The sequence below is a fragment of the Gossypium raimondii genome, chromosome 2 (assembly GCF_025698545.1).
Source record: "Gossypium raimondii isolate GPD5lz chromosome 2, ASM2569854v1, whole genome shotgun sequence".
Classification (NCBI taxonomy): Eukaryota; Viridiplantae; Streptophyta; class Magnoliopsida; order Malvales; family Malvaceae; genus Gossypium; species Gossypium raimondii.
Genome location: NC_068566.1, coordinates 38,640,077 through 38,712,165, shown reverse-complemented (window position 1 = coordinate 38,712,165; position 72,089 = coordinate 38,640,077). Strand labels below are relative to the sequence as shown.

Here is a 72,089-nt window from a genome sequence, read left to right as displayed (position 1 = left end):
TCCTAAACACTCCTAGAACACATAACCACTAAAGTTGACAGATATTTGTGTCATATTTTCACAATAACGAAATTAGAAATTTTTGGACGTTACAGACACTTAGGATTTAAGCCGCCTAACCTTTAACCAGCTTACCTATTGAATTAACCCCTAGTAAACCCTGTTGATCCTAACACATTTTTTTCTCACCCATTTATGTTAACCCGTAACTAAATTATCCCTTTTATTGACTCCCTTTTTGTCCAGATTTGATTTGGTTAGTTGCCTAACTATGTTTCATCATTTCTATTGCTAAATTTTACTTTGTTAAAAGAAAAGAAAAAAGTGAAAAAAAACAAATTTAAAAATTAAAAAATATATATGAATTGAGCTTGAATCATTAATCTCGTATTTTGTGTAAAAGCTCATTTCATCTCTTTATTTATTGTTGATGTAAATTCTTTTAGTTCAGCAACTGTTTTTTTTCTAGTTAGGTAACTTATCAACTCGATTCTCGATTGTAACCAAATCTTCTGACCTTTTCTGTACCCTTAACCTAAGCCCCATTACAACCTTGTAAAGACCTCTTGATTGGTGTGTCATCTCATTTATATAGTGGTGGAGATTTGATTTTCAAGTAAGCCTATGGTAATGACATTTCTTGTTCGACTATTGAGTGCATATTACTTGAACCTTAAACACTTTGAGTGCTTTGAGTGAATCCTTTGTGAATATTTTAATTCTTGGTAAGTTTGAATTTTAGGTAATTATTAAGATAGGGGAGATGCCTAATGTTTTTAAAACTTAAAATTCTCTGCTTGGATTGCTTGTGTTGTTTAGTGTCATTTTAGTGTGAATTTCCAATGCATTATCTGTAGATTATCCTAATACATTGTCAGTGAAAATGATAAATTGAGGGAAGTTGACTTGAATGTGGGTTGAGACTTTTACTTGAGGACAAGCAAACGCTTAAGTTTGGGGATATTTGATGAATGCTAGAAGTAACATATTCTAACCTCATTCTTAATGTGTTTTTGGGTGATTATTCGATGTTAATTGTGAATTTTATGGTCCTAATCCTTTAAAGGAGTGAAAAATGAGTGAAAATCGAAAAATCAGAACAAGCTACAAGAGTTATACGAGCTGACCCATTCCACACGACCTACCACATAGGCGTGTGGTAGGTCGTGTTGGTTGCTTAGATTTGCACTTTGAACAGTGGAAAAACACAATTTTTAGGCTTTCGAGTATTCTAAGACATAGGCGTCGATTTTGAAGCAGATTTTCGTCAAGGTTGAAGATTCCCAGTTGATTTCTTATGAGATTATCATGAGTTTTTTTTTATTTCGTTCGGTTATACTGTATCTTGGATATTTTTATTTTCAAGCATGAACTAATTTTCTAAATGCTTAGGGAGATGAACCCTATGATGGATTTTGTCGTTTGATTTTTATTTTACGCAATAAATTCTTAGTTTCTTGTTCTCAATTATATGTGTTTAATTCTTGGTTTGATATTTCTGGATTATTAATCTATGTTTGATGTGCTTAAATTAGAGGTTGAATAGACCCTATTTAAGAGTAGATCTGGCGTAATTGAGTGGAGTTGCATGCAATCCTAGAAATAGGACAACATAAATCTACCGGACTAGAGTCAAATCTAATAGAAGAATCCATAGCTTGAGTTAATATGATAATAGGGGTTTTAATTAGAAAGAAATTTCAATTAATCAACCTAGAGTCAATTACTTTTATGTTCGAAAGAGATATTTGTATAATTTAGGTATTTCTATGAATCAAGATACTAAGTAAATAAATTGCGTAATTTAGATTGGTAGTGACAGAAGAAATCTAGGTGAATTCTTTCCTGAGTATTGTTTTGCTTGTTGGTTGCTAATCGGATATTTTTCTATTTTGTTCTTTGTCGTGTTCTTTAGTTAATTAATTTAGTTAATTTTAGTTTTTAATCAATCACTCGAATTATTCGGTTAAATAATAGCAAGATGGTAATTATTAGTACTTCTAGTCTTCGTAGGAACGATATCTATGCTCACCGTAGCTATACTATTAATTGATAGGTGCACTTATCTTAGTAAAATTTTTAGTTAGTTTCGTGGAAATCAGGCGACGACAAAAAAAAATAGCCAAGGGGGACGACAATAGAGGAATTACAAAAAATGGAAGAAAAAGAAAAAGGCAAAAGGAAGGAAAGAAAACGTCGGAGAGGGAAACCAACAATTAAAAATGGAAAAATAGAAAACGTAGAGAGTGGGAGTAGTAGGGGGGAGTTGGATAGTAGAATGGAGAGAAATTTTAGGGATAGTTTCTAATTTATTTTTTAAAATAAATCCAATAAAATCCTAACCGACCAGATTAGTTATCAACCTATTAGATTACTTAGCAATTGAGTTTAACCGAAACTTTGACACCCTAGGCGGTAACAATAGAAACAGAGCAAAAATTAATTTTGTTTTTAGGAACAACAAAATTCTAACTTGGGACCTAAGGGTAAACTAAGGTTTTACCACTGAGTTAACAGACTCATTCTTGTCAACAAGCTAACAAAAATAAAGGACATACATGTGACCAACCAAGTGTGGGAATTAAAACAATAAAAATTCAAGGAAGAGAATCGAATACAAAACCTCAAGCTTACAAAGAGTGCTTAACCACTAAACCAAATTAATCTACACAACACAATTAAATACCCGAAAATTAAAGAATTTTGGGGCGTTACAATCACTCACTTGAGGCCATTTTTCATAAGGAAAAGCATCTTCATGTCGCAACACCTAAGTCATCACCAAGTCAAACAAGAGCTCCTTTCTAACCATTTCATCACCATCATCGAGCACTTTTTTGAAAGTTTTACTAATATAAATATAGTATATTCACAAGTGCAGTACAAGTACAAATACATACCCAATAGATGAAAAGCTAGAAAGAATCCAAACAAAGCCCATATATGGCATATGCACATGATGATATTGGAGAACCACAAATCGCAATTGTGCACTGTAGGACTTGAATCTAGATGTTTAAGGACCTAAGGCCTCCACCTTAACCAACTACAATAAAACCTCAAAGGCTATATTTTATATTTTTTAAATATCTTTATTTTTTATATTAATTGCTTAAAATAAAGATATTTTGTTAATGCCAATGAGACCTTTGTTTGTTGGTCAAGGCAAAGGTTTTGGATAATTGAGTACCCAAGTTTAAATCTTAAATCTACATTGTAGTTGGTCGTATATATATATGTACTTGTAAAAATGTAATGTATTTGTGATTGTGAAATAATTAAAGTGAATTTAAAGGATTTTAGGTTAGAACATAGGAAAGTTATAAAGGAAAAGTTACTGTTTCCTCGTTATATCTGAAGAATGTCATCCCATCTTAATAATTGACTTGCAAAATTTACTATAGTTTAAATTCTACTTTTAGTCTTTTTACTATAGATTTTAAATAATGTACTTTGATTTGGTTATTTTAGTCCCTATATTTTTCAAATTTAAATTCTAGTCCTCTCTAAATAATATCTATTAAATTTATTAAGTTATGTTATTTCTAAAATCTAATGCAAAAATATGGTATCATCGTGTAATGTCATGTTAGCTTGTTATTTTTACATATTACTTATTAAAAATGTAGTTAATAGATGAAGGACTATCGATTGTATCAAGATTAAAATTTCAAAATTTGAAAAGTATAGGGACTTAGAATATTCCAATTGGAGAATATGCACTAATTTACAACTATACACATACTATAAGATTAATAATTGAGTTTAACCCAACAAATATAACTGCTACTATTTGTGTTAGGACTAAAATTTCAAAATTTGAAAAGTATAAGGGCTTAAAAGTGACCAATTCAAATAGTATAAAAACTAAAATTAATCAAAGACAAAATCCCCAACTTTTACAAACTAAAATTAATATTTCCTATGTGTGAATATTTATTTGATTAAGTTGGAAAAAATCACAAAATAATTGTTGTGATAGTTACATTAATATATTATTTATTTTCTTTCCTCGTGGAACATAAAAATAATAATTATTGGATCAATAGCAAAATCGCATTATTAAAATTGAGAAATAAAAATGTATTGGGTAGTTATATCAAATATCAGTGAAACCAAATAATATAAAAGTTTATATAACCATCCTCTTTGGAAAATTTATTTTACGACACCATTTATGGTTGCTACCAATTAAAATAAATAAATCATTTTTTCATATTACACGTATAGTTGATAAAGAGAGATTATGGATGATACCGAAAAATATATATTTATTTTTAATTGGTAGAGACCATAAATAATGTGATAAAAAGGTTTATAAAATAATTTTTCTGAATAGAAAATATTTTAAGGTTTACTTTTTAGGTTTAAGGTTTGAGAAATAGTATTCAAATATATATAAACCTTAAAACCTCATTTATTATTTAAATAATTTTTAGAACTAGTTTTAACATTTAATAAATGAGTAAAGATATTGACATCTCAACCATTATGAATATATGTATGTAGTTAAGAAGCTCCACTTCCTTCCCTTTATAATATTGATCTCTCATAGTTTATAATTATCAGATTTTCCACCAAGAGTTAATCAGTACGATTTTCATTATTTATCAATAAATAAAAATATGGATGGATGGTTCAAAAATAGAGATGAGAGGGTGTAAGATACTATGAAATAAACAGAAAATTAACTATAGAGTAAATCTTTTAATCTCTGTTACTCATCTTGAAATGAATACATTGATGAGATTATATACACATGTGAACTGTAGCTCTATGAGAATAACAGCTCCTAACTACTTAACAGATTGGATAACCAACTAACCACCTTAACAACACAATTGTTTAACATTCACCGAGCTTCTCAACAGGTGTGACTCGAAGTGAATTCCAAAAACGAGTAAACAAAGAGACAGACAGTGGTTTAGTAAGAATATCAGCAATTTGATCACAAGCGGGCACCTCACCAACAATAAGGGACCCATTAGCCACTTTTTCACAGACAAAAAATAAGTCAAGCTCAACATGTTTAAATTTGGAGTGCAAGGCCCGATTAGCTGTAACAGCGACCGCACTTGAATTATCACACCAAACTGTAGGAAGATCAGCTGAACTGACTCGTAATTCTTGTAACAGAGATACCAACCATGCAATATCACTAGTAGCTACAGCTAGACTTCTATATTCAGCTTCTACCGTCGACTGAGACACAACTTATTGTTTCTTGGAACACCACGAAACAGGGGTATGACCAAAATAGATACAAAAACCTGTCGTAGATTGACGATCATCAAAATCAAGACCCCAGTTGGCATCAACATACCAACTAAAAAACTCCTGTCAAGAAGATCTTGAATGTATTTGCGTTGACACAAATGAAGGCTACCATTGAAAGATCGACTGACCTCAACCCCCCAAAAATAGTGAAGCTCACCAATATCTTTTAGAGAGAACTTGTTATGTAGCTGCTGAACAAAGCAATTTATTTCCTTAGTGGAACTACTAGTAATAATAATATCATCCACATAGACCAAAATATAGACAGTGGATGTGGATGAAACTTTGACAAATAAAGAGGCATCAGCTTTAGATAAGACAAAGCCATTAGAAATAAGAAATTGCTTCAATATTTTAAACCAGGCACGAGGAGCTTGCCGTAACCCATACAAAGCTTTCGTCAGACGACACACCAATGGCTCACCATTTGGACCCTATTGCACATATCTTGGAGGTTGCTGCATGTAGACTTCATCAGTCAAGTCTCCATTTAAAAAGACATTATTTACATCAACCTGACAGAGTGTCCAACCATTAGTCACAGCAATAGACAAAATGACTCGTATAGTAGCAGGTTTGACCACTGGGCTAAACGTTTCGTTGAAGTCACAACCAGGAACCTGAAAACACCCATTTGCAACCAGTCGTACTTTTCGATGATTAATCGGCCCATCAGGATTCTTCTTTATTTTAAAAAGCCATTTGCATCCAATTGTTTTCATGTCAGGAGGTAGAGAAACCAACTGCCAGGTAGAGTTGGCCATTAAAGCTTCGAACTCAGGTTGAACGGCAAGTTTCCATTCCTTATGAGCAAGAGCTTCCTCAATAGACTAATGCTCAAAATCTACAACATCAACAGTTAAAGCTTTAGGCTTAAAAATTCTTGCCTTAGACCGAATAACCATAGCATGAGTATTCCCTATAGGTAGAGAAGAAACAATTGGAGATTCCGTAGAGGAGCTTGGAATCTTCTTTATATTATTTCCACATTCAGCTTGTGTATCAACTGAAATAGATGCACTAGGACGACTCATATCAACCGAAATAAATGTATCAATATTACAACCTGAACCAGGAGGCAGAGATGCAGATGATAATGCAACAGTTGTGCGACTAGATTCTACAGTAAACTCAACAGAAGAGGTTCGAACAATAGGAACATACATAGGATAACGAAAAGCGGTTGGAATAGTGGGAAGTACAGACAAATGAAGCAAAAATTGACATTTATCAAACACAATATGACGAGAAATAACTATATTACCCTCCAGTGTGAGGCAATAATAACCTTTATGTTGAGAGCTATAACCCAGAAACGTACATGGCGGTGACCAAAAATCCAATTTGTGCGACATAAAAGGACGTAAATACAGGAAGCAACAACAACCAAATACCCTTAAGTGATCATACATAGTCTCACGGCCATAAAAATTCTGATATGGAGACTGACCTTTCAAAATCGGAGTGGGCAACCTATTAATTAAATGCACAGCACTGCAGAATGCATAGCCCCAAAACTTCATAGGTAAATTAGCTTGGGCCAAAAGTGTAAGACTAGTTTCCAAAATGTGCCTGTGTTTGTGCTTAGCAACACCATTTTGTTCAGAAGTGTGAGGGCATGAAAGACGATGAAGAATCCTATGACTAGCCAGAACTGAAGCAAAAGCACGAAACTCACCTCCCCAATTACTTTGAAACTTCTTAATAGTCTTCCCAAACTGAGTACTAACCATCTTCTGAAACTGAAGAAAACACTCAACTGCTTGAGATTTATGTTTAATCAGATAAATCCAGGTAAACTGACTACACATGTCAATAAACGAAACATAATACAGATTACCACCATAGTCAACAGAAGCTGGTCCCCACAAATAAGAAATAACCAATTCAAACAACTCCTTATATTTAGTGGTAGAGAATGAAAAGGGAAACTTATGTGATTTCCCTTTTTGACAAGCAACACAAACATTATCAAGATATTTTTTATTTGAATCAATTTCACACTTGGTAAGTACAAGTTTAACAACTTCAGAAGAAGGATGACCAAGCCTTTTATGCCATATTGAGAAAACATTAGCATCATTCACTCGACAATCTGTAACCCAGTATTGTTAACAGAGGAACTCGGATCAGGAACAACAGACGAACCAATCAAAAATTGATAGAGACCATCACGAACTCGGCCCCGCAGTAAAATTTCCTGTGTCTGGATGTCTTTAACAACACAACAAGATGGGTGAAATTCAAAAATACATTGTTGTTAATAGCAAATTGAGAAACATATATGAGAGTTTTTCGAATACCCGGTACACACAGAACATTAGACAGGTGTAACAACTTCTTCTTTGTTGGTAGAACAGTATCCCCAATAGACGAAATTTTAGTGAGAGCCCCATTTCCCATTAAAAATGAAGAATTACCTATATATGGAGTAGAGGCATTCAATTCAGATGCATTCTAACAGACATGATGAGTGGCCCCTGAATCTGGATGCCATGAAGAGGTTTCTATCGGCACAGGAGCACACAAGTTAGTATTACCAAAATTGGAATCATATTGTGTGGCATCCAAAAAATCAGATGCATGAAAATCAAGAATTTGAGGTAGCCCAACACACTGCAGAGAATCAAAATAAAAAACACGTGCTTGTGGTTTAGTCTGCCACAAAACTTTAGAAGTATTATTGAGCACAGGGACTTCAAGATCAACAAAATTAACATTAAGCCCAAGTGAAGGTCCATGCGTATGTAATGCAAAATTTTGACTAGCATTGACTGGCCCACTGCTGGGCCCATTATGTTGGTCACTATTGACTCAAAACCTGCATTTAACCCAATTTTTGATCTACTATTTCGGCCATTAACAGGCTTAAAACACTGACCTATATTTGGCCCAAGTTTTAACCCACTTGGATGCCCAAAATTTAGACCTGCAGGTGGTCCTGCATGAACTGGCCTGTGCAGCATAGCAGTCGGCCCAGCTTGCCCAACATACTGCTGACCCAAATCACGTCCAAACGTTTCCTGCATATTACGCCTAGCATTCAAGTCAAATAGGTCACCATCGGACCCAAATCCAACACCACATTCTGTCACATTAGGGTAACCATAGAAAGAGGTCCTAGCTTGCGGCAGACATGAAACCTAATTTTGAAATTGTCCCAAAAAACTCTCTCCAGAACCAAACCCATCATAAACACCACCTTGAAACCCTTGACCACCGTATGCAGACGAAACCTTATTGAAATTATTTGGTCCATCGTAATTACGATTGAAGCGATAGAAGCATTTTTGGGCCCAATGACCGAACCTATTACAGATTTGACACTGCACTCTCGATCGAAAACCACGTCCACGTGAATGACCTCCACGCACATCATATGACAAACTGGAGTCAACCATTATAGCAACCAATGGTAAGTTAACAAGATGGGCTTGAATTGGAACCTCACGCCCTCACGCGCCACCCGCGTCTGGCGACTCTCAATCTCTAGGAGAACATCGACCAAACGCTGGAAAGAAAGAACCTCCGTCGAGAATGAGGCTAAGGTCAACATAGCATTAAAGTCCGACGAAAGACCGGCCAAAAAAACCTCTACCTTTTCAGCTTCTGACACTGCCGATCTAGAAGCTACAAGTAATGCACATATGTTTTCTATTTTTGCAACATATTATCTGACAGTTAACTCACCTTTTCTTAAAGAATGCAGATCATGCTTAACACGAGAAACTTTTGCACCAGTAGAAACGACGAAAAGATAATTTGCGGTGCTCCAAATCTCACATGCAGACTTAGCAGAGGTAAAATATGACAAAATCGACGAACTTATAGTGGAAAGAAGCCAAGATGCTAACAGTTTATCCTGTTGATTAAATAGAGATGCGTCTGGATTTGGAAGAAGCGTACCTTCTGGAGATGCGACAAACTGAGGTGGAGCAGCCAATGTACCCTCCAAGAACCCTTGCAGCTCTTATCCTTCTATTATCAGTCAAATATGTTGCTGCCACTGAACAAAGCTTCCTTCCTCTAACTTTATCGTGTCATGACGAGGGAACGATTGAACCAACCGAGCACTTGAAACCGATGAACTCACAGGATCAGCAGATCTAGAATCAGTAGACGGTGCCATAATGTGAAAAATGAAAGCACGTAACAAGACTAGGCGACTGATACCATGTAAGATACTATGAAATGAACAAAAAATTAACTATAGAGTAAACCTTTTAATCTCTGTTACTCATCTTGAAATGAATACATTGATGAGATTATATACACATGTGAACTGTAGCCCTATGAGAATAACAACTCCTAACTACTTAACAGATTGGATAACCAACTAACCACCTTAACAACACAACTGTTTAACAGAGGGCAGCGGGGATGCAGGAATGACTCAATCAAATAAAATCTTCCAAGGTTTTTTCCATTGGATATTTTTATTTGATTGAGCCATGCAAATATCTTATTTACTTATCTTCTTCTTATATATATTTTTCTTTCGTTTCAAATTATATGGATATCAAGAATACTGAATGATTTAGTTAAAGTTATGTTCAGTTTATATATATATATATATGATTGATTCATAAATTATCGTAGAATTTTTCTACTACAATTCTAGTGATATATATAAATGACTGGATTCTCTGTGAAGATTTGAATCCTTTTCTCTCTTTCCAAACAACTTTAGAAAGGGTGCTTTTATTTTAATTAGTTATAATAATAAATTTAATTGTGAATATTTACATTATTTATCAATTGAGTCGTTATATATATTTTAATTAAATTTGGCCAATAACTTTTCTTTAAAGGAATTGTTGATTAAAACATTATTTTTAACAATGTTAACGTAATAATTAGTGTGTCAGTTCATGTATGCTTACTATTAAATACTTGACTTGACTACCATTATAAAATGAATATTTAAGTTTAATACATTTGACCGAGGGTCCATGTTTTAAAGGTTGAGAGATTTAACTTTCTTATTTGTTTTGAAGGTTAAAATTTTCATGATAAGGCCCTTGTCCCTTCAAGTTGATTAGAAATGGTATAGTATAAATTATTGTATTGATTTTATATCTTGCGTATTTGCTAAATTTAATGATTTTGAGTTTTCTCATATCTTGAATTCTGCATTATATAAATATTGCAAGAAATGATTAAGAGTAATGAAACTCTATTACGAAAATTATTTTCTTAATCCAATCTTGAGTGTTTTATTGTTTTAACAAGTAATAGATTTGATTAGGTATTTTTTTACTCTAATTATAATCTTAAATTGTATAAGTTGAATACGATCAAAGTAAAAATATAAATACATACAAATTAAAAATTAGAACAATTTAGATTAAAATAGATTAATTAAATTAAAACCCACACATGAAAACAACATATTATAGAACTTAGATATTCACATGTATAATAGCGCATGATAATCTTGAAATTAGATACTAAAAACCAACACCTTTGCCTTTACCAATTATGCCAATACCTTATTCGACATGTGCCTTGGAATGAAAGACAATTTTGAACCAGCTTTGTCTACAAACAAGGAAGCTATAAGTAATGCAACTATGAATATCATGGAGAGTTCGATCCTGGCTCAGGATGAACGCTGGTGGCATGCTTAACACATGCAAGTTGGACGGGAAGTGGTGTTTCCGATGGCGGACGCTTAGAAATTAGAAGTTAGAAAAGGCACACTAGAAAAAACAAGAATGCCTGGAATCTACACATTGATTTTTTTTTTTTCGCAATTTTTGTTGAACCGTATGCATCAAAAGGTGTCTGTACGGCTACTAAGGGATACAATTTTATTCTAATAAACTGACTTTATTGAGAAAATTACTTTTTTTAGGCTAAGAGGTTGATAGCAAGATCTCGAATCAACTTATTCGTTTTATGGTATATCTCAGTATAGAGAATGATACCAAAGATTTGTATTTGTTTATAAACTCTCCTGGCAAATGGGTAATACCCGGATTAGCTATTTATGATACTATGCAATTTCTGCAACCAGATGTGCATACAATATGCATGAGATTGGCTGCTTCAATGGGATCTTTTCTCCTAGCCGAAGGAGAAATTACCAAACGTCTAGCATTCCTTCAAGTTCGGCGCCGATAAGTTTTTTTATTTGATAGAAAGAAAAAAGATGTGCCTTCGCCATATGAAATATGAATTAGTAAGTAATAATAGCATAACATTCCGAATTAGATATGAATTTTTTTTATTTCAAAACATCAGATTATGTATCGAAAGAGTAATATGAGAGAAATGGCATTTCCAATTTTATGTTAGCGTTGTATTTTGCTTGTGTCAAATATTCTTTTGATTTAAGATGAATCTATTTTTTTAATGAAACACTGATGAGTGAGCATGGCCATGGCTGGTGGTCCAAAATGAAAACTATATAGGTTTGTGTTTTTTATCAACCCAAAAGTTAGATTTTTTATTAGTATTTCCTAAAATCAATTTAAGAGTTGGCTGATTTAGTTCATATTAATTTTATATAAAGATTTAATAAGATGATCATAATTTCATCTCATTCATTTCTCTTTTCTTTCTTTTCTCTTTCTCTATATATTATATTTTTCATGTTCGTTTTATAGTTTATGTTTAAGATTTAAGATTCTCTCATTATAAGATTATCTCTGAAGCTTGAACATCTCTTAAAACCCAATACATGTTCATCTCTATATGTATTATATTAATTTATTATTTTCTTTTCTTGTGGGATTTGTCCTTCATCTTTCATCTTCTTTTTCTTCCACAACCTAAGATCAAGGGTATAAAAAGAGGCTGGCAGGAGTCTCAACCCCCTAAACCATTTAGACTCTTTAAAAATTTCAAACTGCAAAATTCAAACTTACGAGCTGAAAAGTGTTACTTGAATTTGAGTATTTAGTAAGATTTATTTACATTTCAAGTTAGAGCAAATTATATCCATCCTTGTCTGCAATTTTATTTGGTCTTCTAGTCAACGCAACGAAATTTGTATCAGTTTTTATCAGTTTAATCTGATTTTATGGATTAAAAAAATCTCTAGTTGAATTATGTTTATCAGACCGCACAAGTAACATATTTTCATTGTTATGTTCATGCAAATTTATAGAAAAAAAAAATTCTACACCTATGTCAATGGAATCTACTCAGCTTCTTCCCCTCATTTCTCAATAACAATTTTCAAATCAGTACAACAATTTAACCCAAAAACACATGAAAGAAAATGGCAGTCTATATTGCTGATAGAACATGAAAATGCCAACAAAGATCTAGTTTTTTCATAAGGTTGTTGGCTTTGTTATGCACTTTTTGACCCCAAAAACTCAGAATGGGTAACTTTTAATGCTCTGGAGGTGTATACAACATTACCAGATAAACGGTGCTATAGACGTGTAGATGGCAACGAGCAGAGCCGCCTTCATCTCCATTTGCAGTTAAGCTTGTACAGCCACGCCCAATTTCCCCACCGCAAAATGTTCCGGCTACCGGAACCCTAGGAAAGTTATCCAAGAATGGGGAACTATCAACATTAAGTTGACCGAAGAATGATTCGCCACGTCCAAGGCATGAAAAGATAAAACCTCCAAAAGCTTCCTTCTTATCAACGGCATTGATAATTGTGCTTTTGCTGAGGCTGCTTTTGGAATCCCAATCCAACTTCAATTTTCTAAGGGTTGAGGAGACATTTCTGCTTGAAGATAATGCAGTCTTTGGATCCGAATGGTAAAACTGAAAATAGTCACCAGTTCTGATACCAACACCATCAACATAAAGGTACTCTGAATCTCCTCTGTTGAACAACATTAATCCGTTTGATTAAAATAAAAAAGGAAAGTAAATGAATGTGTACAAATGCAATCCTTGCCTAAGTTTTATTTGCAGCCACGTGTGATACAGAGAGAAGTAAAAACAACTGTTAGACTAAGTTTTTACCACTGAAGTATTAAAAACGGTTCTTGTGCATCACTATGGTTGGCCAGAAAAACGAAAACAGAAGAATGATATTGAAGTTTTGTTGATCAATGTCACATCATTGATCTTAGAATGACTTATTGATTCTTGAAGAGACAGATCTTATTACAATGTATGGTTAACCAAATGCCACTATTAATAGCTCGAACAAACAATTTACTGTACTCACTGTATTCTAATTGACTTGCACCAAACAGTGAAAGTATCTACTAATCCGAAAGCAAATGCTCTTATTGCAAGTAAAGAAGAATAACCGGCTCACTTGTAATTCATAAACAAACGCCAAGTATCATACAACAGAAAGTATAGCAAAGGGCCCCAATATTCCGTAAACCTTCACCATTTAAGCAAGTTCATCTCTAATAAGTCTATGAATGCAGCAGATGAGTGGTTAACTACCGTAAGTAAGTCCAAAACTATACACTTAGCTCTACAACTCAATTTGTGCCAGCAACTAACATGACAATAATGTAGATAGCAAATATATACTCAAGAGGGCAGGGTTAACTGTGGAGAGAGAAAAGGTACACAACAAGAAGGTTTGATTGCTGAACATGACAATTATGTAATGTATTTGGACACATACAAGTGTCCGGGAGTGCAACCATACAACCTAGCCCCTGGCATGCCTGCCATGTTTTCTGTGAAACCAAACAAAAATGGGGAAAATGTTTCATATCTTACCCTTCAACTCCATGGAGTGCCAAGGTTGTCATCATCTTAGGCTTATCTGAGCCAACAGAACAGTTCCGTCGCCTTGTAACCCCAATGTAAAGATCAACACAGTCCATATTATTTTCCATCTGCCATTTATTTTCACTTGAAAAGGTTTAAGAGTATGGATGAATCATAAAGAATAAGCAGTGCTCATAAGCACATGAATCTTTTTGATATGGTATCAACACAATGGATCAAAACATCGGTAGAATGGGTGTAGGCTTCAAGACAAAAGAATCAATTAGGAGCACAAAATATTTACATTAAACAGTCAGTTCGCATTGCATCCGCATATTTTAAATATTTCTATAAAGCTCATGCTTTCTTATATACACAGAAGCACATTGACATACCTCATTATCAATATCTTCTAGCATCTGTTGACCATCAAGAATCTCCTGCTGTCCTTCTCTTCTGGCAGTGAGCCAGGTGACAGTATAAGAGTCTTGCACTCTAACAGAAGCTGCCTTAAGCCTTGGTCCAATTGCCGAGACACCCTTTGACAGTGCAAAATGAAATTCAATATTCCCTATACCTGACAATTTAACACACGTCAGCATAGGCTACCAAATTGGGATGAAAAGAGGAGAGAAAATGACAAAGAAGTTATGTGTGCATATTTACAAGAATATGCATTTTTAGAAATTTTCATTTTCTTTCCTCATTTTCAGCTTCACAAAGCAATGGATGGAAAAGAGATTACTTTTTCTTTCCATTTTTTAATATTTCCTGCCAAGCACCCCAATGAAAAGAAAATATATATTTTCTATTTTTCTACTTCACTCCTTCAATTTTCCATCTTTCCATCTTTCTTTCCACCTTACCAATTAAAGCCTATACGATGTAACCAATGACAAGAAGAACCAAGAACGAGCCCTTAGGCTTTGCTCAACACGAAGGATGGAAAGGAGTAAGGATTGAAATGTAATACAGTTTATATGGACTTTCTCAGGAATGAGGACAACCATCTTCACCTATTACACTTGAAAAAGGAAAATTATGCACGTGTGACAATTAAAACAGTTAATAAGCTTCATAAAATTTGAGAAAAATAAATAAATGCATAATGTAGGAATAGTTACCACGGGCTTTGTTTCTATCTCTTGCAAATACAAGAGCAACAGCATCAGGAGAGTGTTTTTTATTAGTGCCGACATTTCTTGAGACATCACTACTTCTGTACACAAACTGACCTCTCTCATCACCCACAATGATTGTTTCCATAGACATAGCATAATCTGAGATGGACAAGATTATCAAAGAGTATAATAAATCATGCGCAAATTTTCTGAATAACATGAAAAGAGGGAAAATAGAGCTAGAACTAATCTAACAACCACCTAGGTCCCACGTACTTGGGAGCTTGGAAGAGGTGAGAAGGAATTATCATAGAGGTCATTGATCATGTATATATGATTGACCCAACATTGATATGTTCCACTCTATATATTGAACAAACACTTTGAGCACGTGTTTGTGCCACTAAGACTAGAATGTAGATGAGTGATCATTATTTGCTCATTAAGAATATAAATTTGATGGAAATCTGGGCCAGAGTTTTGGCTATATTTTCTTAATTGCAAGTTCCCATTCAGATTCAAAAGGAATAAAGTTTGTGCTTGGAAAGAAACAATAGGTACATTAGAGTGGAATCTTTTGAATTTCCTATGCATAGATGGTCTAAATAGTTAGTTCCCCTGTGCTTACAATCAGTTCAAGCTATCAGATGGTTGAACAATTTTGTTCTATCAGAAAGCAAAATGAAAAATAAAAATAGGGGAAATGGAAAAAAACTTGCCTAACTTTTCAAGGATAGGTTTCTGGTCAACACTTCCATCCTACAAAATCAAAATGCCACATCAAAGCACAACCAAGTAAGAGACCCTAACTTGTAGTGGAAGAGGACACACAACGAAACATAGCAACTTACTCCGATCATTATAATCGCCTGCGGTGATGTGCAACCTGACATAGAGGATGTGTAAGACTTAATATCCTGCACGAACTTGTCAATCATTGACCCTTGAGGTGCCTAATATAACAGCAAAGTTCTCCATGTTAGTTTTCCTTTAACAAATTGAAACATTAGGCTTCCTTCATTATATTATTGTTTCAGTAACAGATTAAAATTTCACCTTTCTCTGTCGTAAAAGAGGGATCACATCGACTTTGAGTCCCGGAACAAATCCAACAGTCAATACGATGCCAGTATTTACAGGAACTTCATCAATATTACCATCAATCCACTTAACCTGACATTTTATAAAACCAGAATTTAAAAACAAAAACATAAAAATTTAAGCATCACAATGGTAATAGAATAGGAATACTTAAAATAAAAAATCATAAAAGAAAGAACAAGCCTCTCTAAATTCATGAGAAAGTGCATCTCGTCCAAGAATTCCTTTAACAGAAGATACAATAATCGGAGTTCTTGATCGCACTTTTTCTACCATCTGCCCAGTAAACACAGGTTAAAATTTTAAAGAAAATTAACTTCAACCCATTAGGGAAGAGAAAGAGAGATTTTTAGAATTCATACAAATTGCAGAACATCTTTGATTTCAAACCCAGGACCAACACTTGCAATAGCAAAATGAGGTCGAATTGGTTCTGACATAACCTTGTCAAAAACTTCTTGTAAAGCAACCTATTCAAATATATACAACAAAAATCAGCAAAAGAATACTAAGAAAAGTTTCCTTTTTCCCCCTTCGAATTAGGCATTAAAAGAAAAAGGTAGAGAGAAAGATACAAGAGGCAAAGGCTTGAGGGAGATGGCGGAGGAGAGCTTAGGGCGCGAGAGGATGTGACAGCAAGCAGCGTTCCAAGTCTTAGAGACGGTGGCAGCGGAAGCGAAAGAGATGGCAGGTAGCCTTGAAAGTATGTTTCGAAGAAGATCCTCGTTCATTAGAGAAAACCCACTGACTTCCATCAGTTTGGGTGTTGCTGAAGAAGGTGATGATCGGTTCTTATTCGCCATTGAAGGCTTAAGCAAAGGAACACTCAACAGCTCTTTTCAAGTCTTTCTTGTTTTCTGGGCTTCAGTTTCATTCGACTTTATTTCATAGTTTCCTTTTTCGTTTATTTAATTAATTAAAAATAAGGAAAAAGTTTATTGTTAATATGTATTATATAATAGTTAAATATAAAATAAAAAATAGTATAATTTTAAATTTGAAAGTAGAAGAATGGAAAAATAATTTTAAAATAAGGAAAATTATTTTTCTTTTGCTAAAAATATATTATAGAGTGACTAAATATTATCAATTGTATTTGTTTATTGTTAACATATGTATTAAAATATAATATTCATACCAAACATAGCATAGTTTGCTTACTTTTTTATCACTCACTATTTGAAAGTTTTCATTAATTCACTAAATTATTTAGAAGTTTTTATTTCAATCAAGTTTTCATCAAGTCACTAAACTATTTAGAAGTTTTTATTTCAATCACTAGGCACTAAGTTTTTTTTTTAAAGTTGGGCTAGTGAGCTCTAACTGATAATTCGACAATTGATATTGTAGATCTAAGTTAATCTGCCAATCAGTGCCGGAGATTGGAGAAAAAAATTGTTTAGATTGTAGTTTGCAAATTCATGACGTTTAAACTTGTTTCAGGAAAAAAAATGAACTATAAAAAAAAAGAATGAGAGCTTTCGATTGGTATAGACAGTGTGAACAAAAAAGGCCATACAACAACAATTTTAATAGCTTGGTGACTTAAATGAAAACTTTTGAATAATTCAATGATATTTTATAATTTTTAAAGTTAAGTGACCAAAATTTAAATTTACTAATAATTTAACGACATGGGGAATAAATTTTAGAAATGTAATGGATTTAAATAATTCTAATATTATATATTGGATGCTCTATTCAATCAAAGATATAAAAGGTCCATAAATTCTCATTTATAATGAATAGTTTTATTAAAATTGCTTGCTTTAAAATAAAAAGTTAACATGTGTAATAAAGAGACTTTAAACCACAAAATAGTGTAATTTATTTATATTTCTTATGTTGTTTAATCTAGTTTGATTCATGGGGTAAAACATCGGTCAATTGAATTTAACAATTACGTATTTTTTTGTAGATGACATTCTTGTTTCTATGAGCACACACAAAAGAGATTAGTATATTGAAGGAGATATTCATTCTACTAGGTTAAGGAAAAAAGGTTAAGCAGTGAAAAGCGATAGGGAATGAATGTATGTTTGGCTCAATTGTGGGGAGAGTGTGGCCACAACAAGTAAAACAACAATAATAAAATCGAGCACACGAGAATTATTTATGCAATTCAAACGCAACCCATGTCTACAGAGTTTTGCTTAGAGAATCAATCCACTCAAATTCACACAAGATAAAGAACTTGATGATTTAAGCCCAAACCCTTCATTCAAGTTGCAGTCTCACCTTTGCAAATCTTAGTTTGTTCTAACATATCATTCAAAGATGATAAACTGTTGGCTTAACTAGTTCCCAAATGAATAGGTTTGCCACTTAGCAATATTCTCTCCATAATCTCTACATCAAAGTCAATCAATTCTATGTTAAAGATTTTTAAGCTTATCATTATCCCTTACCATCAATTCAAAAGTGAGGTCTATCCTTCATTTAAAAATGTCAGTCTGTTTACTTTATCTTCTTTTCAAGATAATAATCAACTCTTCAAATAAAAAGGACTCTTATCTTATTTCGGCCTTTATAGTCTTTGATCGAAACACAATTTTCTTGTGTCTATTATCTTCTAGTAACTTGAGGAGTCTTCTCACAATACTGTATGCAAGCCTAAGTACATATTATTTCTATGATTTACAAGATAGAATATTTTGAAATATAATGTCAAAAACTGCTAACTAAAAACTCCATGTTATGCTAGACTATTATGGTCTTTTATGTTGGTAAAAACCCAACCACAACAATTGCTCAATATATATTCTGACAATCTTCCCCTTTAACATTTTTTTATAAAACATAACAGGCAACAAAAATAATTACAATTGAAATAAATGAGAGATTGAAATAAGCAAAACAAACTAATTTTCAGATCTCCCCTACAAGCTTAAACCAAAACAACCAATAATAATGTTCAAGTTGAAAAACAAAAACAAATCATAATAACTCCCCTTAACAATAGAAATCCCCCAAAGAAGCGCTCCTCATATATCCTACTCCCCATTTTTAGCAAAAATCTTAAGTGGGTGATTAAGGATTTTCAACCTCCAAGTCACGAATATATTGCAGCATGTCAACCATCATTCCGTTGATTCTAAGTAGAAAAGAGTTGAGAAGTCTAATTCAGCTCTAAGTTTTTTCAATTTCTAAGCTTGTTGTTCACATGCCAGTGTATTTGTGGAACCAAATGTGGGCACTTTTACTTCCTCACTAATAGGTTCATTTTTAGCTTCCACAATAACTAGACCTATACTTAAGATAGTGTCATCTACATAACTCCTAGTGTTAAATTTGACATTGTACTTCAATTGGTAAATTAATAAGGGAAAGGATAGCCTTAACCTCTCATTATCTATCTCAGCAGGCTTAATAGTTTGATTAAAAATAATAGAGCCTAAATTTTACTCTAATCTCATTTCCAACTTTGAAGAGTAGAAGAGCAAATGCCTTTCCAACAAAGGTATCATGGGAAGTTGGCATCCAGTTGCACATGGCTAGCTTGTACAATGCAACATAAAACAAACTTAAGCTCTAACTTGGCATCCCATTCCTTTCACTCCATGTTTTTTGAACTATTCTAGTTAGAATAATAGAGATTTTATTCCAATCAACATCCAACTCATCTTTCTGTTTAGAAATACCCAAAAAGTCACAAATAATTGAGGGATTAAAATCAAAATATTGTCCCCTAAAATAAACTTTCATGTAGTTTCTAGAATCTTTGTCAGTAATGTCCTTCTTTATGCGGGCATAGAACTCAAGGACAATGCTTTTCACATAAGGCAACATAAATTTGGCAATAGTTAACAAATTTATCTTCTCCATGGTTTGCACCATTCTATTTCTTGAAAAATCTTCAAAATTTATATTTTTTTCCTCAATCAAATATTTCTATTATTGGGTATTCACCCCATTCCTAGAGGTTTTGTTTAGAAACCGTGAAGCTTGTAACACCCCCTTACCCGACTCGATCATCGGGATCAAGTTACGAAATGCTACACTTGTTGTCGAAGCAACCACAATCATATAACATTCAATTCGAATCATTATACCAATAAATATATGCATTATAAACGATAAGTACAATATTCATACATTCTCGGGTCTTACACGAGCTTACAAAAGCCTGATACCATCCTTAAATCAAACAAGAGTTAATATGTGAAGTTTTTCAAACATTTAAGGTCAATGTCGCGACTTTCAGAGTTTGGTGTCGCGACATTGAAGATCGAATACAAGCTTCCCTAATCGAGGGACATCACATGCAATGCACTAAAGTTCCTATATCAAATGATTTCTACGTAAAAAGTTCAAACAATACATGTTAAGTTTCATTCATAATTCAACCATATTTTCCAAAAACACACCATTTACATTAAACATTAACATTGCCAAAATCAAGCATAAGATACATTTCAAGTTATGTCAACATCTAAAGTTAACAATTACTTAACACCAATATACATGCCACAAAATCGAGCTTTAAAACAATTAAAAAAAACTACCAAATTAATAACGGGATAGTGTGAGCTTCTCGACGATCCGGTAGACACGATTTGCAAGTTGGTAACCTACAGGGAAAAAGGGAGGCAACGGAGTATGCATATTGAATGTTTAGTAAGTCCATATGAAATTTACTTAACTTACCTTAACATTACAACAAACTAAACATTTAAATACATTGACATTCTATATGGCATCCCTTAGCATCCTTATAGTATCATATGCATTGTTGGAAAAAAATCGATTTGAAAACGATTTTTTTGCACAGCAAAAAAAATAAAATTTTAAAAATCAACCCGATTTGTGATATTTATAGCAATAAACCCTAACTGAATTCATACTTGTGTTTTCGGCTTAACGGACGTTCTTTGTTCATGACTTTCAACCAAACGATCTTCTCTGCTATTCTTGTACCACGAATTGCTTCAAGTGTGGGCTCCAATCAATTGAATCGAAACACGAGACTAGAAAAGGTTTTCTCTCTTTTATTTGGGGTGAAATAAAAATTCTTTCTTCTTTAATAGAAACTGGTAAAATTGTTATTCTGGAAAAACATATTTAATATTTTAAACTAAATTCCCACTATTTTTTTAGTAAAGTAACAATCTCTCTGAGTTATGTTTAATTATCTACCAGTGCCATATATTTATAAGAAAAAAATGTAGAACTTTTGTTGAGTTGTAGTGATTTTTTTCAAATAGAAAAACAACTTCCTACTTGAAGTAGGAGTGGGATGGACGACACATCCTAGTATTCCTACTAGGGTTACCGCCCCTTTCGTGTTATATGAGGTGTAACACCCCTTACCCATATTCGACACCGGAATAGGGTACGAGGCATTACCAGAACACATACACTTGTAAACGTATTGAACCGAGTTATAAAATTCCATTAATTATTAAAAATTTCAAATTATTAACATGCTTTTATAATTCTTCACAATATAAATAATGCAACATTTCCTATCAACCACAATTGAGCTTCCGATAATCATCTCACTGCATCTAATAGTTATACATATTACCAATAATAATTCAATTTCAATAATAAAATACATATCTATATAATATTCATCATTAAATAGAATTCAATTTAATTAAAATTATACGAATATAACTCATACGAACTTACCGGGCTAAATTGCGTAAATACCAAAATTTAGGGACATTTTGGTAATTTTCTATTTTCTCAATTTCCACCCAATCTTGATCTAAATTAATATTTCATTCAATTTACTAATTTAAATAATAAAACAATTCATTTCATGTAATTTGGTCACTTTTGACATTTTACAAATTTACCTTTAAAGTTTCACATTTGTTCAATTTATTCTCTGAACTTAAAACATGTAAATTGGTCATTTTAATGAAAACTCATGCTAGTTGAATAATCATATATTTTCCTCCTCCTCCTCTCCATTCCACATCCTTAATGTATATAACATGCTTATAGGTAACATTATCTATAATTTCACCATTTACTTATATATTCATTCAAAGCTGTCCACTTGAAACAGAGTCACTAAATTATTTATATATTGAGCTACAGAACTCCAAATTAAGATCCATTAATTTTATTTGAAACTAGACTCACATATATTCTTACCATAAAATTTTCAGAATTTTTGGTTTAGCGAATAAGTACAGTTTATTGTTTAAAGTCATCCATGTTCTGCTGTCTGACAGTTCCGACCCTTCTTCACTAAAAATTAATTATCTCCTCGTACAGAATTCAGATGATGTTACCGTTTGTTTATATTGAAAATATACTCATTAAGGATTTGAAAATATAAATTTAAGCCTGTAATTATTTTTCTCCAATTTTTTATGATTTTCCAAAGTCAGTACAGGGGAACCCGAAATCATTCTGAACTTATCTCACTAAACCTATTATATCTCATAATTTAAAATTCCATTACTTACACCGTTTCTTCTATGAGAAACTAGACTAAATAAGCTTTAATTTCATATTTTTTCATCCTCTAATTCCATTTATACTATTTTTGATAGATTTTCAAAGTCAGACTACTGCTGCTGTCTCAAAACTGTTTTAGTGTAAAATGTTGATAACTAAATTTATAACACTTTCCTTTCCTTTCTCTTCAATATTTTCCATCACTTTCTCTTATTTCCTTTTCTAACATAACAAGAATAGAGAACCTTATATAATGAAACTCTACCTTAACATTAATTTCCTACTTTTCAATAATATCAAACTTAAAAGTATATAAAAATCTTGATGTTCTTACCTTATGCCATTGATTTCAATCTTTAACTTGATTTTCTCCCTCCTCCAGCTTCTATTTCTTGAATCTAACTTGATATTCTAAGTCCCTATAGTCTCCTTGTTATCTTTCTCTCTTGATGAATATGGAAATTCTTTTGATTTCTAAGTGAAAATGATGAATTTTTGGTAAAAGGACCAAATTGTAAAGAAAAGAAAGTTTCTCTCTTTCTTTTCTCTTCATACGTTAGTTGCCTGGGGAAGAAGATGATGATTCTTCATCTTTTCTTCCATATATATACACTAAATAAAATAATAATAAAATAATAAAATATCATTTAAAAATCAAATTAAAATATTAATAAACTAATATTTATTTATTTAATCTAAAATATCTCCAACATCATCATTATTTTCTAGATTTCTCTTTCTTCTAATTGACCATTTTGCCCTTTAGATCTTTTAAAATTCCATCCTTGAGTCATCACTTAATTTAGTAAAATTATAATTTAGTCCCTCATAATTCTTCATCTATTCAATTTGGTTCCAATTCATCCATCTTTCTTAGTTTCTAGATTATTCCACCTTTAAAATATTTACCTATTGGTCCTTTAACTTTTCATATTTACACTTTAACCCCTCAAATTTTGAGTATTTACTCTTGGGTAACAAAACTTTTCTCACTTTTGCAATTTAATCATTTCTTGAATTAATATGTCATAATAAACTTTCCAATGTTGACATAACTCAATTACCCTTTTTATCACTTTATTTCCTTATTTCACCATATCGTGGATATTATCATATCGGGATATTATCTTACTTTCTTCTTGTAGTAATTTTCGGGGTATTACAATTTCATAGCTAATTAACCCTTCTAGCTTCTAGAATTCAAATTCTACATTTTATACAAATAGGTCCTTTCCTTAATTAATCACTAAATCGATAAAATTTTCATATCAGTATTTGCAACCTTCCTATCATAAGGCAACCCATGTCATAATTTTAAAATAAAATTTTCCTTGTCGGATTTGTGGTCCCGAAATCACTGTTCCATCTAGACCCAAAATCGGGCTGTTACATGAGGGGTTTTGGGCATCTCTCACATCGGGTCTAATTACGAGTACTTACTGGGTTTTTTGACCTAGTACTTTTTAATGTGATCCAACTCGATTCAGTCTTTCTATTTCCCAAAATAAAATTTAATATTCTATATTAAACAATTTTCTCATCTCTATTTTACCCTCAGTAAAATTTTGACGATTTTACCCCTGGTAAATTTTTTGATAATTTTACCCCTATTAAAATTTTCAAAAATATGTTTAATATTTCACAACTCAACATGTTCACTATGACCGAATGATTTGTTTTCATTTCTAGGCTTCAAAACTGCTTAAAACATAAACTCATTATTCGATCATTTTAAGTAATCTATATAAAATTGTAAATGAATCGTTTTCATTTTCATTTCCATTTCCATTTTCATTTTGGAAACCTACATTAATTTCCTAATGATTCCATTTCTCCATTTCAGAAAGAATCATAATCATTCCTGAATGTTTCCCATTTCTCTTTTCCTATTCATTATATTCATTTCTATTCAAACACATAATTAATTTCTGATTTCAACGAGTTAGTGGAGGAACCGATTGGAAATATGTAATTAGGGCTCAAATGATTTATAATCAAGTTTTGGATTTTCACCTATTAATTGTAAACTCATTTAGTCACGAAGTCATTCCACTATAGTTTTGTGACTAAGCTCTCCCTAATGACATACCATTACAAAAGCATCTACCCAATGCTAGTCCAATGACCTTGTCATAAGTTTGTTACCCTTATAGGATATCTTTGGTCTCTTTGAGATAAGATTCATTCTCTCAATATGATCTTATTTTATCTCATTGTATGTCATACCATAAAAATCGGTGGATACTAAAAGACAAATAAAGTATGAATGCAAACATAATCCGCCACCATATTGGCCTAATGGCGAGTTAAAGTATTGGCTCATACTAGCGCTAAAGCATCCACCCGTTGGCGGTATCTAAGGAATTGTTCGTAGGATGTTTCCAATAGAAGAAAGATTATGCCCAATGAAGTGTGCACTTATGAAGGGGTACGCCCATAGTTTTGCTTATGCACTAAGAGTCTGCCAGGTGTATGAGAAAGCTGTAGGAGACTTAATTGTCTTTAAGACCACGACAAATGTGAGTTACCGCCAAGATATAGTACGCCCAATTTTCATGAATGTTGTTCAAATGTATCTTGTATTGGGTTTGGTTGGGAGTTGTTGGGATTCTGCAGTAACAAAAACAGATATTAGAGTAAAGAGCAGAGTAACAAGATGTATGGAAGATTGCTTGCACACTAAAACAAGCCACTTGAACAAATCATCACAAGCAGCATGGCTGGCCACTTCTCAATAAGAGCCAATTGGATTGATTTGACCCTTCCCATGACTACTCAATAGTAAGGTTAACTGATAAGGAATTGGAGTGGAGGAAGTGGAAGAATGATCGAATTCAAGTTGTTTGACTCAAGAAGGAAAGATTTGGATATTATTTAAAAAGAAGAAATAAACAAATTTAGTAATAAAGAAATCAAAAATAGTAAAAGAAGAAATTTGAGAATAAAAAACAAATAAAAATCATAAATAAATAAGAAATATAAATTAAAAAAGAAAAATGGATGATGGATGAGTAAATTGATGGATATTATGGATAGAAAGATAAATGTCCAATTGAACCCTTTGATATATAAATCCCAACAAACTCAATTAATGGCTCTAATCCACCCTCCAAGAAATGATCATTGGCAAATTGAAGGGCGAAGAATGAATTCACACGACTCTGTGGAGAAAATCAAGAAGAAAACTACTTCTAAAAATCACAAGAAAGAAATCTTGCACAAGAAACAAACTCCCAGAGTTGAAAACTACATTAATGAAAACAATTGTCTCCTTAATGAACAATGAATAATCCTTTATATAGGCTAGCTAAATAAATCTAAATAAAACTCGTAAGTATACTAGAACTCTAATTAACCTAAACAATAAGTAGTTTTAAACTAAACTTTCTTGTTGACATAAAACTCCTAAATAACTTAAAATACTTAATAATTATAAAAAAATTGGAATAATAAAATAATAAGAGCTGATAAATACAATATTGAGCTAATATATAATAAAAATTAAACCTAAAACCCAAACACAATATGATTTAAACTCGAATTAAAAGCCTGAAACTCGTAATTCTCATCATAATCCTAACCAGAAATTTTGCTCACCCAGTCTTCACTAAAACAGTCATAACTTGAGCTCCTGAACTAAAAATTGAGTGATTTCAATTGAGTTTCGAAGATAAGAGATAGATCTTCGAACGCCATGAGACATCTTAACCACTAAATGCCTGGATCCCATCCAAAAAGATGTTGCAAGTCTAATGATTTCCCAAACTTGAAAATTAGCAACTTCGATGAATGGAAATTAATAAATATCACCCCATTTGTGCATGTATCATTCCCTCTTTCCTCGAAAAGATTCATTCTCGAATCTTTTCTTTGGTCAAATCTTGGTTTGATTTGCTTGGCCTTTGACATTACTGTTGCGCCTTGAGGTAGTGTAAGCCCATCACATTTTTGGGTCTGAAATTGGGCCTTGAGACTCGCATAATTCCCCCTTCCTCAGAAGATTCGTCCCTAAATCTTTAGTTGCACAAAAAGAAAAAGGATTAGAATAAATAAGGATAAAATGAAAAAAAATACTTGCCTAAGCTTTCTTGTGGGCCAAAACTATCTCCGAGGTTGATCATTCAAATCAACTTTGATCATGTGTGTCTCTTTTAAAAACAAGGTATCAACACTAAATAAAGAAGTGTTAGGTACATGAGTCTTCAAGTAAAAAATAACCTGTAACTTTCTTTGAATATGTAAGGTTATCCATAAGAATTTCCAACGATGAGTCAAGAATTTCACATAATTATAAAAACCAAGTAGTTTAATATTATTATGTAAAAAATCATATTTAAAGTCTAAGGTAGAAAATTTTGTTGCAAGATCAAATGCTTGAGGTTCTTTAATAAACCTATCGAGTGCAACAAAATTAAGCTTTAAATACCTAGATAAACTTATAAAATCAATTGAACTTTCAGACCATTGTTTGTTGAAACTTGACTAAGGAGAAAGCATGTCGTAAGGAAAAAGAAAATCAATAGAATACTTATAAAAACATTCAAGGTATGCCTACATATTTCAATTGTCGATGTATCATTACTTTTCTTACCTTCTAACACCTGTGCAAAATTATCAATGTTCAACTTACCACTTTTCCACAAGTAAAATCGTCTATCGATGGTAGAGTTGTAACGACCCAAAATCCATGGGCACCGGAAAAGTGTGTTATCGGGCCTCCGTCTTAGTAAATAATTATTAGGAGTAATTAAAATTATGAGTCTGATAGTGTGTTTAAGTAGATTTTCTTTTATTTAGTAAAATTAGTTTAATTTAAAGTAATTAGGAAAAAGGATCAGATTGAATAAAGAGTGAAAGTCTAATTATAGATTAAAAGAAAGTAAAAAGGACTAAAATGGCAATTAAGCCATTTAGCATAGTTGAGGCGGCATAAAGGGAATAGAATCTAAGATTTTATTTGTTTTAATTATATAATTAATGATATTTAAATATAATTTATATTATATGAATTTATGATAATTAAATTATAATGATATTATATTATTAAATAAATCAAAATATGCCAATTGTATGGATATGATAAAATACACGTGTACTATATGTATTTGTACATTTGTAATATAATTGTATATTTTCTTAAATTTTAAGTAAAAGATATTTATTAATTAAACCATTATATTAAAAGATTTTATTTAGTTGATAAATTAGTTAGATTAAGACAAATGTAAGGTTATGATATAGTACAAATGTATTAATTATATTTGTTATTAAAATAGATAATTTATAATTATTAATTAACTTAAATATAAAATAAAGTAAATGAATAAAAAGAAAAGAAAAGTAAATTTTAAGTCCCATTTCACTTTTAATACATGTTTTAGACTTCGAGAGTTCATTATAAGGACTTAGATATTCAATTATACTATGAATGTCATTTTATTTATGAATTATTCGTAAGTTGTCTGATAAGTTCGGTAATGCCTCGTAACCCTATTTTGGCGATAGTTCAGGATTAAGGGGTGTTACAATTATTGGTATCAAAGCCAAGGTTTAGCTGATTCTCAAACTAAATCAAGATCGTAAATGAGTTTAGAAGTACATGCCACATTTAAGTCGAAACTGAGTCGGGTTTTTGGATGCTAATATATTTATTTGATTTTATTTTATAGATAAAATGTCAGATGAAAGAATGTATGAAGTTGAATAGGAAATGTATACTGGAAGTCGAGAATTTAAAGAAACTGAATCTGCTACACCTAGTGTAAATCCGTTAGATAATCAACCTTCTAACGTAGGAAGAGAAAGAGATGACTCACAACTGCTAAGAACTATAGCCGATGCATTACAGTATGTAGCGGGAACTGTACCTGCTACTACATCAGTACCAACTGTCAGACGGGCCCCGATTAAAAAGCTACAAAAATATAGTGCCACGAAGTTTTTGGGATTAAAAGGAATTGATCCTTCCGCTGCTGAAAATTGGATGCAATCAACAAAAAGAGTTTTGCAATAATTAGATTGCACTCCTCGAGAGAATCTGATATGTGTTGTATCACTATTACAAGGAGAAGCATATCTCTAGTGGGAATCTGTGGTTAGGCTTTTTTCGGATGATCAGGTAACCTGGGACTTGTTTTAAAAAGAATTTTAGAAGAAGTATATTGGGGAAATGTACATTGAAGAGAAAAAGTAAGAGTTTTTAGTGTTGAAATAGAGTAATATGTTAGTACTGGATTATGAGTGAGAGTTCTCAAGACTGAGCAGGTATGCTTCAGAATATGTTTCAACCGAGGCTGATAGTTGTGAACGATTTCTACGGGGACTGCGAAATGAAATCAAGATTCAATTGGTAAGTCTCAGAATTGCTGAACTTGTTGATTTGGTTGAGCGAGCAAAAATGATAGAACAAGTATTGGGCGTGGATAAAAAGTCAAAAATGGGTAAATCAGTTGGGAAATGTATGGGAATTACCAATTCTAATCCATTACTGAAGAGATCCAGAGAATCAAGAAATGGTTGGAGATCAAGCTTTCGGTCTGATAGGGGTGACAGAAGTAGAGGAAAACAAATTAGTCTTTCCACCGGTAGTGTAAAAGCTCTGTCTCGGGAAAGTGAAAATCTTGAATGCGATTATTGTGAGAAAAGACATTTTGGTGAATGCTGGAAGAAAATCGGAGGATATTTGCGCTGTGGCTCTACTAAACACTTTGTTAAAGATTGTTCGAAAACTCAGAGTAGCACACCTGCCACATCTCAGAGATCGATATCGACTGCCAGAGGTGGAGGAATGTCCAGAGGAGGTTCTGTTTTGAGGAGAGGAGGAGCTGGTAGAGGCAGTGATATAACTACACAGCAATCTGAAGCCAGAGCTCCAGCTAGAGCTTATGCAGTCAGAACCCGAGAAGAAGGTAATGTTCACGATGTGGTGACAAGTATATTTTTACTGTATTCTGAGCCTGTTTATACTTTGATTGATCTTGGATCTTTACACTCATATATTAATTCAAAATTAGTAGAGTCGGGGAAATTAAAAACAAAAATGTCTAAAGTCTCAATAGAAGTATCAAGTCCATTGGGGCAAATAATATTAGTTAATCAAGTGTGCCCGAAATGCCCGCTAATAATTTATGATAAAACTTTTCCGGTGGATTTATTAATAATGCCTTTTAGGGATTTTGATGTTATACTAGGTATGGACTGGTTAGCTGAATATGGGGTAATTTTGGACTGTTATAAAAAGAAATTCAGTGTTCAGACTGAAGATGGTGATAGTGTTGAGGTAAATGGAATCCGTACCAGTGGGTTAGCTCGAATTATATTAGCAATTAAAGTTAATAAGTTGTTTCATCAAGGTTGTACAGCATATCTAGCATATCTTATTAATTTTGATTAAGTCAGAAGTCAGTGTAGTCAGATTTGGACTGTATGTGAATTTCCAGATGTATTCCCTGAAGAACTACCGGGCTTACCACCTAACAAAGAGGTTAAATTTGCTATAGAAGTGTATCTGGGTACATTACCAATCTCTATACCTCCGTACCGAATGTCACCCACTGAATTGAAAGAGTTGAAGGTGCAGTTACAGGATTTACTAGATCGTGGGTTTATTAGACCGAGCATTTCACCTTGGGGAGCTCTGGTATTATTTTTTAAGAAGAAAGACAGGTCAATGTGGCTATGTATTGATTATCGACAGTTAAACAAGGTAACAATCAAGAATAAATATCCATTACCTCGAATTGACGATTTATTTTATCAATTGAAAGGAGCTTCAGTATTTTTAAAGATTGATTTGAGGTCCGGGTAGTATCAGTTGAAAGTAAAGGAAACTGATATACTGAATACAGCTTTCCGTACGAGGTATGGTCATTATGAATTCTTGGTAATGCCATTTGGATTAACTACTGCTCCGGTTGCTTTCATGGATCTCATGAATCGTATCTTCCAGCCGTATTTAGATCAGTTCGTGGTAGTCTTCATTGATGATATACTGGTCTATTCAAAGACAGAGGCAGAACATGAACAATATCTTAGAATAGTGCTACAGATATTACGGGAGAAACAGTTGTATGGAAAGCTCAGTAAATGTGAATTCTGGTTATCAGAGGTTGTATTTCTGGGACATGTAGTATCTGCAAACGGAATTTGAGTCGATCCAAAGAAGATTGAAGCGATTGTCCAATGGAAACCACACAAGAATGTATCAGATGTATGTAGTTTTCTCGGTCTAGCCGGGTATTATAGGAAATTTGTAAACGGATTCTCAAAGATAGCTTTGCCGATGACTAAGTTACTACAAAAGAATGTTCCTTCCGTTTGGGATGAGCAGTGCCAGAGGAGTTTTGAGACATTGAAGCAGATGTTGACCGAGGCACCTATTTTAACATTACCAGAGTTGGGAAAAGATTTTATTGTGTACAGTGATACTTCTCTGAATGGTTTGAGCTGTGTATTAATGCAAGACGGAAAAGTAATAGCTTATGCATCTCGACAGTTAAAGCCACATGAACACAACTACATAACACACGATTTGGAGTTAGCTGTTGTAATTTTTGCATTAAAAATTTGAAGGCATTACTTGTATGGTAAGAAATGTTATATTTACACTGATCATAAAAGTCTCAAATATCTTCTATCACAAAAAAAGTTGAATCTGAGATAGAGACGATGGATAGAGCTTTTGAAAGATTATAACTGTATTATGGATTATCATCTAGGGAAGGCGAATGTGGTAGCAGATGCATTGTGCAGAAAAGCAGCGGTTGAATTAACGTGCAATGCTCGCTCAGCTTAGTATTAATGATGATGGAAGTTTGTTAGCTAAGTTAAGAATTAACCCGGTAATGTTTGATCAAATTAGAGCTGCTCAAATGGAAGATGAAAAGTTGTTGAAGAAAAAAGAGATAGTACGGAATGGTGTGGTAGAAAATTTTAGTATTGATGAACATGATTGTTTGAGGTTCAAAAATCAAATTTGTATTCCAGCTATTTCTAAACTTAAAGAGTTGATTTTGAGAGAAGCACATGATAGTGCCTTTGTTTTACATCCCGGTGGAACGAAAATGTATTGTGACCTACGCGGGTTATGCTGGTGGCTGGGGATGAAGAAAGATATAGTCGAATATATTGGTAAATGTATGACATGTCAACGAGTAAAAGCAGAGCATCAGGTACCAACAGGTCTACTTTAGCCTATTAGTATTCCTGAGTCGAAATAGGATTGTATCACTATGGATTTCGTTACAGGACTACCGTTATCAGCAAGCAAAAAGAATGTTATCTGGGTAATCGTTGATCGGCTTACAAAGTCAGCTCATTTCATAGCAGTCAAAACTGATTGGTCATTACAGAAGCTTGCCGAGGTTTATATCCAGGAAATTGGAAGATTACATGGTATTCCTACATCGATAATCTCAGATCGGGATCCGCAATTTACTTCGAGATTTTAGAGGCAACTACATAATCTTTTGGGAACTTGACTCAATTTTAGTACGGCTTTCATCCACAAACGGATGGACAATCAGAGTGGGTAATTCAAATTCTGAAAGATATGCTTCAGGGTTGTATCATCAATTTTGAATCATGTTGGGAACAATATTTGCCACTAGCAGAATTTGTTTATAACAATAGTTTCTAATCTAGTATTCAGATTGCTCCGTATGAAGCATTATATGGTCGAAGGTGTCAATCACCAGTATGTTGGACAGAATTGAATGAAAGAAAAGTGATTGGGCCAGACCTGATTCAAGAAACAGAAGAAACAGTTAAAAAGATTAAAAACAGATTGAAAGTTGCCATTGATAGGCAGAAATCATATGCAGACTTGAAATGGCGAGACACTGAATATTCTGTTGGTGATAAAGTATTCCTTAAAGTATCACCTTGGAGGAAAGTTTTAAGATTTGGCTGAAAGGGTAAATTAAGTCCACGTTTTATTAGGCCGTATGAAATTGTGGAGAGAGTTGGACCAGTTGCTTACCGATTGGCTTTACCTCTAAAATTACAGAAAATTCATGATGTTTTTCATGTTTTCATGTTACGAAAGTATCGATCAGATCCATCTCATATTATTTATACTGAAAACATTGAGATTAGATTGGATTTGTCATATGAAGAAGAACCAGTTCAAATACTAGCTCGAGAAGTAAAAGAATTAAGAAACAAATGGATCCCTCTAGTAAAAGTACTGTGGAGAAGCCATAGTGTGGAAAAGCAACATGGGAATCGGAGGAACTATGAGATCACAGTATCCTCACTTATTTTCAAGTAAAATTTCGAGGACGAAATTTTTTTAAGGGGGGAGAAATATAACGACCCAAAATCCGTGGGCATCGGAAAAGTGTGTGATCAGGCCTCTGTTTTAGTAAATCGAGTTAGTAAATAATTATTAGGAGTAATTAAAATTATGAGTCTGATAGTGTGTTTAAGTAGATTTTCTTTTATTTAGTGAATTTCGTTTAATTTAAAGTAATTAGGAAAAGGATCAAATTGAATAAAGAGTGAAAGTCTAATTATAGATTAAAAGAAAGTAAAAGGACTAAAATGACAATTAAGCCATTTAGCATAGTTGAGGCGGCATAAAGGAAATAAAATATAAAATTTTATTTGTTTTAATTATATAATTAATGATATTTAAATATAATTTATATTATATGAATTTATGATAATTAAATTATAATGATATTGTATTATTAAATAAATCAAAATATGCCAATTGTATGGATATGATAAAATACACGTGTACTATATGTATTTGTACATTTGTAATATAATTGTATATTTTCTTAAATTTTAAGTAAAAGATATTTATTAATTAAATCATTATATTAAAAGATTTTATTTATTTGATAAATTAGTTAGATTAAGACAAATGTAAGGTTATGATATAGTACAAATGTATTAATTATATTTGTTATTAAAATAGATATTTTATAATTATTAATTAACTGAAATATAAAATCAAGTAAATGAATAAGAAGAAAACATAAAACAAAAGAAACAAAGCTAAAAGAAACAGAGGCTATTTCGAAGCAGAGCAGGAAAGAAAAAGGTAAGAAAGAAGAAAGGGAAAATTAGGGTTTTAAAGCTTGAAATTTAATTGCTAATATCGAGCCTGAAGCATTGACCCAAAAAGGAAAAGAAAAGATCGTCGAGGATTAAATCCGAAGAGAATTTTGGTTTGTATCACTACAATTCAAACTTTATCATTATTATGTGTTTAATTTACTAATTATGTGTGGTAAATATTTTAAGGTAAGTGTTTAGTAAAATGAAAATTTATGATTGGGTATTGAAATTGAGACTGATACTGAACTGAATTATGGAATATTGAATATTGTTTTGAGTACTGAATTGAATTGTGAAGTTACTGAATATTGTTATGTGTACTGCATTGAACTGTGAGATTACTAAAGTAATGAATTACTGCAATACAGTGAAACTGATTGAAATAAGGAATTATAATTGATACTGAACTAAGATGGAAATTGTACTGAAAAGTGAATTAAGTACCCTATTAACTAGTCGGGCTAGTCGGATATAGTTGGCATGCCATAGGATATGGAATAGTACGGGTTTTTGTCGGCTTACTAATGAGGCATTTATATGCTGACTACTGTTACTATTATCGATTCGACACTTTGTGTGTCGAATACTGTTACCGTTACTATTACAAATTCAGCACTTTGTGTGTTGAATATCTATATCTTTATCTTATCGCCATCACATCGATTACTATTTAGGTGCTGTGTACCATTAAGGTACAATGTGTAGTACTGGTGTGTTGGTTGGAATCCGTGTATCCATCGAGTCCGAGTCAAGTTAATAGGGAAAATGAAATAAATATACTGATAAAACTAAATTTGAATGATATGACATATGTGAAAGATGAGAATTGAAATAAAGAAATAAAAATGGTATATATATAATCAAATGATAATATAAAAGATTGAATTGTTCATTAAGTGATGATAATTGTAATGTAAAAGTATGTGTGTCTGATTTAATGTATTTAAATATAAATTTAATTATAGTGATAATATGCATACTCAATGTCTGATTGTTTCGTCATGCAGTTGTAGAATTCAAATCTTGGACCAAAGATCCAAAGCCAAACCCGACTTCAGTAAACTTTTGGTGATGTATATTTTCTTTTGGTAATGTGGCATGTACATAGGATGTATATAAAGGTTATTATGTTTTGAATATAAATTGTTAAAAATGTTAGTAGTGAAAGTCTAAGAATTATAATGAAAGAAGTTTATCTGTTTCAATTTAATTAGTACATTGATAAATTTAAATTGATATCATATTGAATTGGTTGAATTGGTTATGTTTGGAAATGGATACTGTTTTAATTGCAGGGGGTTTTATGTGAAAATAAGCAGAGGTGCTGTCGAAAAAAAAATTCTGGAGTACTTGAACGAGTCCCATTTCACTTTTAATACATGTTTTAGACTTCGAGAGTTCATTATAAGGACTTAGTTATTCAATTATAGTATGAATGTCATTTTATTTATGAATTATTCGTAAGTTGTCTGATATGTTTGGTAATGCCTCGTAACCCTGTTCTGGCGAAGGTTCAGGATTAAGGGGTGTTACAAGAGTAATATAATTGAATGTCCATCAATGGATCCTCGAAATCTTGTAACAAAGAAACACCAATAAGCAAATTTGAGCTAGGGTTAGTTAAAATATAATCATTCATCACTTTTGTATGAGTATTTTCTTGCTTTTCATTTTCTTTTTCCACTTGAGAACTCTCCAATTTTACCTCATATGAATTTTCACTCATCAAATTTGGACCATCAAGTAGACTTTTATCACTTAAGGTCTCTTTTCTCTTGATCTTTTCAGATAATTTTTCCTCACTTCCCATATCCCCTCACATGTATTATGAATATTCAATTCAGTGCAATACATCTCAATGGGAGAACATGACGGTTTCTATGTCATTTCCATAGATTCGAAGAAAAAAATTCTCACTATCATCTTTTTTTTTATCAACAAAAGTCTCGTGTTGGCACAATCACGACTATAGTGCTCATGCCCTTTGCACTTAAAACATTCAATTTCACAAACTCTTTGTTGTTTTGGTGAAGAATTAGTAAAAGTGGATTGCTTAGAAGATGTAGAAGAAGGTTTTGTAGGAGCCCCACTTTTCCACTCAAAAGGTTTAGTCTCATCACATTTTGGCAACAACTTATTAGTAGCAAAAAGAGGCTTCAAATTTTTGAAAGTAGAATTAGAACTCATACCTCTATAATATTGTGATGCACCAAATGGGCAAGATTGACGTTGTTGAAACTACTACTCAATCTCAACTGCCTTATCAAGATTAATGTTGTAATACCTAAAAAAAAATTACTATAGTAAGAAAGTAAGATAATATTTCTGATATAGTAAAATAAGGAAATAAAGTGATACAAAGGGTAATTTTGAGTTATGTCAACATTGAAAAGTATATTATGACATATTAATTCAAGAAATGATTAAATCGCAAAAGTGAGAAAAGTTTTGTGGCCCAAGAGTAAATACTCAAAATTTAAGGGGTTAAAGTGTAAATATGAAAAAGTTGAAGGACCAATAGTGCAAATATTTTAAGGGTAGAATAATCTAGGAACCAAGGAAAATGGATGAATTAGGACCAAATTAAAAGGTGAAGAATTTTGAGGGACTAAATCGTAATTTTACCAAATTAAGTGATGACTCAAGGATGGAATTTTAAAAGAACATAAAGGGCAAAATGGTCAATTAGAAGAGAGAGAGATCTAGAAGGCAATGATGATGTTGGTGATATTTTAGATTAATTAATTAAATAAATATTAGTTTATTAATATTTTAATTTGATTTTTAAATGATATTTTATTATTTTATTATTAATTTATTTAGTATATATATATGTGGAAAGAAAGATGAAAAGAAACCAACTCATCATCTTCCATGCATCCAACGTGAGGAGAAGAGAGAAAGAGGGAAAGTTTTGCTTTCTTTACAATTTGGTCCTTCCTCCAAAAACTTACTATTTTCACTTAGAAATCAAAAGAATTTCCATATCCATCAAGAGAGAAAGATAACAAGAAGACTATGGGGAGCTATAATATCAAGTTGGATTCAAGAAATTGAAGCTGGAGGAGAGAGAAAATCAAGTTAAAGATTGAAATCAATAGGACAAGGTAAGAACATTGAGATTTCAATATATTTTTAAGTTTGATATTATTGAAATAGAATGGAAAAGGTGTTATAGTAGAGTTTTCTTATATAAAGTATTATGTTCTTGATATATTAGTGAACAGGAATAAGTGAAAGTGATAGGAAATATTATAGAGAAAGGGAATAAGGAAGTTATAAACTTAGTAATTAACATTTTGCACTAAAACAGTTTTGGACAGTAGCAGTAGGTTAACTTTTAAAAATCACCATAAATTTTGGAAATGAAATTAGAGGATGAAAAAAATATGGAATTAAAGCTTACTGAGTCTAGTTTCTCATATAAGAAACGGTGTAGGTAATGGAATTTTAAATCAAGAGATATAATAGATTTTGTGAGACTAGGTCAGAATGATTTCGGGTTCCCCTGTTCTGACTTTGTAAAATCATAAGAAATTGTAAAAAAATAATTATGGGTTATAATTTATATGTTTAAAATACTTAAAGAGTCTATTTTCAATATAAATAAACAGGAATACCATCCGAAGTTTTAGTGAAGAAGGGTCAAAACTGTCGGACAGCAAAATAGAGGTGACTTTAAAGAATAAACTGTACTTTTTGGCTAAACCAAAAATTCTGAAAATTTTATGGTAGGAAGATATGTGAGTTTAGTTTTAGTGAAAATTAACGGATCTCAATTAGGAGTTCTGTAGCTCAAGGTATAAATAATTTAGTGACTATGACTCAAGTGGATAGCTTTGAATGAATATATAAATAAATGGTGAAATTAATGTTACATATAAGCATGTTATATACATTAAGGATGTGGAATGGAGAGGAGGAGGAGGAAAATATATGATTATTCAAATAGCACAAGTTTTCATTAAAAATGACCAATTTACATGTTTTAGGTTCAGGGACTAAATTGAACGAATGTGAAACTTTAAGGGTAAATTTGTAAAAATGTCAAAAAGTGACAAAATTGCATGAAATGAATTCCTTTGTTATTTAAATTAGTAAATTGAATGAAATATTAATTTAGATCAAGATTGGGTGGAAATTCGAGAAAAATAGAAATTTTCCAAAATGTCCCTAAATTTTGCTATTTCTGCAATTTAGCCTGATAAGTTCGTATGAACTATATTTTGTATAATTTTAATAGAAGTGAATGCTATTTGGTAATGAATATTATATATATGTGTGTTTTATTATTGGAATTGAAATATTATTGGTAATAGGTATAATTATTAGATGTTTTGAAATGATTATCGGAAGCTCGATTGGGTTGGAAGCTTGTTGGAGATATATCACATTATCCATTGGTTCTATTGGTAATTTTGGGTGATTTGATTCTGGTTATAATGACTTGTATAAGTTAAATTGGTTAATGTTAGCTCATAAATGTTTTGATTTTGATTGGTTATAAATATGAATGCTTGATGAAATGAAATGTCTGAAAATTAATTTGTAAACTCCGGTAATGCTATATAACCCTATTCTGGAGAAGGATATGAATTAGGGGTGTTACAAATGTAGGTTTGAATATTAAGAGCATTATCTATCAAAACATTCAAGCCATCTACAAACCGCACCATGGTAGTCTCTTCATCTTCTTGGACATTTGCTCTTTGCATTAACATCTCATCTCCTTAAAGTACTCATCAACAGATCGATTACCTTGAATAAGGCATCGAAGTTTCATTTTGACCTTTCTATAGTAATGAGAAGGAATGTAATGTTTTCGCATCACTTGCTTTAACTCGTCCTATGTTTCAATTACCCTTTCATAGTTTCTTTGACGATCAATTCCAAGTTGAATCCACCAATGCAATACATAATATGAAAATCTAAGGGTCGCCAATAGGACTTTTTCCTTTTCTCGGCATTTATTGTAACAGAACATAAGTACAATTTTTTATTCCCACTCAGAATATTCTTCGAGATCATGCTTCCCTCGAAATGGTGGAATGTTGAACTTTGGTTTAGCTAAAAAAATGTTGCCCACTATCATTATTAACCAAAGTCTCATCATTTGCATGAGAGACACATTGAACATTATTTACACAAAGACGAGTGTAACACCCCAAACCCGGCTTAGACGTTATGGTTGAATCTGACGATGTCACATGGTAGTGCTTTTCGAAAAATATGTAGTCGCTAAATCCTCTTTTCTATTTAACCATTTTTTTATTATCTTATGTTAACTTCAAATTGTGTCGTTCGTTTTCAAAACATTATTCATTTACAAATCGTTATTCAATTTCAAAACATTTTTTTTATTTTTATTGCGGAAGCTTTTAAACAGTTTGCTTATTCGTGGTATTTTTGATAAAACATTAATTTCATTTGAAAACTCAAGTTTTACCTAACACTAGCAAATTTAAGGGTCTGTTTGATTGCCAGTAAAATGTTTTCCGGAAAATGATTTCTGGAAAATGTTTTACTTTTCTCAAAATGATTTCTTTGGAAAATATTTTCGGTGTTTGATTGAATCATGTAAAATATTTTCTCTTGTTTGATAGATTTCTGAAAATATTTTCCGGAAAAGTTGTTTTACATATATTAATATATATTAATAAATTTTATATTTTAAATTGTTTTTACATATATTGCAATGATTTATTTATAATAATACTCAATTATTAAGCTACAATATTAATCGTTACAAATTGAAAAAACTAATATCAAATAAATTATTTGTAATTGTGTTAAAAAACAAGTATTGAATAATTATAAATTGCTTCGAAACCACAATGAGTACTAGAAATTAATAATATTATCCAAATACATAATTAATAGTACACCACATAGTAATAACATTGTCCAAGTGCATAATATTACACCACATAAAAGGAAGTATGATGCTAAATGCAGTCTCTGCATGCAGATTTTCCACCCATTATTCCATAGCCAAACAAGTGTCGGAAATCGCACTGAAATACACAAAATAGGTCATTCATCTGTCAGACGATGACATCCATATAGGCATTTTGTCTTATACAACTGAAGGTTAAATTTCTTTAAGCTTTCTTCCAACAAAGAACTGCAGCCAAGTAATCATATACGGTAACAGGGGGAAAAAGCAAATAAGTAGAATGACATGGAGGATCAATTTCTTCAAACAAACTACGGCCACAAAACTCATACATTTGAGATATTGTTTCAGCATGCAACCTTGAATTAGCAAATGCAAAAAGGTGTCGATGCATCTTGTATCAAATGTTAGCAGTCTCTAAACATGTGGATGCCAGCAGGATTTTAGATTTCTTACAAGAAAGCATGTAGGAAAAGTTTAAGTCTAACATCTTACTTGTTCAGGATTACAAAAACTCCACAAAGAATGAAAGTAATAGCAACTAGTAACCAGCCGCTCACTATGAATCTGCAACAATTTGTTGGTAGTGTCAGAAAGAGATGTGAAGTTGTAGAATAACCGAAAGAGAAGAATTCCCAGACTAAGTGACATTTAATTTCAGAACAAGTTTCCTATTTTCCATTTTTGTTTATATTCTAAATGTGATCAATAAGATAAGGAAAATAACTAATTTGAAAATTCGGAAAACAAGGGATTGTGAATGTAGTAAAAAGTTTGATGTTTAGTTATTTCATCATGTAAAAGTACAAACGGAAAATGGAAAAACATTATGTAGGCCCCGAAAGAACTTACATGTGAATGACATGTTGGTGCCCTAGAACAGACAACACTGCAACAAAATTATGAAAAAAATTTCAGATCGGCAAGACATGGTAATGGTCGAGAAACATATAAAATACAAGTCAGTAATATCTTATAGTGATATACTTACAAAGACCAAGCAAGGCCAAAATTAGCATCACTGCTGCCACGGAGATCAATGCCAATCGCCTGAAAACAAATTCGAAATACTTTGATTTGCATGCTAGTTTGACAATAATGAGGCAATATCAAATGGTTTAGGGGGACTATACACAGCATTGAAGACTCTTCTTATTTTGACAGCGTTTTCATCGGTCTTCTCTATAAGTGTATCTGCTGCATTTAGATCTATGTTCAACTTGTCGGTGTCAGTAATGACATTGGAAGAAAGGAACAACTCGGCCATATTGATGGTTTTTGCAAGAGAAAGGTATTGTGTAACATTATTTAGGATTTGCACAGTGTAGTCTGACTGGTTTACAACATATTTCAAAGTATGCAACACTTCACCATGAAACTCATCTTGCCCAACCGAAAGAAGAATGCATCCAATCCTATTCAAGAAACAATTTGCGGCTTAGATAAAGAAAAGAACATGAGCATAAATAAGTACAAGAAAGAACATGAGCATAAAACACAGACACAGTCATGGGAAGGTGCATAAATAAGTACAAGATAATTTGCTCGGTGCCTTGCTTTTACTTTTTGCTTTCCACATCTTGTTTTTAGTTAATTATATGTTTATCATTTTTGTTTTCTATTGAAAAGCAAAGGCACCAATAAAATCAGAACCAAAGTAAATAAGATAGTAAAAGCTCCATAACATTGTAGACATTGAAGTTCTATAAGTTTGAGTTATTACGCTGCAGCGCTAGTGAACAATATGAGTAGTATAAGACAAATTGTTTGAGAATGATCTGTTCTTTTTCCTTTGATGTTTACTCTCCATCTGCAGTAATGATATGCCAAAAGAACCAAACCAAAAGAACCAAACCACAACGCACCAAATATGAATCCCACTGCCCCAGTAAATCCAACTGACTACACACAAAACAGTTGAAAATGCTGATCAGAAATATCTGATACACATATTAGCAAGGGGGATACGATCCTTAAGGACAAGGTGCAAGCTGAAACATTTTAGCGTAATGGTATCTTCAGCATTTCCTAAAATAGTATAAAATAAATTCTTCGATTTTTGGTTGAATAAATTACACTTTCTTATTGACAATAACAATCTATTATCATTAGACACAGATTGCAATCTATCCTCAGCATAAAGATGCAAATTTGTTAGTTCAAGTATAATACATATATATATGTATGTATATACAGTCCAATACTGCTAAAAGTGAACAATCCATAAAGTAATTAGATTCAACAGATCAATCAAAAGGCTATCAAGGAAGCAAGGCAGACTAAAGACTTTACCGCCCAGTAGTGGCGGTTGGTAATATTCCAACCACCGTGATAATGCTTGAAATGGCGCAGAAGGTCTGGCCTATTTGTCCTTTATGCCGCCAACACCAGCTTGCTTGGAGACTCATAAGTTGTTGGCGCTGGTGCTTGTGGCAGTTCTGATATCTCATTATTCAATGCACCTAAATTCACCCCTCCTGCATACATCACAAACATACAGCAAATATGAAACAATTTGAGACAAGAAGTAGGAACAAAACCCTTTTCCTTTCTCTTAATCACACGGGTTAAGCATACAGTAAGAGTGGGGAAAAGGCAAAAATAAAAAACAAAAGATTAGATCTTTCAAAACCAGCAATGATCCCAACCAACTACTTCAATCTGCCTTACAATTCAGCAACCAAACACGAGAAAGGAAACATAAAGCAAACAATCAAAATACAAAAGGAAATGAAAACTTAAACAGGAACTTCACATTATAGTAGGAATCTAAACCGAATTATAGAACACCGACCAGAAATGAGCTTGACATAATCTGTGAACGGTCCATTTTGAGCCAAAACTGGAACTGAGCTAAAACAACAAAATCCAACAATAAGCAAGGAAACGAAGTTTCTAACTAAAAGGGTGTTCTTCATTTGCAGCTTTAAGTAAAAGTTCATAGCCAACTCATCCTCTCAAGATTTAGGGAAACTAAAAAGGCAAATCTTAGGGATATCCCCCACAGGAGCAGAAAAAATATAAGCAAAGGCACACTGGCAGTGTGAAAAGAAACAAAAGAACATCTTTAGGAAAATATTTAAAGGAATGAAGGAAGGGAGAAGATTGGATGAAGGGAGCTTACTGGATGAAGGGAGAAGAATGCCTGAGAGCTTTAGGAAAATGTCTTACGGAAATTGAAACGGTAAGACAATTTCCCAAAAATTGTAAGGCATTTTCCCGTGTTTTGGAGTTGATTTTCCAAATGGAAAATGTTTTCCCACAATCAAACACTGGAAAAGTTGGAAAACAATTTTCGGAAAATCAAATCCCACAATCAAACGGACCCTAAATCATAAAACCGTATAAAATCCAAATTTTAAACCAAAATTCGTAAAGGTCATAATTGTAGCAAAATACTCCCAAATAAAAGTAAAATCATGAATAGGTAGTAAACAGTGTAAAAGAAGTCGTGTGGCCACCACTAAGTCCTCCGCTGCACCGATCCGCCTATATTTGGGGATTACCTATACAGATTAAACAGAAGGGGTGAGTTTACATAAACTCGGTGTGTAATCCCCATACAAATGTAGAGACAGTAAACAGATAATCACAGTATGGGCTTAAGCCCTTTTGGTATAAGTGTCAGTCTAGTTTGGGCTTTATCTCATCTCAGTACAAAAACAGTCATGCAGTAGGGCTTTAGCCCACCACAGTAACAGATATGCAGTCACAAAAATCCTACACATCCAGCCTCTACACACCATCTCCGTCCAACCCTACACTCCATGTGGGGATATAATCAACCCACTCATCCCTACACTCCAAGTAGTACCGAATGCGGCACTAGATAGTAGTTTGCAGCTGAGCTGCCAGTAAATTAGACTCCAGGCCTTTCAGTACACTTCCTCCGAACATTATAATCCCCCAACCCAATGTAATGCAATATACAGATATGACATGCTATAACATAATATCATGCATGTAAACAGGGCATATAGTATCAAATCAGTGGGACATCATCAGGCTTAATCATATTAGTCATACAGTCATTTCAGTCAATTAGGGGTCTAGGTAAACTTATCGACCCTGCAGTAGGTTCACAGTCGCCTTCTGCGACCCGTGCAACCTTATCAGTCAAACAATGAAAATGGGCCTACAAGCTCATGATGTTCGCCCGTGTGGTCCAAAAACCCAAATTGGCCTTGTTCTCGTGATCCATTTTAATGTAACTCGTGCTAGTTAATTATTCATTTGTGTTTCCACTATTTACTTATATGATCCTTCAAAGCTGTCTACTTGAGTCACTGTTACTAAATTATTTGTATCCTAAGCTACAGAATTCTGAATTAAGATCCACCAATTTTCTCTAAAACCAGACTCACATATCTTCTTACCATAAAATTTTCAGAATTATTGGTTTAGCCAATAAGTACATTTTATTCTTTAAAGTTTCCCCTATTCTGCTGTTTTACAGTTCTGACCTTTTTGCACTAAAAATTAATTATATTCTCGTACAAAATTGGGATGATGTTATTGTTTGTTTCTCTTAAAAGTAGACTCATTCAAGATTTTAAACATATAAATTCTAACCCATAATTATTTTTATACAATTTTAATAATTTTCCAAATTTAGGACAGAAGATTCAAATCATTCTGATCCTATCTCAGTAAAATTCAAATATATCATAATATGAAATTTTTTTGCTTACTTCGTTTCTTCTATGAGAAACTAGACTCAAATATGTTTAATCCCATATTTTTTTCACCCTCTATTTCAATTTCCACAATTTATGGTTATTTTTTAAAGTTAGCCTACTGTTGCTGTCCAAACAGTAAGCAATTTTAGCTTTTTGCCGAATCCCTTATTTTTGTGTTTCGGGTACGCACCTAGTATCGTTTCACTAGAAATACGCTCCTAAGCACTCCAAGACCTAAGAATCAATAATTAGAGCCAAATTTAGATCACTAACGAAAACTCACAACTGAAAATTGTCTACATCAAAATCAATAGCGAACCTAAACACTTACTGGCAACGAACCAAATTTTCTAACGCTCAATTTGCTTGTGAAGCCGCAACTGATTTCAGATTTTTGCCTAAACCAAGAGAGCCAAAACAATCCTTTTTAGGAACTAGCTAAGAAATGATAAAATAGAGGAAGTTAGATACTTACAGAATGAGTGTAAACAATTGCTGGCCAGAAAGTAGGCTAGTAGAAAAATCAAACAGAGAGGGTGAACTAGGGAGCAAAAATTTGGCAAAGCAAAGAAGAAGAAGACGGCAGAAAAATTGGGAAAAAGATGAGAATGTCAAAATTTGGGAAAAATAAAAACCAAATAGAAACTTAGATGATATCGATAGCTACCCCACATCCCTAAATTTTCTCTCACTAATCCTACTAACCTACAACCACTCCAAAATCCCACTCTGCCGAAATACTCGTCCATCACTGTGCAAGAATAACACCTATGCTCCAGCATGGATTCAAACTCAAGACCTCATGCAATCAAACACTCTACTTAACCACTAGACCAACAAGCCCATTCTGTTATTTGATTACCAACTATTAAACTTAAGCCCTTTAGGCCAGGCTAAGGCTTTATTTATAAAAATACTAAAATTTTCCCAAGTCATGGCTTGAACTTGTTATATCCCACACACACCCAGAGCACTTAACCATTGAAGCAGACAAGTACTTATGTTATATATACACAAAAAAAAGAATTAAAAAATTTGGGGCGTTACAATGAAGCTGATCAACCTTATCTCCCCAGTTACGATTCTAATGTTTAATTTGGGTACTTAGACATTCCAAATTTTTACTGATTGTGTCTAGAATAATGTCACATTTCTAATCTCGAGCATTTCAAACCTCTTGATCCCTTTGTAACTTCTCAATCATAGTATTGTGAATCATTATGAAAGCCTGAAAAGAACAAAACAATTAAGAAAAGAAAAATTAAGCAAACTTTACTGTTATGCAACTCTTTTCATACCTTTACCACAAGAAACGAAAATGTGTTAAAATGCGTAATAGAAAAAAAAACTAAAAGAAAAGAAAACCTAATGCTAGAATCAAAGAAAATAAACTACCCAACCGAAAACCTGAAATAGTGGAAAACAACTTGAATTTTTTGTTCGATGTGTTCTTGATTTCTAAAATAACAAAATTTTATCTGGAGTCTCCTTAAATAATGTAGATCTAATCTGGAAAATTTTGACACAAAATTCAACCCACATAATACTTTTTTAAATTTCTTTTTTTCGTATTTTTTTGTTTTTGCACTTTTTCGGTCACTTTTTGGTGAAAAATATTTTTTAAATTTCTAAGGGACTTCCAAGAAACAATATGTAAAATTTCAAATTGTTTGGAAAGCGTTTACCCATTGAAATGTATATTTTTGAAAACTTTATGTGTAAAAAGAAAGAAAATTTGTTTTGCAATTGTTCGTTCGAAATCAATTTATAAGAACACAAAGAACACCTGAAACGCCCGAATCTGATGGCAAATGATACAGAATTGGAGCGGAAGAAGGATCGAATTCAAGTTGTTTGACTCAAGAAAGAAAGATTTGGATATGATCTAAAAAGAAGAAATAAACAAATTTAGTACTAAAGAAATCGAAAATAGTAAAAGAATAAATTTGAGAATAAAAAAATAAAAATCATAAATAAATAAGAAATAGAAATTAAAAAAGAACAATTGGAAGATGAACGAGTAAACCGATGGATATTATAGACAGCAGGATAAATGTCCAATTGACCCTTTGAGTTATAAATCCAAATAAACTCAATTAATGGCTCTAATCAACCCTCCAATAAATATTCATTGGCAAATTAAAAGGTGAAGAATGAATTCACAAGACTCCTTGAAGAAAATCGAGAAGAAAACTTGTTCTAAAAATTATAAGAAAGAAATCTTGCACAAGAAACAAACTCCCAGAGTTGAAAACTTTATTAATGAAAACAATTGTTTCCTTAATGAACAATGAAGAAGCCTTTATAACCCAGCTAAATAAATCTAAATAAAACTCTTCAGTATATTAGAAATCTAATTAATCTAAACAATAAGTAGTTTTAAACTAAACTTTCTTGTTGACATAAAACTCTTAAATAACTTAAAATACTTAATAATTATTAAAAATTCAGAATAATAAAATAATAAAATAATAAGAGCTGATAAATACAATATTGAGCTCATATATAATAAAAATTAAGCCTAAAAATCAAACCCAATATGATTTAAACTTGAATTAAAAGCCTAAAACTCGTAATTCTCGTCATAATCCCGTCTAGAAATTCTGCTCGCGTAGTCTTCATTGAAATGGTCATAACTTGAGCTCCTCTACTCAAAATTGAGTGATTCAAAGTGCGTTTCGAAGCTAAGATATAGTTCTTTGAATTCCATGTGACATATTAACTAATAAATGCCTAGATCCCATTTAAAAAGTCATCGCAAGTTTGATAATTTCCCAAACTTGAAAATTGGCAGGTTCGGTGAATAGAATTTAATAAATTTCACCTCATCCATTCATGTATCATTCCCCCTTTCCTCGAAATGATTTGTTCTTAAATCTTGTATTTGGTCAAATATTGGTTTGATTTGCTTGGCCTTTGACATTACTGTTAGGCCTTGAGGTAGTGTGAGCCTATCATATTTATGGGTCTAATATTGGGCCTTGAGACTTGCATCATTAACCTTAGTCGGATTTTCTTTTGCCTACCTTGGATTTGTTAGAGAAATTTGGGGGACCGAGAGTATGTTTATAGGAGGCAACCATTTTAGATGGTTTTTCTTTTTCCTTAATGTTCAAGTTCTTTTTTCTAACCTCAACATCTTCTTCTTCTCCGTTAAGATCGAACCAAGATCTAGTTTAATCAGTGGATGATTCAACCTTCTGGTAAGTCTTACAGCTTTGTACATTATGATTATAGAAGGGAAGGGTGCCACAAGAAAGCCATGTATGTGGGTCGCATGTAGTTGAAATGTTAGTAAAATATCTGTAATAGGGATTCTAATGGGAATCTTATAATTTTTTAAGTAGTTGCTATTGTTGGTTTGGGATGAACATTTGAAACGAAAGCTCTAAGTCGAGCATAATGTGAGTCTTTGATGAGTCTCTGATGAATCTTATAATCATATAATCTTTTATGCTTATTCGTGTGATTATTTGTAAAGCATCTGTACATATGTATTGACGTGTATGTTATGTTGCATGGTAATGACAATGTATGATTGGCGTTAAAGGGTTTCGGGAGGAGTGTCCAAAAAATTGTGATACTATAATGGACCCCGTGCTGGTACTTTGATGACGTCCATCGCGACAGTAAACACGAAGGCCAATGTGGCAATTATGTGGAAAGACCATGGCCATAACATATTTTAGAAATGGTGGATGAGTCGCATTTGTCTTATAGGGTTGTTGCGTGTCCCAAGGGTGATGATGGGCAAACCTCAAGAGATGCTGGGTTTAGGAAAATCCATATCACCAAAATATAACAGGTTACCTGGAAAGCCGTTGTGGCTAATCTTGTGAAATACCTTTATGGCATGTCATCTACAAAACTTTTTTGGTGTGTCATTTGGAAAAGCCTTTGTACCTAATCTTGTGAAAACCCTTTGTGGTGCGTTATTTAGAAAATCTATAGAATGAATTCTGTAATGACCGAGTAATGAGAAGTTAGTCTGCCTTGGTTGAGATCTGGGTATGCCTGTGAGACATTTTCTGATAGAATTCTCGATAGAGTAACCAATTGATAAATTTGTCTTAGTGATCTGCCATGACAGGGAACTTTATGTATTGGAATGTAGGGTAGTGTAGGTGCCCACCAAACTTGGAATTTCTTAGGTCCTATATTGAAGTTATATGGGATTCTATTTCTTGAATTAAAACGTTGTATTCTTCAAAGCAAGTATGTCAGTTTGGACTGAATTGAAGATACAATGTAATTGGTGTTCTAATAATCACTAGGTCCTATAAAGGAATCTATCAAAAGTAGTATTCAATGAGTATCATTCTGAAAAGAGTATCCAACTACAAACTACAAGGAAATTGTGTAATGGGATTCGTGATATGATGTAAAGTTTGAGATCTACCAATCAGGTAAAATGAGTATAAGATAGTTAAGTGCAAAGATTGACATATGGTTATCCACCAACCAAGAATCAAAAAAGTATCCACCAAGGTCTAAGAGGGAATCCAAACCCTTGAATCGAGAAATTATACAACACTGTTTAAAGGTAATATTGAGTTAGGTCGACTAATTTCCTTTGAACTTATATGTGTCTTTTAGCATGTAGGTTTGAAATTTGAACCAGTACAACCAAGAGGGACCAAGCTAAAGAATACGCCATGGTGGTAAACCGAGGGAAATATTATGCATACAAATGGACATCTTGGAAATATATTTTTCAAATGACAAATAGTAATACATGCTATGAATATTTCTGTTTTATCAAACATTTAAGTTGTAAAGTTTTCTACTACCTTTGAAAGTCTGTGACAAATGATAAATGTTTTATTCAAACTTATTATCTTAGAACGTATTATAAATAAATATGAGGTACAATCAGCATGACTTTCATAGATTGAAAAATTTTGTTAAGTATGTAAGTATTGTAACATCTTATATTTGAATCTGGTAAATTGGGTCGACTACAAGGTGTTACATGGTAACCACTACATCTTCCTTCATGAAAAGTCAACCACTATCAAATAGTTATCAAGTCATCCATCACAAAGACTAATGATCTGTGGCCACGTTTACTTTTCATCAACCATGTAATGCTAATGAGAGGATATCATTTACTCATGTCTCGAGCTATGAATTCTACTGTTGTGAATGATTCTACATATTGCATAAGTTGTACACCCAATACACCAACTTTCGATTCATTATCTATTCAAATTTAGGCTTTTACTTACATCAAAGTATACAAGTCACGCATACATAGTTCGTCATCCACTCAGGATTTAGGTATGTCAAACTATGAACGTCACAAGTGAATAAATCCATAAACGAATTCAGGATCTATTTTGCTTAGGTCTTGTCCGATGTATTATTAGTCCAGTCTGTTATATTTATGTCTCTATCTTCTAGGAGTCATCCGCTCTAATGCCCAAGATAAGGCATCTCTCCAATTGGGCTTGATAGACAACATATTAGTCTTTCAATCAGTTTGTTCATTTTCAATTAGATTAATAACATTTTTAGGTTCGTCTAATAATACAAGTTGTCTTTCCATACTACGATTAAACCACGTAATACCGCGTAGTATTAGTTTAAACAATAGACAACCAATGAGCAACATTTGTTTCTATTTTGCTTTGCGTGCAAAAATCATTTGAGGACAATAATAAAAAGTATATTAATTGTAATAATGAAATTGTTTTATTAACCAACCTGTTCGAAAAAAATACAAGTTTACGAACGAATATACTACACTCAGGACACCATATCCAACAATGCATATCAACAAATACAACCGATAGGTTAGTTCACTTACATATCAGGAACTTATAACATAAAACATATATATACAACTCCCGAAACCATTTTTTTATAAAAGGATCGACTTGGATTTTGAAAAAAAAAAGGAGTCGCCACTGATTTTTTTGGGTGTGATCGGATCACCTTGCGATTCAATCGTTTTAATAAAACGTTTTGATTTTACTAAAACAATAATTTTGGTCTACGGAATTCAAGAAAAATGCGTTCGGAAGTCGGTTACATGCGAGGAAGGATTAGCACCATTGTAATGCCCAAAACTGGTACCTAATCAATTAATTAATGTCTTAATGTCGAAAAATTAAAAATTCGAAAAGAAATTTAAAAATATGATCCTTTTAAATATCACTTAAAAAATTAAGGAAGGGTGTACTTCATATTAATCGAGAAAAAAAATTGTATCGGGTGAGTTAGGACACAATACTTTAATCCCGACACGAGAATAAACACCAAAAAATTATTTATTTTTAGAAATTTTGATTATCTCGATTTTAGAAAAGACCATATTCCGTAAGTTAGAACACGGTCCTTTATTAATCCCAAGATTATTTTAAAAATGTATTTTTTAAAAATGGTTCGTATAATCGGATTTTCTGAAAAATCGAAACCCCGTAAGTTAGGGAACGACTTCTCGAATTCCAAAGAAACGAAATATTGTCTTTGCTTTTAAAAAATCTTCTTTTCGAATTTGGACAAAAATTAATGCAATGTTTAAAGTGATATGCGAATGAAATATCAAATTATCGAATGATTATAATGAATGTATTAATAAGCAAATCATTATACATATAATAACAATAATAATATAACATACATCATTTCAATGCTAATATTAACAATCAACAAGTAAATAATAACGAATGAACAACAACCACAATAACCATAACAATAAGTCTAAAACTTGAAAGTTTTTTAAAGAAAAACAAATAAACTAACAATGGAATAAAATAACACTAATAAGGGCAAAACAAAATAAAATAAAATAAAATAAACAAGCCAATATAAAAAATAATGATAAAATAAAAACTAATATAAGATGGATTTAAAATTGAGAGTAAATAAATAAATGAAATATTAAATGAAATATTAAATAACACAGTAAAAAAATGATGAAAATGATGATGATAGTAATGATAATAATAATATTGTAAAAACAAGATAATAAATACGTAAATAAAGCATACATATGACTATATTTAAGGATTATAAAAGAGAAAAAATATTAAGATTTAAATATACATAAAAAAGATATAAAAAATAATATTAACTAAAGAAACGAAAAAACAAAAGACAAATTAATAGGTAAATAATAAAGTATATTAATCACAGGACTACATTGAAATCAGAATAAAATTTGAAGTAAAATTCGTAGCAAATTTAAAGATAAAATCGATATAGGATTAAATTGTAACACACGCGAAGAAACGAGGGCCAAATGAGCAATAAGTGCAATTCCTGGACACACGTCACTTTCCCAGAGGATTAGCTCGTCAGGGACTAAATTGCCAATTGAAGAAAGCTTGAAGCCCAATTTGAAAATAAAGGAAAGAGTGCGAAAAGGGCTAAATTGGAACCGATCAAAAATAGGGAATGACTTAAAACACAAATAACCCATTAATAGAAAACAAGCGGATCCTTCCCCGGGTCGGGTCACCGCGTGGGTCAGAGGGGAATAAAGGTCAAAACAACATCGTTTTGGCCTCTAAACTTAAAACTCAAAACAGTGTCGTTTTGATATAGGTATTTAAGCCCAAAAATTTTTAAAAACTTCATTTCAGCCTTTGTTTTTTTTTAAACTTCAAAAACCTCTCAACTCTCTCTCAACTCCTCGAATCTCGGCGACTTGAATGCTTGGGACCACCGTGTAATTGCAAACAGCAGTCTTATAATACCGATTTTGGGCCTAGTCGGAACAGTGGTTTTGGGACCACGAATCCGACAAAGAAAAATTTATTTTTCTTATATTTTTATAGTCTACGATTTCACAGAATGATTTTGTGAAAATTTCGTTCGAAAATTTCGACGTTTGGGCACTCAATTTAGTCAAAAGGACTAAATTGTAAAAAGTGCAAAAGTTGAGTTCTACATGTTAGAGGTGTTCAATTGTTATGAAAATTTAAATTGGAGGTCCTTATATGGTAATTAGACCATTGGTTTAGTTGGTAGACAAAAATGGGCGTGAGATAAGTGAAATAGGAAAATTTTAAGTTAGGGGCAATTTGGTAATCTGGTAATTAAAATGAATTAAAAGGGAAAAATATGACAAATTGGGCTCATCTTCTTCATTGGGACGAAATCAGCAAGGGGGGGGAGCCATTTTTAGGGTTTTCAAGCTTCCAAGCTCCATTGTAAGTGATTCTAAGTCCCGTTTTTAATGTTCTTTACGTTTTTTGGAGTCTCGGTAACTTGATTTTGCTTATTCTAGCAATAATTTAATCTAGGGTTTATATTTGGAAAAATACCCATATGTGAAATGTGTTTATTTTGATGTTTTATGGTAGAATATTAACTTAGAAATTATGTTAAGAAACTTTTGCTAAGCGATTTTGAGTGAAAACGAGTAAAACGACATAATCGATAAAAATACTAAATGTTCATAAGTAAGTGTTAGAGTGGGAATTTGGTGTTGTCATAGAAGGGAAAAATGTTCAGCATGTCATAATACATAAGAATAAGGGATAAAGTTTAATTTCCGAGCCTAGGGGAAAAATTGTAATTTTGTGAAACTTTAGGGACAAAAATGTAATTTTTCCAAAATGTGATTTTTGGACTGGATTGAATAATGTGAGTGTTAAATAAGTTAAATGTGTTATTATAAGTCAAGAAAGACAAGGAATTGACTTTGATTAGTGAAAAAAATGAGAAAAAGTGAGAAATTTCCCGATTGAACATTCAGAATAAAAAGTGATACGAATGAAGTGACAGAAATGATCACATATGTGGCATGGACTGTGTGTAGGCCACTATATGAAAGTGAAAGTGTTGGTCACTTGTGTAGTACTGTGTGAAGGCTACTACGTGAATCGATAAATAATGGTCACATGTGTAGTACTAAGTGAAGGCTACAATGTGTACCGAGAAGCTTTGGTCACGTGTGTAGTACTGTGTGAATGCTACTACGTGAATTGATAAATAATGGTCACATGTGTAGTACCAAGTGAAGGCTACAATATGTACCGAGAAGCTTTGGTCACGTGTGTAGTACTGTGTGAAGGCTACTACGTGAATTGATAAATGATGGTCACATGTGTAGTACTAAGTGAAGGCTACTATATGTACCGAAAAGCTTTAGTCACGTATGTAGTACTATGTGAAGACTACTACGTGAATTGTAAAACTTGATCACGTGTATAGTACTATGTGAAGGCTATTACGTGAACCGTAAAAATTGATCACGTGTGTAGTACTATGTGAAGGCTACTACGTGTATCGAATGATAATAGTAACATGGGTGGTACTATGTGAAAACCCCAAATATTTGTTGTTATACTGACATGTTTAACGAGATATGAGAATGTGATTGAAATGTGATAAGTTACGAAAGAGTGACTAAAGTGATGAAGTCTTGCATTGTGTTATAAAATAAATGGTTATAGTGCTATGTGAATGAGAGATATTGGAATAGAATAGATTTGGATAGTGACAGTGAATAAGATATGAAATTAAATCTTATTGAGTCTACTTTCATATAAAAGAAACAGAGCAAGCAAAAGAGTTGTATATTTTGAGATATTAAATAGATAATGATATTGAGCTCATTTACATTAATCTGACATTTGAAATTGTGATTGATTGACAAGAAGAAATAGTGATTTGCATGCTTATGTATGGTTATATGTATTTATCTGAAATACAAGAAAATGATGATTATTGATATGGCTATAAAGTGAACAAGTGGTGAAGTTAAAAGATCAAATGGGTGAGAAATAAAGAATGGAAAAATAGCCCGATTTTTGTCCATACGGGTAGACACACGGGCATGTGACCCCTATATGTGAGAAAATATATGAATGAACTAAGTGGTTATGATGGTATTACATTGATGATGAATGTTAAGTCTTATATATATATATGTATTTATGAGAGTAAGTTAGAGGCTTTACGACCTCACCCCCTTATCAATATTGTTTTATGACGAAATTTTTATGAGAATCATGTTGAATAAACTCATAAATGTGAACTAAAAAGTTTAGTGGTCAAATAATTAGTAATGCAAACAGAGTTGAGCCTAGTGTAATAAATGAACTCAGTTTTAAAAGAAATATCAGATTGTTAGTGAATGGAATAATGTGAGGTTCGTGATAACAGAATTAGCGAGAGAAATGACAATTAAGTGGTAAAGATGCCTGTGTGTGACGATTACAATCGAAATGAACACGATGATCTTTTCTGGATATTCTATATATTCATTTATCTTCAGAAATATGTGTATAATTGTTCAGTTTTGATAGAGTTCTTATGTTGTGAGAATGTTAGCTAACTATGATGTTAGACGGAAGTCCTGTTGGTCTAGTTGGTTTATGACCGGTTATTGTTCTGTTTTGCATGCATATTTAGAAAGTGTATTGTTTTGCTACGATGAAATTCCAGAGCTAAAATGTGGTGATTCTGGTGATTTGCATGCTAAAAGAATGTTGAAAGATTACGTGTTTAAGTTGTATTCTCAGCGTGAAGAAAATAGTACTTTGATATGTTAATGTTCGATAGTTGAAATCAACTCAATTGTTTTACTAGAGTGAACTGATTTATTTAGATGTGATTTGAGTTGTATGTATTTAAGCATGTGTATTCACGAGTATGAAGACGAATAGTCGAAATGAAAAATCTATATTTTAGAAAATATGATATAGAGAAATATTTATTGATATAGAGATATACGAGATTAAATTGATTAGTGATTTTGGAAAGTTAGTGAAAGTGTCTCATGAGAGTTGGAAGTAACTTCTTCTGGTAAGATTTTCGGGGACAAAAATCCCTAAAAGGGGGGAGAGTTGTAACAGCCTGATTTTGGGCCTAGTCGGAACAGTGGTTTCGGGACCACGAATCCGACGAAGAAAAATTTATTTTTCTTATATTTTTATGGTCTACGATTTCACGGAATGATTTTGTGAAAATTTCGTTCGAAAATTTCGACGTTTGGGCACTCAATTTAGTCAAAAGGACTAAATTGTAAAAAACTTGAAGCCCATTTTGAAAATAAAGGAAAGAGTGCGAAAAGGGCTAAATTGGAACCGATCGAAAATGGGGAAGGACTTAAAACACAAATAACCCATTAATAGAAAACACGAGGATCCTTCCCCGGGTCGGGTCACCGCGCGGGTCAGAGGGGAATAAAGGTCAAAACGGCGTCGTTTTGGCCTCTGAACTTAAAACTCAAAACGGTGCCGTTTTGGTATGGGTATTGAAGCCCAAAAATTTTTAAAAACTTTATTTCAGCCTTTGTTTTTTAAAAAACTTCAAAAACCTCTCAACTTTCTCTTAACTCCCCAGAATCCAGCCAGCTTGGGTCGCCGGACCACTGTGGTGGCCGCCGTTCGCGGTGGCCAGAAAACCAAAAACACCCATTTTTTGGGCTTTTCGACTCCCCCACTCAAAAAACACCGATTTTCATCAGAATCGGCACCTCCTCCGTAAAAAAGGTACGATTTTTATCCTTTCTATTTTCGGTGTTTTTTAAAAGGAAAAAAAAAGTAAATAAATAAGAAATCATAAGGTAAAAGATCTACCTTCGAAAATGGCTTGTATTTGAATTGACTTTTTTCTGTTTTCTTTTGATTCATTCGTGAGTCAAATACATAAAATCAGGGATCCTTTTATAGCCTGAAAATACCACTTATTTCTCTATTTTTTTTTCTATTTTTTACACTATTTTTTTTTGCTTTTGGACTCTTTTAGTCCGTTTTGCAGGTACAGACATGGCGGCACACGTAGAGGAGGCGGCGCGAAGGGCGGCTACTATTGCGGCATGCGACGGTTGCTGGTGGATGCTGTTAGGGTTTTGTTTTTTTGTTTCTTGAAAAAATTGTGGGCTAGGGTTAGTTTTTAGGTTATTAGGCTTGTTTTGGGTTTGGCAATTTGGGCCTGTTTTGTTGTAAATGGACTGGACATTAATTTATTGGACTTTTATTTTTCATTTGGTTTATTATTATTTTTGTTTGTTACTTCTAAATGGGCCCGGGCAAAATTTGGGCTTTACAGCAACAATTTCATTTAATACCATGTACCATCCAATTCATATTCAATTTGAAAGCATATGTAATTCAATTCATGTTCAAATCATGTCAACAATTTCATTTCCATTAGATTACCATTTTCACCAAAAAAGCTTAGTAAAACAAACTCGGATACACGAGACTATATTGCTCAAACAAGTTGATATTTATGAATTTTCTCACACAAGTTGACATCCTATCGAGGTTACTAGTCCAGGATAAACCAACGATACATATAAATAGAGAATCCGAAAAAAATGTTGGATCTCATATAACCATGTAAATCCTTAATCGTTTCCATATTTCACCCTAATGACATGTCATATCATTTCAATCCCTGTAAAAATATATACATGTCATACCAATCTTATAAACATTTCATTTCCATTTTGGTACCTTGCACCTATTCATAAATATCATATTTTTCATACTTTGCAATTTAGTCCAATTGATGCCAAAAACACCAAATTCACATTTATATAAACTAATAAGCAAAATAATTACAATTCAATTATAACATGAAACAAACAGTAAGTTCCTTATGAACTTACTTATGAACTTATTTGGAAAAACAACAAACAAAAAATTCTTTAAGGATTAATCAACAATTTTGTCTTTTTCCCAATTATCTTGGTTTAATTCAATTTCTATCTATACGATAATTTGGTTCAATTTATCAATTACAAACATTTTATAACATCTTATTAAATGCATGAATCAGTTCAATTTCTTTTTTGAATGCCTCTAAAGTTTTACATTTTATTCAATTTAGTCCCTAAAATCAAAATTGTCATAACTTTCAATTTTGAGCTTTCCAAAACGATATCAATTAAATCTTTTAGGACCCTCTACTATATATAATTATAGAAATTTCACATCAAATATTCACATCAAAGCTTAAAATCTATCATTTTAACACCAATTTCTTTAAGAAATCATCAATAGAAACATTCAAAAACTTTAACAGTTTTACAAATTGGCACATGGACTAGCTAAATTAAGCTGACATAAAAATTACAAAAAAGAGACTTAATTACACTAACCAATTGAGGATCAAAAGTTGAAACCCCTTATGGCCGATTCTTCTTTTTTCATCTTGAGTTTTCAGTGGTGAAGAAATGAGAAAGATGAATTCTCTTTCTTTCCACCGTCAATTTGTTTGTTTAATTTATTTATTTTATACATTTAATTTTTATTATAAAGTTTAATAACATAAATATACCAAACATCACCTTCTGTACACTATAACATATTCAATATAGATTATTTGCCATTTTAGACCTTGGGTTAATTGCAAAATAAGTCCTTAAGTCTTTAATCAATTAAAAACCTAGTGATAAAATTTTACAGTTTAGTCCCTACACCTTAATTAACTATTAATTCAACAAAATTAAAGGACAAAAACTTAATAAAACTTAATATTAATCTCGTAAATATTACGAAAATGAGATTCTGAAGTTGTCGTTTTCGACACCACTGAAAATTGGGTTATTACAAAGTCTTCTTTTCAGTCACAACTATCTTCTACTTCTTAACTTTAGGTGGAGGAGGTGGAGTGGATTTAGCTTTTCCCTTCCATTTCTTATTGGCAGCAACAATCTTGGCTTTAAGTTTGGATAGGGGTTCAACATCCTCTGAATCATCTTCTCGTTCAAAATGAGAAGATAGTAAAATACTCTTTCACTTATGGTAGGTCATTGGCCATATTTGATCTCAATGGCCATATTTGGTCCAACAACTTTTTTCTCTTTTGTAGCATCTTCTTCATACACATCTTCTTTTAGAAGAATAGACTCAATTGCAATTTTTTCTTAACTAGTAAGTGCATCAATAGGAACTTCCCTTGTAATTTTACCAACAAGATCATCAATAGAAATATCTTTATCTCTTTTAGCGCTTGAAGAAAAATAAAAGAATGCATATTTATACACAAACTGTGAAGTGTGCCTCACATTTACCGGACACGTTGCAAGCACTTTAAACGAGAATCCATGAGCAACCAAAGAAGGGCCAAAATAGGCCTAATGTTGGGACGGGGAGCATTGGCTTGTCGAGACGACGTGATGGACGACGTTGTGACGAGGTGAATGGGACGTCACGACGTGTTCTCATATTTGGCAACCGCATTTTAGACTTCAAGGAGGACTTCTTCTCCCAGTTAGACTCTGATTATTCTAGGGATATTTTAGTATGATTAGAACTCTAATATTAGTTTATTTAAAGGAGTTTTGTATCCCTATTTTGATATGTCAATAAAAAAAGGGTTTTTCTTTGGGGGCGACAAGGTGTAGCCACATATGAGTTTTTGTGAGAGTTTCGTGATAATTATGGAGAGTATTTTATACCCCTTTTGTAAGTTCCCTATGAGATTTAGTGTTTTGTTTACCGATTTTCTTTTTGGGATTTTGAGCTTTGTATTGGGGTTTTAGGTAATGTACGTTTAGTACATTTAGGTTATTTTCTCCATATTGTACTCTTGTTTGTTTACTAATTTAGTGAAAAGTCAAAATCTGCTTTGCTCGTGATTTTTCCCTCTTTAAGGGTTTTCCAAGTAAAGTATTTGTATTCGTTCTTCTTCACTTTTTCTTATTCGTTGTTTATACGGGCTGATCCCCAACACAAACAAATATTGTATAAAAATTAAAAGACAAATTAGCCATTATAAATTGTAACTATTTAATGAATTAAAAGAAAACTTAAAATTTTAAAGATAATTAATACAATATTAAAAATTTATTTAATAAGCAATTAAAATGCATTTGAAAAATAATTAAACTAGAATTAAAATAATGAATAAATAATTAAAATAATATTAATACACAAATATGAAAAATGTAACAAAAATTTATATCTTCATTAATTAAACAAATAAACTTATTTTTTTTAAAAAAACTATCTGTTATACTAATATTGTCCCAGAGCTAGAAATATAAATATATAGATATAAAAAGTTTTATAAACTCAATAGATATATATTGAAGAATAATCATATTTATTTACTTGACCTTCGATAAGTGAGGTGATAACAAAGGCAATTTAAAAGTTAGGCCACATAAATAAAAACACTTAACTCAAACCCGAAGGAAAATGTAGGCAAGAACATTAAGGTGATATTTGGTTGGCTGTAATACTAATGCATTACAGCTGAATTCAGTGGGCCCATCACTAAGCCATTGTTTGGTTGGCTGTAATGAGCTATTACAGCCTTATTCCAAACGGGATTATTCAAGGCAAAAGTAACGTTTACAATTCGGTGGTCTGGTTGGGAATATCTATTCAACGAATGGGTGGGAGAAAATTTTCCTCTGATTACCCTTTCGTTCTCCCGTCTAAAGCTTTCCTCTTTCTCATTCTTCTTCTCATTTCCTTCCAACCTTATCTCCCTCTTTTTCATGCTTCTATCCTCACCAACCCGATCTCCCTTTGACAAAATAGAGAGAAAATAGAGACAGAAAATAGAGAGGCCTTTTGATCGTTTCTTTGGTAATAGCAGCTGCTATTGTGGTGAGGCAGAAGGAGCGACCTATTGAGGAGTTTTACAATGTGATCGAGATAATCTATGAACCAAAGGCATGAAATATTATATTTTTCTTGTTTCATTAGGTTTTTGTTTAATCTTAAACATTTGATTGATAATTTTATCTCTTTGATTCTCTGCTTGTATTGCACTAGTGTCATGGGTTGCGCATGGGATCTCGCAACCATGACGGATTCGTGTGATCCATCGCATTCGAGGGAGGTCATTTGGCCCAACTGGACTGGTCCATTGCTTGGAGGAATTAAAAGCCCATCTCCGGAGCTTGGCAAATAAGGAAAGTGATCTTTTGAAGATATGCTTGGCAAATATGGAAGGTGATCTTTTGAGATATGTGATCCTAGATATTAAATGAAATCTTTAGAGGATACGATTATGTAATCTTAGAGATTTGATATTGTGATAGCTTTTAATTGTAGCCATTGATGTATTTTGATTTTGACCGTTGATTTTGGAGAGCCTCAACTATAAATGAGGACTCTCTGCTCATTGTAATTCATTCAGTTGTTAATAAGAATTTTGAGAGTATTCACTCAAACTTTTCTCTCAAGTGTTCTTGTTTTTGTTCATATTTCAAGGCTCGTTCTTACTTCGTTCTTCTGCTGTTCTTCGTGGAAACCTTAAGGGAATTCTGTTGAATCCTTTATTGTTGCGAGTTAAGCTGACTTAGGCGTTTTTTGTTGAATCCTTTATTCTCGCAAGTTAGGCCGACTTAGGCGTTTTTGAGCAAAGAAACTGCCTAAGGCCGCACGGATCCGTGAGAAAACTCTAAGTCCGTGACAGTTGGTATCCGAGCCAGTGTTTGTAGGTACCACTAAAAGATGTCCAAAGAAGCTGCTGAGAATGTTGAGGGAATGGAGACCCGTGGGAGGGCTAGGAAAGCTAGTCGATCGAGAGACATACTGTCAGCTTTGGAGGATCGAGTCACCACTCTCGAGGATTCCATGGGAGACATCAAGGAGAGGATTGATGATGTCGATGATAGGCTCAATGGTGGGTTGCAGTCCATGCAGGAGCAACTCAAAGAGTATGTGTTGGATAATGTTGAAAAACTGAATGGCAGAGATGATGCCATTGAGGCGATGGTAACAGCCTTGAAAGAGGAGATTGCGGAGCTCAAGGGTGAACTCACAATCTACAAGGTTGCTTTGGGCAATGGAGGGTTAGCTGCTGTAGCACCCAAGCCCAGTGTTGATGTTCCCAAGCCAAAGGAGTTCAAGGGAACAAGGTCTGCTAGAGATGTGGACAACTTCCTTTGGGGAATTGAGCAATACTTTCGTGCCAAAGGCATTACGGAGGATGCCACTAAGGTAACTACTGCTGCTATGTATCTCACTGACGTTGCTTTGTTGTGGTGGCGTCGTAGGTCCACCGATGTGAGTCGTGGTGGGACTGAAATTGGAACTTGGGATGAGTTTCGACGTGAGTTTAAAGCACAGTTTTACCCAGAGTATGCCGAGGATGAGGCTGGGGCAAAGTTGCGCCGGCTTACGCAACAAGGCACTGTGAGAGAGTATGTGCAGGAATTTAGCGAACTTATGCTTCAAATCTCAGATATGGGTGAGAAAGAAGCCTTCTTTTCCTTCATGGATGGGTTGAAACCGTGGGTGAAGCAAGAGTTGCAACGCCGAGGAGCCCAAGAGCTTACCAAGGCGATGTCTTTGGCAGAATCGCTTGCTGAATTTGGTGGGAAGAAAGACAATGCGAATTCTTCTAAGCCCAGATTCAATCAAAAGGGTAATAGTGGGGGAGATAAAGAAAGGCCTGCTAGGAATGGCAATGGTAAGAAACCTTGGGACAAGAGAAAGAGTGGGCCTATAAGTTGCTTTCACTGCGATGGTCCACATATGATCAGGGACTGCCCAAAGAAGGCCGCTCTCACGGCTATGGAAACAAAGGGGGAGTCAGATATGGAGGACAACAATCTCGGTTTGATACTAGGGGGTGTCGAAGATAGAACGAGTCATGGATTGATGTTTGTGGACATTATTGTGGCCGGCAAAAAATTGAATGCGCTGGTCGACACTGGGGCGTCTGATTTGTTCATGTCCGAAGAGGCAGTTCAGAAACTTGGGCTCAAGATAGAGAATGAGCTGGGTCGGATCAAAACAGTGAACTCAGAAAGTGTCCCAATCAAGGGTGCTGCCAAGGGAGTGGACCTTCAACTGGGTGATTGGGCCGGCAAGGTATCCATTAAGGTAATACCACTCGATGACTATGATTGTGTGGTTGGACTAAGTTTTCTTGATCAGGTTAAGGCACTTATTGCCCCTTCGAGTGATTACATGGTGATTGCGGGTTCGAACCATCCATGCATGGTAAGAATGACAAGGAAGAGAAGCTTAGAGGGAAAAACACTGTCAGCAATTCAATTTGCTAAAGGAGTACGTAGGGATGAAGTCTCTTATTTGGCTACCTTGAAGATCGAGGATACGGTTAAGTCCGTTAGTGAAATCCCGAAAGAACTGAGCCAATTATTGCAGTGCTTTCGGGATGTGATGCCTGCTCAGTTGCCAAAAAGTTTGCCACCAAAGAGGGAGGTGGACCACAAAATTGAGTTAGTATCCAACGTGGTGCCGCCAGCAAGGGCCCCCTATCGTATGGCTCCGCCAGAGTTAGAAGAATTGCGAAAACAGTTAAATGAGCTATTGGATGCAGGATTTATTAGACCATCTAAATCCCCATACAGTGTGCCAGTGTTGTTTCAAAAGAAACATGATGGGTCCTTGAGAATGTGCATTGATTATCGGGCTCTAAACAAGGTCACGGTAAAGAACAAGTACCCTATTCCTCTTATTGCAGATTTGTTCGACCAACTTGGTAGTGCAAGATGGTTTACCAAGTTGGATTTGAGATCGGGGTACCATCAAGTTCGGATAGCCGAGGGGGATGAACCAAAGACAGCTTGTGTGACACGATATGGTTCGTACGAGTTCCTTGTGATGCCTTTCGGACTCACGAATGCCCCAGCTACCTTCTGCACCCTAATGAATAAGGTACTTCAACCTTTCCTTGATCGTTTTGTGGTTGTTTATCTCGATGATATTATGGTGTATAGCAAGTCTCTCGAGGAGCACGTGGAACACTTGAGGGAGGTGTTCCAAACTTTGAGGGAAAATGAGTTGTTTGTTAAGGAGGAGAAGTGCTCATTTGCCCAACAAGAGGTGTCATTCTTAGGCCACATTGTGGGAGGGGGTAAGATCCGAATGGATAAGAGCAAGGTTCGAGCCATTTCCGAGTGGGAGCCCCCAACTAAGGTGACAGAGTTGAGATCTTTTCTTGGGTTGGCAAATTACTATCGACGCTTTATTAAAGGCTACTCGAGAATTACCACACCCTTGACGGACATGTTAAAAAAAAGGAAGGTATGGGATTGGAATCCGGAATGTGAGAGGGCCTTTAATCAATTGAAGCAAGAGATGACGAAGGAACCTGTGCTTGCCTTGCCAGATTTTTCGAGGCCCTATGAGGTATACACAGATGCATCAGATTATGCTATCGGGGGAGTCCTAACGCAAGATGGACATCCTATTGCTTTCGAGAGTCGAAAGCTTAATGAGACGGAGCGAAGATATACGGTCCAAGAGAAGGAGATGACTGCGGTGGTGCATTGTTTGCGCACTTGGAGGCATTATTTATTGGGTTCTAGGTTCGTTGTCCTTACTGATAATGTTGCCAACAGTTTTTTTCTAACCCAGAAAAAGTTGTCTCCCAAACAGGCTCGTTGACAGGTCTTCTTAGCTGAATTTGACTTTACCATGGAGTATAAGCCGGGGAGTGCCAACATTGTGGCCGATGCACTGAGTCGAAAGATGGAATTTGCGGTAATTAGCCAACCTGATGGTTCCTTGTTGGAACGTATTCGAGAAGGATTGTCCCATGATCCCACAGCTAAAAATCTGACGGAGTTGGCCAAGGAGGGAAAAACGAGAAGATTTTGGCTTGATGGAGAGCTGCTATACACCCAAGGGCGTCACCTCTATGTGCCTCATTATGGGAAGCTACGAAAGGAAGTCATGAAAGAGTGCCATGACTCGAGATGGGCGGGCCACCCAAGGATGCACCGTACTTTGGCCCTTTTAGAGGAACGTTATTATTGGCCTCACATGGGTGATGATGTGGAAACTTATGTGAAGACTTGTCTGGTTTGCCAACAAGACAAGGTTGAGTTAAAGACCCCAGCCGGTTTGCTTCAACCCTTGCCCATTCCGGAAAGACCATGGGAGAGTTTATCCATGGATTTTATTGTTGGTTTACCTAAGTCTGACGGGTTTGCGAGTATTCTTGTTGTGGTGGACAGGTTCTCGAAGTATGCTACGTTCATTCCGGCCACCAAGGAATGTCCTGCTGAGGAGGCAGCTCGTTTATTCCTTAGAGATGTGGTAAAATATTGGGGCGTGCCACAGTCGATTGTCAGTGATCGAGATGGGTGATTCACAGGTCAGTTCTGGACCGAGTTGTTCAAGTCAATGGGCTCAGACTTGAACTTTTCCACAAGTATGCATCCGCAAACCGATTGGCAAAACTGAGAGAGTAAATGCATTGCTAGAAACATATCTGCGACACTATGTGAGTGCCACACAAAGAAATTGGCCAAAGTTATTGGATGTGGCTCAATTCTCATATAACTTGCAGCGAAGTGGGGCAACGAACCAAAGTCCGTTTGAGATAGTGACAGGCCAACAGCCACTCACACCCAATGCTGTGGTAACTCGTTATACAGGACCAAATCCGGCAGCTTATCGTTTTGCGAAGGATTGGCAAGAGAAGAATGACTTGGCTAGGGCTTGTTTACACAAGGCAAGCAAGCGCAATAAGAAGTGGGCCGATCAAAACAGAAGAGACGTGCAATTTCAAGTGGGTGACTCAGTCCTTGCCAAACTACACTTGATGTTGCGATATACGGGCTTGCACAAAGGGCTCGTCTTGAAGGTATGAGGGCCATTTAAAGTTGTTAAGAGAGTGGGCAAAGTGGCATACAAGCTTGAGTTGCCTCCAAAACTTAAAATCCACCCAGTGTTCCATGTAAGTATGCTTAAGCCATTTCATTGGGACCAAGACGATCTGAATCGGGGCAAGTCTGAACGAGCACCAATGGGGGTAAAGGTCTCTTATGACCGTGACATGGAAACCATTGAGGCCGACCGTGTGATTAGACAAAAGTACCATCGACCGCGTCATGAATACTTAGTTCGATGGAAGGGACTTCCTGATAGCGAAGTAAGTTGGGAACCTGCGGAGGCATTGTGGCAGTTCCAAGGAAAAATTGAACAGTTCCATGAGGAGGACGCGACGAGGGCGTCGCTAGAACAAGTGGGGGAGAATGTCATGGGTTGCGCATGGGATCTCGCAACCATGAAGGATTCGTGCGATCCATCGCATTCGAGGGAGGTCATTTGGCCCAACTGGACTGGTCCATTACTTGGAGGAATTAAAAGCCCATCTCCGGAGCTTGGCAAATAAGGAAAGTGATCTTTTGAAGATATGCTTGGCAAATATGGAAGGTGATCTTTTGAGATATGTGATCCTAGATATTAAATGAAATCTTTAGAGGATACGATTATGTAATCTTAGAGATTTGATATTGTGATAGCTTTTAATTGTAGCCATTGATGTATTTTGATTTTGACCGTTGATTTTGGAGAGCCTCAACTATAAATAGAGGACTCTCTGCTCATTGTAATTCATTCAGTTGTTAATAAGAATTTTGAGAGTATTCACTCAAACTTTTCTCTCAAGTGTTCTTGTTTTTGTTCATATTTCAAGGCTCGTTCTTACTTCGTTCTTCTCTTTGTTCTTCGTGGAAACCTTAAGGAATTCTGTTGAATCCTTTATTGTTATGAGTTGTCGAGTGACTTAGGCGTTTCTCGTTGAATCCTTTATTATCGCAAGTTAGGCTGACTTAGGCGTTTTTGAGCAAAGAAACTGCCTAAGGCCGCACGGATCCGTGAGAAAACTCTAAGTCCGTGACACTAGTAGGGAGTTGTGAAAAAAATGATTTTTTGAAATAAAATCAGTCAATTGGTTGATCCGATTATTTTAGGGCAATTTAGGGTTAGAAAGCTAAGCTTTTTTTTCGAATTGTTGGGCATTTCTTTTTATTGTAAGGGATTTCAAGTTGCTTGTTTCAATTTCAGGTTGGAATTTTTTGTTTGTAGTAAATGGGTTGATGGGGTTTTGGATTTTGAGCTTTGAATCAGTTACAGAGTTTTTGAGCAAGAAAAAGAAAAAGAAAAAGAAAACAGAGGCGGAGGAGATGAGGAAATCATTTGACTAGTAAATTTGCCATTGCTTTGCTTTTTTTTTCTTTCAATTTTGATTCTAAAATGTTGGGCTAGTTGCAGTGTAAGCTGAACAAAGCATTTCAGTTGAGAAAACCATTGAAGTTAAATTAAAGAGAAATTCGAAATATGTGCTAATATGCTTAGAAAATCATAAGTTGCATAGAGATTTAGCTACTGTATCGGGTTTTAGATAAAATTTTACCAGCATCATTATTTTGATCTTGAATTGCTTCGTGACAGTGCTTATGAATTCCATAACAAGTTTTTTAACTCGAGACTTTATGCACTACGTTTTACTGGATTTTGTTTAATGATGCTTTATTTGATACAGTTTGATGTGCTTTTTAGATCACATGCTTCAGATGAGATGGATCAGAGTATTCAGAAGAATACGGTGAGAACAGGGTAATTTTCAAACTATGTTCTTAACCTTAAATGCTACTTTTTCTTCCTCTTCTGTCTTTCTTTTTCTTAAATTTTGTTAGTATAATGTTATAAGTTGAAAGAAGTAAGAGCATTTGTTTCTTTGCATTTTCTGCCCTCTTGGAATGTACCGTATACATTATGTTGTTGTGGTTAACTTTAAAATTTTATTGGTGGAGTGTTTTGAAAACTAGGAGGATAGAGGGTTGGTGGGTAGAATGATAGAAAATGAGTGTACTTTTTCATTCATATGCTCTCTAGGAAAGATTTAGAAGTGGAATGCAATAAAATGATATACCTACTTAGTTTTTGTCTGTAATCTCGCCATCCTTTTTGTTTTGCTGGATTCAAATTTGTTGGCTAAGGTAGCAAATTCATTTCATCTTTTTCTTTTTCTTAGTATTGATAGTACCAAGTAAAAAGTGTTTACCATGCATGTACTCATTTTCAGACTTAAAGATCGGATAAAGCCCTTTATTGCATTTTTTGGAAGTAATTATGTGATGCTAACTTTCTGCGGTATTCAGTTCCATTGTTGAAATTTGTGTTCTATTTAAAATGTTAATGGGTTAGTTCTAAGTAGAAACCCTCACAATAGTCTTAACGAAGATATGATTTTCTTTAAATTCTACAGAATTTCCAATTCCATGACTCATGATATTATTACAAATCTTATGAATTTGTAAGTTTTTTTTTATGGATGTTCTTTCGGTCTTTATGTGGTTGTGGTATAGTTAGTTAACACAAGCATGAATCTGACTCAGGCTTTGTTCTTTTGCAAATCTTGCTTAGCACAAGCATGAATCTTAGTCCATCTTAATCATTTGATAGTCAATTGTTTGTATGATCTGACTCAGAGATTGCAGCTAATGTAGGCTGGTTTTTGTAATCATTGCTGATTTGTATTGATAACATTTGCATGAGGATGGACCATTTTACCATATTGACTTCAAATATATATTATGCATATATGTGTGCTCAAATCATTGGTGATTGCTTGCCACAGTGAGTCAATGATATTATATTTAATTTAAATCTAATTTGATCTAGTATGCTTCGTTCATTTATAATTTCAAAGTTTCAATTTTTTTAATATCGAATTGGCAGAATGAATCTCGAATATTTAATATTTAAGTTTGTAGTTGTAACTTTCACTGGTTTTCTTTGTTATTAATCTGCCTCTACATTTTGAAGGCAACAGATAATTGAGTTTCTATTTTCTAAGGTTGTATAGTAATTCTCCTTAAAAACTAATGAAAGCATGATCATATTTTGTACCTATCTTCATCTGTTTTATGCAATTTAAATTAAGGGTATCGTTCATAATGTTGATAGTTGATTGGACAGAGACATTATAACTTGATCACAAGTCCATCGTAAGATTTTTGTATTGAGTTGCAGGCAATCGTTCATTACCCTCATTTTTCCACTGGTTTTCATCTATTTTGATTGATTCGAAAGTTGCAAATTTTATCTGGCATTTACATGGTTGCTAAGGTCATTTTCTTGTTTTCCATTCAATTTGCCTTTGGTTTTTTGTTAAGTTTATTTTTATTTGGACTATTTAGTTGGAACCATTATGTGTTAAATGTGTATCCTCTTGAAATAATGGAATGGTTTGTGTTTTAGCTAAAAGAGTGGTTGAAGGTAGCACCAAGAAGGGGAAAAATATCACTCAAGGGTGTGCTAGGGTAGCAACAAGACAATATATACATGTTAAACTACATTTACAATTCGGATTTGATCTTTTTACTTTAAACAAGAACATTTTGGTTATATTTAATTTTCGACATGTTTTTATTTTTGATGTTTCATTTAAAACTATTTTAAGCTTTTAATATATTTTTAAACTATTTTTATTTTTGATATCTTTATTAATTTATGTTATATTTAATTTTGGTCTTCAAAAATGTTTTATATTACTTATATTGTTTGATTAAAAACTATAATTAACACTACAAAATTATCTCAACAAACGAAACAAAAAAAAGTAAAATGCTACAAACAAATCATGTTATGGTAAGAATGTAATATATATGGAGTTTTAGATTTTATTTAAATACAAATAATAATCGAATATTTTAAAATACATTATTTTTAAGATATTTAACACACTATATACCTATAATCGAATTATACAAAATAAATGAAATTAAGACCTTATTTTTTTTCTCATAAAAATTATTAAATTCATATTATTTTTTCCTTTTACTTAATTTAACTATTCAAACAAAATAATATATATTTTCTATTCACAATTATTATTCAAATAAAACATTAGTTAATTACAATGTGAGGATCAATACAAACATTTTAGAAGGTAAATTAAAGATCGAATATTTTAAAATTTTCATATAATATATGTATATTTCAGAGAACTGGAAACTATGTTATTTGGATGTGGATGTGTTAAATGGGTTTTTAAAATAATTATTAAACGTCAGTCATCAATTAATCAAATCCACAAAACACATTATTTTCTTTTCTTTTTTTTTCTTTTCTTTTTTGGGTGATTGATAAAGAAATGAATTTCAAGTTTTTTACTTGCAAAGATAGTTGTAATTAATTTCTATTTTGTGCTTTGTAAAGATTCTTAATATGTATTGTTCATTTTTCTTTGATAGTGTGTTATTGATTCCTATTCTTCTTTGGCTTGTTTGATTGTTTCCTCCACGCACAGTTGAGCGTCTTGTATTCACTGAATCACTGTAAGTTCTTTGGCAATTAAATTCTTTGATTTTATTTTTTACTACGATTTGAAGATATGTAACACTTTAATATCTTGCAGTAATGGCTCGTCTGCCTTAAATAGTACAAAGTGTGAGGCGTAAAAGAATTGGTCTTGCATAGACAATATGGTTGCAAATATGTACAGTTGCGAGTTGGTTCTTACTTACATTGGGTGTCATCCATAGCCTACATACTTATAGACCAAGGATTAGATCCTATATTTTAGATTTTTATGCAAAACGAAATTATGTGAAAAGACTTGTATATGCTACTGACGAGACCTGCATTGAACAAGTTCGGATGAATAGAATTACCTTTTTTTAAACTATGTGAGATGTTACAAACTGTAGGGGGATTGAAGTCGTCAAGGAACATGCTTGTTGATGAGCAAGTGGCAATGTTTTTACATATCATTTCTCATCACCTTAAAAATTGAGTTATCAAGCATCACTTTAATAGGTTAGGGGAAACCGTTAGCAGATCATTTCACAATGTTTTAAATGTTGTCATATGCTTACAAGATGTGTTATTTAAAAAGACAGAGCCAATTACAGCTAATTCTACAGACCTAAGGTGGAAATGGTTTAAGGTATTGGAGTGAGTTCTATATATAGCTTATACATAATTTAGTTGATTTAGATTTAAATATAGTATCCTAACTCAAGGTTTTATACATGTGATGTAGAATTTTTTAGGTTCTTTAGATGGAACCCACATCAAGATTAGGGTTCTAACAGTTGATAAACCTAGATATCGAACGCGAAAAGGTGACATAGCAACAAATATGCTAGGTGTTTGTACACCTGATATGCATTTTGTTTATGTTCTTCCTGGTTGGGAAGGTTCTGTTGCTGATGGATGGGTTCTTCGAGATGCCATTAGTAGGAAACATGGACTAAAAGTTCCTCATGGTAAAGTGTAAAATTAGAGGACTTTGAATTAATCTTTAAGAAAATACTTTTTTTTGGAAATTAACCATGACAAATATATTTTTTTATAAGTTGTTATTATCTAGTTGATGCTGGATACACAAATTGTGAGGGATTTCTTGCACCTTTTAGAGGACAAATATATCAATTGAATGGGTGGCGTCAGGGTTACTAGTCAAGTACTCCGGAAAAATTTTTCAATATGAAACATGTTTCAGCGTGTAATGTTATTGAAAGATGCTTTGGGTTATTAAAACTTAGATGGGGAATACTTAGGAGTTCATCATTCTATCCTGTGAGGGTGCAAAATAGAATTATTATTGCATGTTGTTTGCTCCATAATTTTATTCGAACCTATATGAGTTTTGATCCTATTGAAGCGGAGTTAGGAGAAGGATTACCTAGTAATGTGATGATGACGATGAACCGAATATCATAAATATTCATCCATTGGATGCATGGGCTACTTTGAGGATGGAACTAGCCAACCAAATGTTCGATGAATGACATGCATCTATAAATTAGTTAGGTTTAGGGTAAAAATAGTAAAAGTTAATATTTAAGTTTATGTTATTTCATGTATCTAGTTTATGAAACTTTGGTGGTGTTTGAATTGTTTTTTGTATTGTACTAGACTTGTTGAATTGTAATTTATTTTCTTTTGATTTATCATGTGTTATAATTTAATAAAGTGTTGACATTTTGATTCATAATATTGAACTTAATTTTAATTTGTTTTTTTCTTAAGATAGTTATGTTAGGTTTTTCACAATCAAGTGTTTCTTCCCAAAATTCTCGAGGAACCAAAAGGAAGTAGGTTTCAAAAGAAGATGCTGTGTTGGTTGCCTGTATGGTCGACTTGCACAATGTTGGAACCTTTAATGCTGATACGGGATTCAAAGTCGGTTATTTAAATGAGTTGGAAAAAATGTTAGAAAAAGTTTTACCCAATGCCATGTTGAAGGCTAAACCTAATCTTGAATCGAGGATTAGGACATTGAAAAGGGATTGGTCAATCGTTTATGACATGCTTAGTGGAAAAGACAATAGCGGTTTTGGTTGGGATGAGCAGAGGCAGCTTGCTGTTGTTGAAGATGCGGTGTGGAACTCATATATAAATGTAAGAATTATTTCAAGTCTTTATTATCTTATTTTGACCAAACTTATATCTAATATGAATTCCTCATTTTTATAGAGTCATAAAGAAGTCGGTCAATTCAAACATCGTAGTTTCCCTTATTATGACCAACTTACTGCCATCTACGCAAAAGATCGAGCCACTGGGAAAGATGCTCAAACAGTCACTAATTTTATTGAAGAAATAGATGTTGAGGATGTAGCTACTACAAATATTCATGAAGAAAGAAACGATTTCTATGGATGCAAAGCTGATATTTCTTTGGATGACATGGATGTTTCAGTTACACACCCGCAGCCAGCTAGAAACCAAGGTGATTCCACATTTTCAAAGAAGAAAAAAAAAATTTTTTGATGCAAATGATCATATTTCTTCTACTTCATTTCATGATGCTGCCACTTTATTGGCGAAAAACATACGGACCGTTGGCGTTGAAATTAGTAGGAGTATTGCCTCCGAAGTGCTAATTCAACAAAAGTCAGAAATGACCATTTAAGAAAGAGCTCTAAATTTATATCCAACATTATGTAAAGTAGAAGGTTTAACTGAGAATGAGCGCTATCGCGCATTGAGCAAAATTCCAGATCATCCAACGCAAATGCTCATTTTCTTTAGTTTACCTTCTTCTGTGCAATTGGAATGGGTCAGAAGATTTCTTGCTGACCATTAAAATCATGGTTGTGTTGATGATATTTTGGTAACTTTTTGTGTTTGTAATATTTGATAGTATAATGACATGATAGAATGTCATTACAATGTTGTAACTTTTTGATGTTGTAAAATTTTATAACATATGGATTATGACATATAAACTAAT

At 33.3% G+C, this 72,089-nt stretch overlaps 4 protein-coding genes across 5 annotated transcripts in view; 2 read left to right on the top strand and 2 right to left on the bottom strand.

The window, feature by feature from the left end:
* Positions 1-12,414: 12,414 nt before the first annotated feature.
* Positions 12,415-17,038, bottom strand: LOC105788679 (F-box/LRR-repeat protein At5g63520). Its single transcript, XM_012615677.2, has 10 exons — positions 16,727-17,038; positions 16,514-16,621; positions 16,335-16,427; positions 16,107-16,223; positions 15,902-16,003; positions 15,770-15,809; positions 15,054-15,209; positions 14,325-14,506; positions 13,939-14,057; positions 12,415-13,072 (listed from the first exon to the last, which is right to left on the bottom strand). The coding sequence occupies exons 1-10, from the start codon at positions 16,952-16,954 to the stop codon at positions 12,622-12,624; spliced, it is 1,596 nt and encodes a 531-aa protein (XP_012471131.1). The 5' UTR covers positions 16,955-17,038; the 3' UTR covers positions 12,415-12,621.
* A 14,373-nt stretch (positions 17,039-31,411) lies between these two features.
* Positions 31,412-32,478, top strand: LOC128034393 (uncharacterized). Its single transcript, XM_052622967.1, has 3 exons — positions 31,412-31,697; positions 31,815-31,961; positions 32,234-32,478. Exons 1-3 carry the CDS (start codon positions 31,412-31,414, stop codon positions 32,476-32,478), a joined length of 678 nt encoding a protein of 225 aa, XP_052478927.1.
* Positions 32,479-39,438: 6,960 nt separating this feature from the next.
* Positions 39,439-42,735, bottom strand: LOC105788681 (uncharacterized). Of its 2 annotated transcripts, none has more exons than XM_052627479.1 (7): positions 42,656-42,735; positions 41,824-42,008; positions 40,665-40,946; positions 40,523-40,581; positions 40,384-40,420; positions 40,027-40,098; positions 39,439-39,649 (listed from the first exon to the last, which is right to left on the bottom strand). In XM_052627479.1, exons 2-7 carry the CDS (start codon positions 41,979-41,981, stop codon positions 39,616-39,618), a joined length of 642 nt encoding a protein of 213 aa, XP_052483439.1. In that variant the 5' UTR covers positions 41,982-42,008; positions 42,656-42,735; the 3' UTR covers positions 39,439-39,615. The 2 variants fall into 2 exon arrangements, with proteins under 2 accessions (XP_052483439.1, XP_052483438.1); XM_052627478.1 differs by lacking the exon at positions 42,656-42,735 and adding an exon at positions 42,326-42,636.
* A 23,336-nt stretch (positions 42,736-66,071) lies between these two features.
* Positions 66,072-72,089, top strand: part of LOC105788678 (uncharacterized protein At2g29880-like) — a 6,031-nt gene continuing 13 nt past the window's right edge. The window contains exons 1-3 of the mRNA XM_012615669.2: positions 66,072-66,457; positions 70,887-71,254; positions 71,330-72,089. The exon at positions 71,330-72,089 is cut by the window's right edge and continues 13 nt beyond it. Of these exons, the coding sequence (XP_012471123.1) occupies positions 70,985-71,254; positions 71,330-71,626 (567 nt within the window). The 5' untranslated portion in view covers positions 66,072-66,457; positions 70,887-70,984 and the 3' untranslated portion in view covers positions 71,627-72,089. The remainder of the gene's footprint in view (positions 66,458-70,886; positions 71,255-71,329) is intronic.

What these genes read in the sequence shown, in the direction of transcription:
- LOC105788679 (XM_012615677.2), bottom strand. Translation starts at nt 16,954, where the DNA reads ATGGCGAATAAGAACCGATCATCACCTTCTTCAGCAACACCCAAACTG. An exon ending in TTTCTCATGAATTTAGAGAG is followed by an intron (nt 16,224 to 16,334) that starts GCTTGTTCTTTC and finishes ATAAAATGTCAG; the next exon opens with GTTAAGTGGATTGATGGTAA. An exon ending in CTCTTTTACGACAGAGAAAG is followed by an intron (nt 16,004 to 16,106) that starts GTGAAATTTTAA and finishes CTGTTATATTAG; the next exon opens with GCACCTCAAGGGTCAATGAT.
- LOC128034393 (XM_052622967.1), top strand. Translation starts at nt 31,412, where the DNA reads ATGTTTGATCAAATTAGAGCTGCTCAAATGGAAGATGAAAAGTTGTTG. An exon ending in AGATATAGTCGAATATATTG is followed by an intron (nt 31,698 to 31,814) that starts GTAAATGTATGA and finishes ATTTCGTTACAG; the next exon opens with GACTACCGTTATCAGCAAGC. An exon ending in GGAAATTGGAAGATTACATG is followed by an intron (nt 31,962 to 32,233) that starts GTATTCCTACAT and finishes CTCCGTATGAAG; the next exon opens with CATTATATGGTCGAAGGTGT.
- LOC105788681 (XM_052627479.1), bottom strand. Translation starts at nt 41,981, where the DNA reads ATGAGATATCAGAACTGCCACAAGCACCAGCGCCAACAACTTATGAGT. An exon ending in AGAAGAGTCTTCAATGCTGT is followed by an intron (nt 40,582 to 40,664) that starts GTATAGTCCCCC and finishes ATTTGTTTTCAG; the next exon opens with GCGATTGGCATTGATCTCCG. An exon ending in TTTGGCCTTGCTTGGTCTTT is followed by an intron (nt 40,421 to 40,522) that starts GTAAGTATATCA and finishes ATTTTGTTGCAG; the next exon opens with TGTTGTCTGTTCTAGGGCAC.